General features: G+C 33.4%; 1 protein-coding gene across 1 annotated transcript; it reads left to right on the top strand.

Annotated features, from left to right (window-relative positions):
- Positions 1-20938: 20938 nt before the first annotated feature.
- LOC149555237 (beta-carotene isomerase D27, chloroplastic-like) lies at positions 20939-25269 on the top strand. Its single transcript, XM_089833607.1, has 7 exons — positions 20939-21378; positions 22852-22991; positions 23098-23190; positions 23304-23368; positions 24252-24358; positions 24472-24564; positions 25012-25269. The coding sequence occupies exons 1-7, from the start codon at positions 21075-21077 to the stop codon at positions 25065-25067; spliced, it is 858 nt and encodes a 285-aa protein (XP_089689733.1). The 5' UTR covers positions 20939-21074; the 3' UTR covers positions 25068-25269.
- Positions 25270-60948: the final 35679 nt, after the last annotated feature.

The raw sequence follows: 60948 nt of genomic DNA, 5'->3' as shown, positions 1-60948 counted from the left end.
CAACTTTTGGCATTTAATTTATGTATGGGTATTTAATTTAGTGTTGTAGCCGACTTGTGGCTCGACCTATATTTAATGTAAGGGATTTAATTTAGTTTGTAATGAGCTAGGCCAACTTATGGCTTAGTTAGGTATAAGTAAGGGGTCTTGTAGTGTCTTTAGGAAGGAGGAGGATGGTTCATTCCATCTTGGAGAAGGGGATGAAGTGTAGATGCAAATTTTAAAGAGCTAGGGCTATGGCTTGAGAAACAAAGGATTACTTGGTGGACCTGAGGGTATAAGTGTGAATTCTTCTTGGTGTTCTTATCCAATTGTGGATTTGGATTAGCTGGAATTGGCATGTGGTAATTGGATCTTGTGGGATCTTGTAGATCTGGTATTGTAATTGCTATTTGTATTTGGCCCTAACCTGGAAGGCCTTACAGTCGGGCATATTGCATGTAATCAGTTATATCTATGAATAAAGAGTTGTGATCTGGTATTAGATCTTGCATTATTGTTTCTTTGTTGTTGTATTTCCATTGTGTGGTTGTTTGCTGGGGGTTTGGACATCTACTTTGGGGATTCTCCTGCATTGAACTGCATCACTAGTTGTTGTTTAGGTCACTACAGGTTACTACTTGACTTTTGTTATTGTGTGTACATTGAATCTTGTCAATTTTGCTTTCTTATGCATCTATCTCACATTAATCATCCTTATCTCCTCAAATCCAACTCATCCCAATTTATTATCAGTGAAGAATCATTGACTCATTTAGTGCTTGAGACTATTGGACCATCTTTCTCTGATTGAGAAATTACAAAAAGTTGGATTAGCTCTCTATCCCACATTTATTTTCCTCATCACTATCTTTTTTTTATTGTACATCTAAATCATGTTTTCAATCAAATTTTTTTATGTAGGAGATTATGTGGGAAAACTTGAATGTTCACCTAAAGACCTCTAGACATAAAGAAATTTTGATCAAAGGTCTTTTATTTGAAATGTATCTTTAATGAAGTTCTTGTTAGAAAGGTCAAAATTGTCGTTGCACCAAAAGATCGACCTGTTAATGCTCGATACAACCAATAGTCTTATAGAACCATAGGAGGTAGTTAAGACATATAGAAAACCCTGCGAGGGATGCTAGCCCACTACCAACAATCCCCTTTCCAGTGTCACTCGTCATGACTTGTAGGATTTGAACCTATGACCAAGCTCTGATACCAATTGTTAGAATATATAGTCCACCAATATAACTAAGAGGGGGGGTGAATCAGTTATACAACTATTATCACAATTATTAACCTTATCAAATCTTAACCATACGAGAAATATAATCAAAAACCACAACAAGATACTCATGTACAATAATACCAAATATATTAACTAGGGAAACCCTTAATTAGAGGGAAAACCCTAGTGGGGATGGTACCCACAAGATGATGTACTAATATAAATATTCCTTGTTAGAAGATAGACCCTATTAAGGAGTTTGTAAAATACATTCAGTATATATTAGTCCCTGTTAGGAGACTTTGAATCCCTATTATGAGATTCCAACCCTGTTAGGAGTTGTAGAAAGAAAATGGGCCCACTATCCAAATAGCTTCAGGGGCAAGACCAATGAACCCACTATCCAAATGATCTCTATATTATTCCTTGCAGAATAATAGAATTAAAATGTATTTCTCCTTCCTCTCTCTCAGTCCTATCAACTAGACTTTTGCTCCTTCAGATCTTGTTACCAGATCACAAACTTAGCATCCAATAATCCTTTGGATTGCTTACTCGCATTTACCAAACACTTTTCTCCTTTTTGCACGTCCTTTCACATGACTTTGTAATTGATACATACAAAAAACAAGGAAGAAATCTTTACTTTATACCATATCTTCAAAATAATTCCTTGAGTTGGCCTTGAGACTTGAACCCAATTAATTATAATAAGATAATTAATTATTTTGTAATTACAATAGCACTATCTACTCATAGTCTATGCAACTCTTCACACATGTGACTTTAGGGCTTGCGCACTTGCTAATGTCATCATCAAACTATGTTCTATCATTATCTAAATGTGCATCTCTAGATTATATCTCTGTTAGAAGATATAATGTAATCATCAGAAACTGCTTAACAAGTATTATATTTCTACACTACTCTCTATAGATCACTTATAACTTATGCATGTCTTCAACTCATGCTATTACACCCACTTATCCTTATCATCAAGACATAGTGAGGAACACGTCCTTAACCATGCATCACATGACAATCAAAACTCTATCTGTACAACCTCGATCTCTATCTGCTACTCTGCCAGTCTTCATAAAATTACTGCTATGTTGACATCAATGAAAAACATAGTCATGAATGCAACATGTCAATACTGTCATATGATATCCAATACTTAGGATACTCCCTAGAGGAATAAAATATAATTTATGCTAACAATCTCCCCCTTTGGCATTGATGGCAACATAGATCGAAAACATCTAGGTTCCAAGAATACCAAACAATACTTTGTTGTTGTTGTTATTCTCATCTTTTCAAGTCCTCTTCATCAATCATATCTAAAGTCTTTTAGAATAGTACGCTATTCTATAACTTCTTAGGATTGGCATCAATTGTTTACAAACTAAAAAAATCTCAGCTTCTCCCCCATTCTTCATGCTGTATATCTCCCCCATAAAGATATTCTTTCTTCTTACTTACATGAACCTTACTAAATCTTCCTAATAAAGTAGATATTTTCTACCCTTCATACTTAGGAGATGTTTTTCATGCACTCTTCTACCCTAGTGACATCAATGAAAAAGGCCTCATTATGTCAATTTACTGTTCCAAGTTTTCAACTAGCTCAAGTGTCCAAAGACATTGTTCAAGACCAATTACCAAGATTCCTTAATAACTCTACTCATCAACTTTGTACCACTGGACTGGTATAATCACTACATCATCTACTCTAAAGTAGGCAAGGGCATTACCCCAAGGATACCTCTCAAGTACTCAAATGTATCTTTAGGTAAATTTTTTGTAAAGATATCTGCAATTTGATCTTTAGTACTAGCATACTCTAATTTGATCTCCTTTTTTGTTGCCTTCTCTCTCAAGACATGATACTTGATAGATATATCCTTAGTCTTAGAATGCAATACAAGATTCTTAGACATATACTTATTGTACTTGTGTTATCACAATATATGATAATAGGTTCTGAAATTTCTGTCCCAATATCTTTTAGCATCTGCTTCATTCACATGACTTGATTACAATTATTTGTTGCTGCTACATACTCTACCTCAGTTGTACTCTGTGAAATACAATCTTCTTTCTTGATTAGCCAAGAAACCTATCTTCCTCCAAGAAATATGCTCCACCACTGGTGCTTTTTCTATCATCCATGTATTGCCTACCCAATCCACATTAGTTTAAGCACATAGAGTGAAATCACTTGATCTATCATACCATATTCCATAATTAGATGTTCCCTTAAAATATCTAAATATTCTCTTCACTATTGCATAATGATACTCCTTAGGATCAACTTTAAATCTAGCCATAATCCCAACTACATTTGCTATATCTAGTCTAGTGTGAGTCAGACATTGAAAACCTCTAATCATGGATCTATACTTCTTCTACTCAATTGTAGGTGTCTCATATTTGCTAGATAATTTGTGACCAGTTATCATTGGTGTAGCAACAAGCTTACAATTTTCCAAGCCAAATATTTTTAACAAATCCTTCTAATACTTAGCTTGAGAAATGAAAATGCCATCACTATTTTGCACAATCTACAAACCTAGGAAAAACTTCATTTCTCCTATCATACTCATTTCAAACTCATTCTTCATTTCTTTAGCAAACTTATCACTTGCTTCATCATTGCCTCCAAATATTATGTCATCAACAAATATTACTATTATGAACAAACCATTCTTAATTTCTTTCAAATACAAGTTACTACCTATTGTACCTTTAGCAAATCTAATCTTTTTCAAATAGTTGTCCAATCGTGCATACCAGGTTCTAGGTTTTTTTTAGGCCATATAGAGATTTCTTCAATCTACATACCATATTTTTTTCTTCTATCAGAGGGAAACCTTCAAGCTACTCAATGTATACCCCTTCTTCAAGTTCTCCATTAAGAAAGGCTGATTGATTTGACATCCATCTAATATACTTTGAACTTTTTATTTGTTGCATAAGCTAAAAACATTCTTAGTGCTTCCATTCTAGCCACAAGGGCATATGTCTCCTCATAATCAATTCTTTCTTGCTATGAATATCCTTTGCATACAAGTCTGGCCCTATTTCTTAAAAATTTTCCTTGCTCATTCATCTTATTTTTGAATACCCATTTGGTTCCTATAACATTCTTTCTTTAGCTCTAGGAACCAACTCTCACGTGTCATTCTTCACAATTTGATCTAATTCTTCCTTCATTGCTTGAATCCAATGATCATATTTGCATGCTTCATCTATACTCTTAGGTTCAACTTGATAAATCAAACATAGTTCCTCATTAACTATGTTTATTTTCATCACTCCTTTGTCTTTGCTTCCAATTATCTACTCTAGTGGGTGATTCTTTGTAATGTTCTTGTTAGAGAGTTGCTATCTCAACTCTTATCTCTTCTCTTGGTTCAGATTTTTTTCTCCTCTTTAATCAACAATTTGCACATCATTATGCATATCATTTTTAGTTTCAAAGAAAACTTCTACATTCTATTTAAAAATTCTAGTATTATCTTCTTCCTCATCAACAATAGTTACTAAAGCTATATCTTCAGTTATTTCCTCTTTAACCAATTCAGGCTCATTGTTTATATCATCATTATCATTCAAGAATCTTTCCATACTTTCTTTAAATTCTTCATCATCATCTAAAAGAAAATTATTTCTAGTTTTCCTTACTCTCTTAGGACATCCTGATGAAAAATGATTGAATTCTTTACATGTCCATCAAACAAAAAATTTCATACCTTCTCGCTCCCTTTCCATAAGAAAAATCAATAACTTATTTGATCATTTTCTCTTCTTCGGATTTAGATCTATCTTTACTTGTTCCTTTGTTCTTCTGAATGCAATAAAAGGATTCTAGATCAGGAAATCGATACTCTATTCTTTACATAAATATGATAACTCACCAAGAAGCTCTATCTTATGGGTGTCAAAATTTCCTCTATCTGACTTAGGACTATCCTTTCTAAAATTATTCACCATTGATCTCCCAAAGATATTAAGCTTTCCCTTCAAGGACATGATGCTCTGATATCAATTGTTAGAAAGGTTAGGATTGTTGTTGGACTAAAAGATTGACCTATTAATGTTTGATACAACTAATAGTCTTATAGAACCACAAGAGGCAGTTAAGTCGTGTCGTAAACCCTGTGAGGGACATTTGACCACTACCAATAGTGCCCTCTATCAAGGGTATTCTAAGATGAAACATCTTAAAAATAAGAAAATAAATCTTCATTTAGAGTCCCTTTATGTGAATCACATTTACAATTGGCAAGCCTTGTAAATTCAAACAAATGCCCTATATATTTAAAGACACGACTTCATTTAAGGGTTCTCATTTATTTTCCCCTATAATATTTATTTTTCTATATCCCTTAGGTAGAAAAATGCTTTAGTCTGCAACTCACAAGTTAGAAGACATATAGAGATGAAGTTCACATACACCAAAATACTATTACAAACATGATATATGAAAAGTATGTATGCTTTGATGTCACTAATTTGAGGTCCAAGAGAAGATCCAATGGACAAACATTTTATGAACACTAAGCACTTGAGCTATGTAGAGTTCAAACACATAATGAGAGTAGAGTACATAACAAAGTTGTACTATGCTAGTTCTACATTATATATATATATACATATATGTATATAGAGATGTATATATATTATGCATATATAATGTCTATATATACATATATAGATATATATATGTATATATATATGCATATATATACATGTATATATATGTAGATATATATACATATACATTGTGTGTGTGTGTGTGTGTGTGTGTGTGTGTGTGCAACATCATGGTCAACCAAACTATGGCCTTAAGTGGGAGTGAAAAATAAGCAAATCAAGGTTATGTTAACTTGACACATAATTATAAAGTAGTTATGGGCTTTATATCAAAAATTTGTAAGAAAAGAATCTGTAGAAAATTGAATGTAGTTTCTAAACTACTAGGCCTTATCTAGAGAAAAAATATTTGATTTGTCAAAATTTTAGATTTTAATGCAATACTACAAAAATTTCAAGGCGAATATAAAAAGTAGGTGTATGTCTGACCACCTTAATCAAAACCAAATGATAATAATTTTAAAAATAATTATAGATATAAAAAGTATACATATGCTCGGATGTAACGCATATTTTTGGATTTTTTATTCCAAATAAATAATTAAATATAAATTTTCTACTATAACTTTTCCAGAATGGAAAAACTCTTGTGTTTGACCACCTTAACTAATTAAAAACTTTACAAAATTAATTAAACTTTAATTTTTTTCTTATACTAGGAGAAGCATAGAATGTGTTTCAACTTTTGGATTTCAAAAATGTTATACCGCTTAAAAGTTATACGTATTTTTCAATCAGTATGTCAATCAATAGTTTATAGATGTCTTCATTAAAATTTAATTAATAAATACTTATCAAACTCAGAACTTGACAACAATTATATCAATAGAATCTTGAGTGTTATCAAAAAACCCTTTTCATTTCATTGAATTTCAATAATAAAAAATTGTCAGATGGCTACTCGAAGTCTGAATTTTAGTGAAACCTATCTCAAACATGTTTTTTGAATTGACCAAAGAGGTTTGGTAAATACCAAGCCTAATCAGGTACCTAAAAATTGGCAGCCAAATTTTATTTTTTCAAAAATTGATTCCCCAAATTTTAGAGGGAAATCAGAATTTAGGTAGTGTGGGCAATCAATATTCATTATTATTATTGACTATTATTATTATATATGATTATTATTATATTAAAATATATAGTCATATATTATTATTATATAATATAGTAATGTATTATTATTAAATATTATATAGTCTAATGTATTGAAAGGGGTCAATAGGTTATCCTATGACCCCTTTCGACTCATTCAAATAAACCAAATAGGTCCCTAAGGGTCCTAGGACCCTTAGGAACATGTTTTCATGAAATGCATCGAAAGGGGTCATAGGTTATCCCATGACCCCTTTTGACCCATTCAATCAAATCAAATAGGTCCCTAGGGGTCTTAGGACCCCTAGTGACATATGTTGTCATGAAATGCATCGAAAGGGGGGGACCCCTTTCGACCCATTTGAACAAACCAAATAGGTCCCTAGGTGTCCTAGGACTCATAGGGACATGTTATCATGAAATGCATCGAAAGGGTTCATAGGTTATCCTATGACCTCTTTTGACCTATTTGAACAAACCAAATAGGTCCCTAAGGGTAATAGGACCCTTAGGGACATATGTTGTCATGAAATGCATTGAAAAGGGTAATAAGTTATCTTATGACCCCTTTCGACCCATTCAAACAAACCAAATAGGTCCCTAGGGGTCCTAGGACCCCTAGGGACATATGTTATCATGAAATACATCAAAAGGGGTCATAGGTTATCCTATGACCCCTTTCCACCCATTTGAACAAACTAAATAGGTCCCTAGGACCCCTAGGGACATATGTTGTCATGAAATGCATCGAAAGGAGTCATAGGCTATCTTATGACCCCTTTCGACCCATTTGATCAAATCAAATAGGTCCCTAGGAACCCTAGGGACATATGTTGTCATGGAATGTGTCAAAAGGGGTCATAGGTTATCCTATGACCCCTTTCAACCCATTAGATCAAATCAAATAGGTCCCTAGGGGTCCTAGGACCCTAAGGACATTTATTGTCATGAAATGTGTCGGCTTATGACCCATTTGATCAAATCAAATAGGTTCCTATGGCTAGAACGCCTAGGGACATTTGTTGTCATGAAATATGTCAAAAGGGGTCATAGGTTATCCTATAACCCTTTTCGACCCATTTGAACAAACCAAATAGGTCCCTAGGGGTCCTAGGACCCCTAGGGACATATGTTGTCATGAAATGCGATGCAAGGGGTCATATGTTATCCCATGACCCCTTTCGACCCATTTGAACAAATCAAATAGGTCCCTAGGGGTCCTAGGACCTCTAGGGATATATATGTTGTGATAAAATGCATCAAAAGGGGTCATAGGCTATCCTATGACTCCTTTTGACCCATTTGATCAAATCAAATAGACCCCTAGGGACATATGTTGTCATGAAATACATTGAAAGGGGTCATATGTTATCCTATGACCCCTTCTGACCCATTCAATCAAATCAAATATGTTCCTAGGACCCCTAGGGACATATGTTGTCATGAAATGCATCAAAAAGTGTCACAGGTTAACCTATGATCCCTTTCAACCCATTTGAACAAACCAAATAGGTCCTTATGGGCATATGTTGTCATTAAATGCGTCAAACCCTTTCAACCCATTCGAACAAACCAAATAGGTCCCTAGGGGTCCTAGGAACATATGTTGTCATGAAATGCATCGAAAGGGGTCATAGGTTATTTTTGACCCATTCAAACAAACCAAATAGGACCCCTAGGAACATATGTTGTCATGAAATGTGTCAAAAGGGGTCATAGGCTATCCTATGACCCCTTTCGACCCATTCAAACAAATCACATATGTCCCTAGGGGTCCTAGGACCCCTACAGACATATGTGATTTGTTCGAATGGGTAATCAGAAATCTTTACAATCATTCATCATTGCCTTTATTTCATTGCATAAGAGAACCATTGGAAAATCCAAGAATTTTGTTGGATGTCTCATCGTACACAACCCTTATGGGCTTAATAAATAATATTTTTGTTCTAAACAAGATCATTCATTGCTCTATATTTTTTATAGTAACTTTTCAATTATAGACAAATTACCCTAGTCTATGACCCCATTACTATAATAATAATACATTACTATATTATATAATAATTATAATTATAATATATGACTATATAATAATAATACTCATCATATATATTAATATATTATATTTAATAATAATAATCATATATATTAGTATATTATATTATAATAACAATAATCATAATAATAATTATATATATTACTATATTATATTTAATAAAATACTAATATATAATAATATACAATTTGTTCACATTGCCCACACTTGCCAAGTTTTGACTTCCCTCCAAAATTTAGGTGGCCATTTTGGGTACTTGATATCAAATCACATATCCGATCTTGAATCGGATACCCAATAATATTGGATACCCGAAATACTGGCATACTTTTTCCAAAATATTGTGTGTCATTGTAGACCTGACAATCACATTTTTTGGGGGCCATTTTCACGAATTTGGAAAAGGATGATTGCTTGGGGACCATAAAATCAAAAAAGTTGCTATAATGTATGATTAGGTGTCTAATATTGTTGTTTGAATGGGGAGCAGTGGTCATCGAAAGGCTAAATGCAAAAGGAAGGTATCGAATGAAAACATTGCAACATATAAGGAAAAGGACAAAGTAAATCACCAAAGGAAGAGACAAGGTATGTTAAATGTGAATCAAGTTGATGATGTATAGATCGAAGGTGAAATCATAAAGTGAGATAATGAATATATACAATTGGGGAATGAAAATGTACCAATTGATAACGATCATGTCGAGATTCAAAATTTGGAGAATGAAAATTTGCTAGTTCATAATTTAAATGTCATGATTCACCATGTCAAAAATGAAAATGCATAGGAACATTTTATATCTCCTAATTATAATCAACATGAAGGTCCTAGAACACCAAAATGGATAATTGAAATTGATGAAATGATTATTACCAATTTGGAAGGGAAAAAATCACAAAGAACCATTCAATTATGGGCTTCAAGACTATATAAAATATTTTTTGATAACAAGACAGTGGTGGAGCAATGTCAACTTTCTATGCACTTTTTAAAGATGCAAAAGCTGAGACCTATGCTTTCCAAATTGAAGATTTGTCTCAATAAAAATTGGAAAGAAATGTCATTATTGTGAAAAATCTTTTTAGTGCTCTCAATACCATTGGAAAAAATAGTAGGGAGAAGGATAAGAGGGATTCTCGAAGGGTTATTACAACCTCTTTGGTAAGTCATCATTTGAGAAAGGGTAGATATATGAAACAAATTCGTATTGACTTGAACCTAAATCGTACTACTTTGAGAAGAACACTTAGTAGACAAGAGAGAATTGACGATCCTCTTCAAAATGAAACATGGGCTTTTGGTGTGAGACTTCCATGTTTTGATAAGAAGCTATCTGATGATGTGAAGCAAGAAATTACACAATTTTGGCACTCCAGCTCAAGAGTCTACCCAATGCTAAAAATGTGTTAAAGTTGAGAATTGACATTAGAGACCACACACCACATCCTAAACATTATTTGGAGGTAAGTCAAACTATGTTGTTCAAAGAATTTAGAGAGAGCCATCCAAGATTGCATATATCACAAAGGGCTTTTGAATCTTTGAAGCCATTTTATTGTGTGCCACTTAAAATTCAAAATACATGTTGTTGCAAATATCATGTGGAGTTTTCTATGCACCATAAACTATTAGGTTCCATCTGCTCTACTTTGCATAGTAATAAAATGTTGGAGAATTGTGGTGCTAGTGGGCTTCCAAAATAATCAAGAGACTTTCTAGATCAATTTTTATGTCATAGAATTGATGGTTGTTTCTTTTATAGAAATTCTTGCTTAAATGATAAGTACTCATAATGTGGTGGCTTATCCAAGTTTGACACATGCTTCCATGAGGGGTGCAAACAAGATCTTGGGAGGACAATAGTAAAAAATAAAATGGTATATGAAACGGTGAAATAAACATTGAAGAGTGGAGGTGAGGGCTCTAGATGTGAATTGGGTGCAAAAGAAATTAGTATGGCTAGTTTTATTTTAGATTTCAAGACAAATATTTTCTACAAATATGCAAGCCATAGTCATAGGTCTCAATGGTTGGATCAGCAATTTAAAATGTGTACAGAGACTTTTCCCATTAGCACTATTATATCAGTTGTTGACTTTGCAAAAAACTACACATTGTAGCCCCAAAATGAGACAAAATCTTAGTATTACAACTCCATTCAGATTGCTATCTTTGTCCACATAACATATAGACATTCCCCCGATAGTGTGGAAGATAATTGGAAGATTATTAGAGTGTACCACTTTTACCTGAGTGATGATAGATCTCACTCTCACGAGTTTGTGAAACATTTTTTTGAGAATTATTTTGATTTCTTACAGGAGCATGACATTGATATGGATAGACATATCATTTAGTCAGATAATAGCACAGGTCAATTCAAGAATGCTCACATATTTTATTGGTTGTGTAGGATGCATGTAGAGAGGGGAGTGCCTCATATTTGGAGTTTTTTTTGAGTTCATCCATGGGAAAGGGGAACATGATGGAGCAGGGGCATGTGTGAAGAGAGCTCTAGATAAGGAGAAATTGAAGATTTCAGGAGCAGAGCTTTTGATGCTCGTAGCAATGTTGATTGGTGCAGTTCAACATTATCATAGGGGGGACTCTTGATTCAGTAGTACACAGGTTCTTTTGGTTAGTTGAGGAAGGTTTTGTAGGTGATTGATTAGATAGTGATACTATTAGAGAATCATAAAACATGTATTCATTCTGGAGCTCTGATTCTAGTACATGGACCATTTGGACATGATAGCTAGCTTGATTTTGTCCTAGTTATTTTTAGTGTGATTGGGATCACTGTGAGTTGAGTGAGTGGGTGGAAACATGGGCTCCACATTATCTTGGTTTTCTATCATACCCTCTATCATAAATGATGACATGGAAATTTTAGTTGAGACTTCCCCTTGGAAGTGCATAGTTGCACACCTGCGCAACACTCACAAAGATAAACAAACAAAAAACACTAAGTATAGGTGCGTAGCTCCACACCTACCTAGGTGTGCAACTGCACACATTATTTTTGCTTTAGAAAAAGTTTTTTTAAACCATTTAAGGTGTTCAGTAGTGCACCTAATTAGGAGAAATGTTGTGCACCCTTAATAAAAAAACTTTTTTTTTATGTGCCAAGTTATTAATAGGGTGTGCATTAGTGCACCCCATGAGGTGCACTAGTGCACACCCCACATTTATAAATGGTAGAAGGTACACCAAACACACCTACAAGTGCGCAGGTGCTCCCTTCTTTTTTGCTTTAAAGGGTTACAGATCAATTTTTATTTTTTGTTGGGCTAATGAGGGTTCTAGGTTGTTTGTATCCATATTAGGGTTTGAACCTATCGATATTTCTTTAGCTTCAAACTAATGATTTCCTATTTTGTGCAGATAAAAAGGCATCCTTAACTTTTTGGGGTCATAACTTTTGACCTAGAGCTCAGAATTTAAAATTGTTTACATCGTTGGAAAGAACTAAAAATCTAATTTCAATCCCTAAAACAGCAAGCCTTTGGATGCCTATTTTTACAGACTGATAAAAGTTTCAACTTGATATTTTGAGCAGAAAACCTTCAAAAAAGTTAGTTAAAAATGCCTAGAAAATCTTGTGAAAAGTTTCAAACATTTGATCATTTTGGATAATCTGGATCACTTGGTCTCTCACTAGGAAGGATAGGGTAGTTGGAGAGAAGAAAAAGATCAAAGATATAGAAGTTGGACACATGAACTAGAACAATTTTCTCATCTTATGCAACTATTAATGACAAGATTCAACATGGGTGCCTTGGAATTTTAGATAGAAGCATAAGGAGTTCAAATATATGAAAGTGTTTGGCTATAAAGAGAGTACAAATCATCAAAAGGGGGAAAAGTAAGTACACAAAAGTGATCTAAAACCCCATTTGAGAAAAACTCAGAAATCATTTTCAAAACTGAGGACTTTAATTTTTTGGCAAATTGAGCTTCTGAGCTTCTGAGGTGCACTGGTGCACTAGTGCGCGAGGTGCACAAGTGCACTTTTTCAATAGTTTTATGGAAGATTTTTGAAAAATTCAGAGGTGTGCTGACAATTAACTACTAGTTCTAAAATTAGAGCTTTCCATGCATTGAAAATGCATTCTGGTAGCAGTTTAACTCTAACAGATGCCTAGTGAAGAAGGAGCTTCTATTTTTGGCACTTTTAGACACTCCTACATCAATTGATTGCTCTCTCTTATTTATTTTCTCATGTTTTTTTTTTGTTTTAAGACATGTAAAGGCTCATGCATCCAATTAATGATATAAATATGGATGGAGTCTTACTAAGCACCAGTTAGAGAGTCAGTTTGTACATAAATAGATTTGTTTTATTAGTTTAGAAGCATATGTTTGTAGAAAGATATCTCTCGCTCTCAACACGAATTGAGGGGAAGATTTCTTATAAATTTAGGAATGTAATATGTATTCTAGGTCGCCATTATTCTGATGCAATAATATATGTTGTTGGTGCTCGCATTTGGAGTGTAGTAATTCTTACCTAAGTGTGTTATATTTTGTGAATGTATGTTCATGAAGTGTAATTGAGCCAATAGTTTTATTACATTGTTCTAGTTGTACGATCTTTTAATTTTGGTGTTTGCTACAGATCTACAAGTTTTGCTAACATACTTAGTTCAAGAAGAGATCATCGTATTGTTCTTGCATAGCTTTTCGTCTCGCATGAATGCACTTTCTATGGCCTTGCGATTTGATGAAAAGTGAAATATCTTATGGTTACTAAATTTCCATTGGCAATTACATCAGTGGAATTAAGGAAGCGTTGCTCGTATTTTCATTGGTTACCAACTGATCTTTTCAAAAGCTTAACTCGCAAACATGTTGTTTCCATGGCTTATGTCCATTAGGATTTTATTTTTCATGTTATTTGCTTGAATTTCTTGTTACCCTATCTTTTTAATTTTCTTTACTAACCCCTTGGTTAAATTAGGAATTCATATAGTTGCATTGTTAGATTGCATTCATCATAAAAACAAAAAAATACAAAAACATATTTCTTTTGTGGTCAATTTTGAAATAGCAAGCAGATTGATCATTTGAATTGGTTTGAACCAGCAAAGGCATCCTTGTAAACAAACATATTTATCTTCAACTAAGCAGATTCTAGTAGGTCTCAAGATCACCCAAAACCTTGGAGTTGATCCCCAAGATTAACTTTTCAAGAGAGGAGTTCAAAAGGATTCCTGTCGTTAAGCATCATGTAAAATGACAGTTCAATAGATCATAACTCAAAGTTCGTGGGGGCTATCAGTGAAAAGTTAAATGCTATAGGATGGCCATGTTGAGGCCTACAATAACCTATATAATTTCTGAGAGATCACATTCTCTTTGGATTTGGCACAACAATCTTGCTTGGCCAAAACTTGCAATGTGCCTTAGTTCATAGGTGCATCACTGCATAACTTTGAAACTGCTTATCTCGGCATCAAATCATCAGTGCTATTAGCTCTAGATGGGTGGGTGAACCCTAGTAACATCCTTGTTCTAGCCACATAGAGCCTCCAACATTTGCAGCCACCTTATACCAAAGAGTCTCCAAGGTGCTCTAAGTACGTTTTGAGGTCGATCTTCTGAGGGTCATAATTCAGAGCTCATGGGAGCTATAAGTGAAATGTAGAATGCAACAAGACAATCACACTAAGGTCTACAATAACCTCTCATTTCCAAGAGATCACATACTATTTGGATTCGACACAATGATCTCGTTTGATGCCAAAACTCGTAGTGTGTCTCAGTTCGTAGGTACATCACTAAGTAACTCTGAATCCACTTATCTTGGCATCAAATCATCAATGCCATTAGCTTTGAATGAGTGGGTGAACCCTAGTAACACCCTTGTTCCAGTCATGGAGAGCCTCTAATGTTTGCAGCCATCCCATATCAAAGAGTCTCCAAGGTGCTTTAAGTGCGTTTTGAGGTCAATCTTTTAAGGGTCGTAACTCGGAGCTTATGGGGGCTACCAATGAAATATCAAATGCTACAGGATGGTCATGTTGAGGCCTACAACAACCTATCTCATTTTCAAGAGATCAATTTCGTTTGGATTCAGCATAGCAATCTTGCTCGATGCCAAAACTTGTAGTGTGCCTTAGTTCATAGGTGTATCACTGCGTAACTTTGAAACCTCTGATCTTGGTATCGAATCCTCAATTCCATTAGCTCTAGATGGGTGGGTAAACCCTACTAACACCCTTTTTTTGGCCATGGAGAGCCTCCATCATTCATAGCCACCCCATACCAAAGGGTCTCCAAGGTGCTCTAAGTGCATTTGGAGGTCAATCTTCTGAGCATCGTAACTCGAAACTCGTGGGGACTATTAGTGAAATGTCAAATGATACAAGATATTCATGCCAAGGCTTAAAATAACCTATCTCATTTTTGAAAGATCACATTCCGTTCGGATTCGACACAATGATCTCGCTGTCAAAACTTGTAGTGTGCCTTAGTTCATTGGTGCATCATTCTGTAACTTTGAAACCACTAATCTTGGCATCGAATCATCAGTGTCATTATCTCTTGATGGGCAGGTGAATATTAGTGACACCATAGTTCTATCCATGGAAAGCCTCCATCATTCGCAACCAACCCATACCGAAGAGTCTCCAAGGTGCTCTAAGTGCATTTGGGAGCGTGAACCATAGTGACATCTTAAAGGATTGCAAAGATCATTTCAAATTAAACATATATGATATCATTTCAAATTAAACATTGCATCAAAATTTGATGATAAAGGTTGTTAAAATATTCTTAAAAAATTATTGCATTTGAATCAAATATAACAAACATGATCAAATGGATGATATTCCATAAACATGAACAATACAAATGATCCACGATAAATTGAACAATACTATACTAAATTAATATGTATATCATTTTGCACATAAATGACAAAAATATATATCAAAATACATGTATACATAGAAAAATTACACAAATATATACCAAAGTTCATGTATCCATAGACAAATTACGCAAATATATGTCAAAATACATAGATTTATATACAAAATGTGGTCAATCATTCCATCAAAATGTGTATAATATCAATGTTTATGTATACAATGTGACATATGCCATCTAAAAATGTCTCATGATGCATCCTATGACAACTATACTATCCTATGCTGCTAGTGGATGATCAAAATGCAACCTCTTCGCTGCACTAGGTGGATCGGATGTCTTCTACATAAACAAAAAAGAAAACCCAAAGTTAGACTACTAAAATTATATGATTCTATGTATCTAACATTAAATTACTCAAATGCATAATGATCCTTTTTTTAAAGAAGATTTATAGTATTAAACTTTCATCATAAATACCTCTCTCGTCAACCTCTTGTGTCGCTTAGGAGTCCTCGCATATGTCCTCGACAATGCTTGAACCTCATTAATTGTGGTCTATATATGTTGAAGTATGTTTTTCAGATGAATCTACAACTTAAACTATATCACATTATAATTCATAGCAAACTAAATTTATAACATATAATCAAGAATTCAAACTACAACTTACCTCTGTCAACTCCTCCTCTGGATATAATGGTTGCATGAGACAAGATACAAAACTCTAACGTCGAACCTCTTATGTGTGCTAGGTGTTTCCTATGAGAGACAAAAGACTAGTTGTTAATATCATAGAAATCAGTTTTGAATTTGTTTATAAAAATAAGGAAAATAACAAATAAATGATACTTATAAATACGATGGGGCTCTCACTACAAATCGAAATGCCAGAGGGTCTATGACGCTGAATCTTCCTGGACTCAACACTAGTAGCCATGCCCTATACAATAAAGAATGTAATTAAATTTAAATTACCACAAACATTTCACAAGACTGCATCGATATTTAATCATTTTTAAAATGCCTAATTACCTTTCCCTTGTCAATGGGTTTGTGCCTCTCCCCCCTGCACTCTGCCCCCCATTGACAGGTGATACCTATAAGAGAAAAGAAAGATTAGAAACCATATATGCTCCAATATCAAATAGAAAAATAATGAGAACACAACATAATGTACCATAGATGTCTCAAGGCCAAATAAAATAGCCGAGAGTGTCACAGCATCAACTTGTTTGAGCTCCTCCTTAGTCATCAACTGAACATGAATGAAGATCATATACATGTATAAAGTCAGTATGGGTTAATATTACTCTATTATAAAGATTAATTTTAGATCACATATGTCGTAAAACGTACTGACATAGTAGGATTTCATGCCTCTACATGCCCCTCCTCTCTCACGTCAGGGTGTGTAGTCTGTGTACATGCGTCTGGTGTATCATCCTCCTCAAGTATAAACTGATACTCAAAAAGATCACCTATGGGACCCAGACAAATATTCTTGCACTTTATGCAAGTATGGGGCACACAAACATGTGATGAGCTCGCCGATGATGAACTCGCACCAGCATCATCAACATAGAAAGACAACACTGACCTAGCCTGAGATATCAGTAGGCTACTCAATCTATGGATGGCTCTAATAGCCTGAGAGCTAGCCTCTACAATGATATTAGGCCTCTACAATGATATTAGGATGTTGCACTAGAGGAGGGGGGGAGACATTAGTAGGGAGGAAAAAAGTGTCAATTTTCTTCTGCTAGGCAAGGGGTCTATTCTGAGGAACTCCTCCTCCTACACCCATGTTGGGCCTCATGCTCCAATATTTCACCTTGAGGTGCAATACAAATCTAACATACAATTTTTTAATGAAATAGAATGGCACCTCTAAATTGTGGTGTGAAGGGTTGTAAAAAACCATCCACCAATGATCTCAAAAGTTCGCACGCATAGCCTCATTTGTGCACCATTTAGTTGATAATTTGGACTTTATGTGATCTACTGGTTTACCAGTTTTTAGGTCTGCAAAAAGGCTAACTATATCATCTTTATTTATATTTAGGGCCGCAACCTCATCATAGTCCAACGCATCATCAAACATGGCATGCATTTGCTCATGCTAGTGAAGAGAAACATTTTGTTCACTGGTAAGTGTTTCAATATTATCCGCTATGGTGTTTAATGTGGATAACATGGGAGCCAATGCAGGTATATTGTTATATGTAGTTTGCAAAACCCTCAGTTTGGCAAGATTTTCAAATATCAAATTTTCAATTCGATGAGGGTTTTAAGGGGTTAGGCGATCATTTGGTGGACGATTTTGAGGGGTATTGGATCGTTAGGTGGAGGGTTACAAGGAACATTGTTTCTTGTCTTAGTAGCATCATTTGGGTTAGCTATACCTATTAATTTGTAAAACATAATTTCTATTAAAAAATCCTAAATTTCAGCAATTTCTATTTTAAAAAACCTAATTTTTAACAAATTCTATTTAAAATAACTAATTTATATTAAAATTCATTCAAATCATTAAAAAAATACAATAAAAATTTTACTTGTATCCTATACTCGTTCCGAAATTCGATACCCGAAATGGAGTACAACCAAACAAACCCAAAAATGCAATGCAAAAATCGCTCTCGAGCTTTTTTTAAAAATTTATGTTGCAAGTTTCGGGTATCTAATTTCATATTAGATACCTAATATGATATCGAATACTCGATAACCAATCGGATACCCAAAAAGGCTTGGCCCAAACTTTTTAGCCTTGACATCATGATAGGTGGAAAAAAGTTAGAGCGAATTTTGAAATGCTTTTAGACATTTTCAAACTCCATTTTTTTCACATCGCCACTTTTTGGCACACCATAATCTTGCACATACCCATCTACATACATATGCATATACATATATGTATACACATCTGTATATATGTATATATACATATATGTTTATACATATGTATACATATACAGATACATATATATGTATATATATCTATAATATACATACAAATAGATATGTATATATATATATATATATATATATATATATATATATATATATATATATATATATATATATATATATATATATATATATATATATATATATATATGTAAATGTATATTTATATTTATGTGTGTGCGTGCGCGCATATATGCATGTATATATGCATATACATATATATAAATACATAGACACTTACACACACATATGCTCGTGGTTTTCTTTATGAGAGAGAGAGAGAGAGAGAGAGAGAGAGAGAGAGAGTCGGTTTGAGCAATTTCGAAGATGAGTACAACCTTATGATTGGAGACAGATGTTTTTTTGTTTGTGTGTTTCTATCTATCTATCTATATATGCATTGGTTCTCTTTATTTTTGTCTACTTAGAGAGAGGAGGGAGAGACAGTGAGAGAGACGGTTTGACCAATTTAGAAGATGAGTTCAGCCTTGTAATTAGACACAGATGTTTTAAATTTTTTGAGTAAATTACAAGAACTTACCAACAATATGCATGATTTATAGTATGATCTTAAACTTATAAATAAATAGAAAGAACTGACAAACAATATTCATGATTTACAACATGCTCTAATAATCTAAATCTTCTTAAATTATAATCTTTTATTTTAAATATTAATTTTATAAAATAATTGCTTAAACATATTTGAATACAATATCCCATGAGATCAATACATTTATTTTATTTCTCGATACACTTATTCTATTACATCAATTGAGTTGAATTCGTACGAAACTCCACAACTAACGAGCTGACAAATTTCTTACTAGACAACGAAACTTTATTCTAATTCTTCTTGATTATATATCCTTTGCTTACTCTGTCTTATTCAATTTGGAATTCTGGTTTCAAAATTCCACAGAGCCCTGATTGTCTTGTTGAATGAATAATTTGTACAAAAAGTGACGTGACTTGACTTGTTAAAATAATATTAATAATTTGTACAGACAAATACTACCTTTGGATCATTGCTAAAAATTAGTTGCAGACCAGAAAATACCCTTAAACAGAAGAGATTAAAAATGGATCAATGAGAAAATAGTTTTATCTGATGTTGGTGGATTATTCAGTTTAGCTGTATGAGAGTTTTTTGTTTTTAAATTGAGGTATTTCTTATCTTAATCAAAATATGTTGAAATATTTAATGTAATCAGATTTTTACAATCTATTATCATTTTCAAAAATCTATTTTTGATTTGCTAGTTATTTTTACAATCAAAACTATTTACTTTTATCATCAAATGATCAGATTTCTACAATCTATTACCATCTTCAAAAATCAATTTTTGATTTGGTAGTGTTTTTAACTATCAAAACTATTTACTTTTATCATCAAAACTAATAATTTTGATGTTAAAATACTTACATAATCAAAATCAAAAATTGATTGACATTGATAAAGAAAATAATTGATATTAAAGCACTTTAATATTTTTTAATAAGATACTTTAAATTCAATATAAATGTTAATGACTTTTTTAAATTTGTAGTTTAAATGTTTTCAATAAGAAAATTAATTAGAATAACTAGATTAAGATTTAATGATTTAGTTAGGCAAGAGCCTACAATCAACGGAACACATAATAATAGGCCCATTACCTATTAAAAGAAAAAAAGTAAGACAAATTGTTAAATCTAATAAAATGATTATCATTGTTTATAGAATCTATATTTCTTTAAGAAAGATATTTATTTTAATGTCAACTTGAAGAAATAATTGAACATATCAAATCTCAAACGTAAATAAAGATAAAATAGATATTTACAATGTAAAATATATATATTGTTAATTGTACAAAACATAACTGAAGACAACATTGGTCTTATGTATGTGGGTAATATGTTACCTAGATTGGCTAATAACAAATGCATTAGAAAAAAACATAATATTATAAATTTTTCTGTCTTGAAGCATGGCAATTGACAGGAGTCAGAAATGTTATATTATTTTGAACCGTGAAGCTCATGGGAAATAGACCCATTGAGCATAGGAAAATAAGATGCTGCAATAGCTGATGAACCGGCCTTTTGTCTATTGTGAAGGAAGACTTTTCTATACTTAGATGGGCATCCTTAAAATAGAAACATATACTTCAATGGAAATTTGAGGTTTGGGTTTGAATACACTAAGGATTCAATACACCATGGAGGCTGTTTCTCTTAGCCTCAGATGTACAGTGATGAAATCTCTTAAAGTACCCAAGTCCTCCTCAGGATCAGTAGAAGCTTCTTTTCAATTCATGGGATCAATAGAAACTTCTTTACAATCCAGGAACAGAATGAAATCCATGAATTCAATTGAGTCCAGAAGGAAGGTGTATTGTGTATTGGCTAACTCTTCTCAGAAAATGATAAATGAACCCATAGTGAAGAAAACAGAGTATAAGGACAATTGGATTGAAAATATGGCTATCAATTATCTATGCCATTGTGTGAAAGAATCAACAGGTAACTCATTCTATCTAATTGAATTTCCTCTTCTTTTCTCCCTTTCTTTCTCTAGAGTTGGACAATATTCTTGAGATTTGTCAGTTTTTGGCCTTCATTTGTTGCTACTCTTGTATGTATATGAGATTTTATATTAGGATAATGTTAAATGTTGAAGTGGCGACTATATCTCTCATGAGATTCTTTCCACTACCAGTAAGTACTTTATGTATGAAGACAAAATTTACATTAAAGAGACCAACATAGATGCATTAAACATTAAGATCTTTCCATCATAGATGTATATTAGACATTAAGGTCTTTCCAAATCTGTGTTTCACTTGTGTTTTAGAGCTAAAAGTTGTGAGATTGAATAGGATAGGATTTAGGATTGGATACTACTTAACGCTTTGCCAATTGTATTTGATCTTCCATGACATCTTGGCTGCAATCCCATCTGAGAACTTGTTAAATACACTCTTTGGGCAATCATTGTTGTATGTATAGGAGATTTTATATTGGGATTCAGGAACAATCTGAAGACACCAATATAGATGCATTAGACGTTAAGGTCTTTCCAAGTCTGTCTCTCAATCACATTTCGAAGTTAAGGATGTGAAATTGAATAGGGTAGCGCTTGGCATTGGGTACTATTTAACGCTTTGACAACATGGTCTTAGTTGTGCTTGATCTTCCCCTAACATCTTGGCAACAAATCTCATCCAAAAACATGTAAAGAAACCAACATAGATGTATTAGACACTTAGGTTTTTCCAAATATGCCTCTCAGTAGCATATCTGTCTAAAGGGTTTGAAATTGAATAGGCTAGGGTCTAGTTTTGAGTACTATTTAATGCTTTGGAGTTGTGTTTGATTTTCCTTGACATCTTGGCTGTAGTTCCCATTTGAAAATATGTTGTGTTACTTTGATCTATCCTTTTCTATATATGAAATTTTCAGTCCCTTCAAAACTAATTTACTTTAGACGAGTGTGTTAAAAGTTCTAGGCAGATTTATAAGTACACAAAGAGAGCCTTAAAGTTAGTAAGAGTAAATTTTACACGGATCTGTAACAAATCCAGAGATTATTAGTAAATATCAAATTTCATAAAGTTCTCCAACATGAACCTTCAGCAACAATTTTTGCGAGAGGTTTGAATCTTTATGACAAGAATTACAGCAATACAATTTAGCTATCAAATTATTTCATTAAAGATCCTTTTGATCAAAAGGATGAATCAATGAGAATAAATATGGGCAAAAGATACTTTTAATCAAAACTATGAATCAATGAGATTACATATGGGCAACCTCATGTTCAATATGAACATCCACCGTTCACTTTCTTATAGAGATTTGAACCTGCATAATAAGAATCACACACTACAATTTAATCATCATACAATACACTATACTATTACTAATCCAACAAAGAATATAATTATCTCTCATGTTTATAAACGTACTTAAATGAATTTTTTTAAAAATTTGCAGGCATGAGTACAGATTTGATTGGTTATGAAGGTCTTATTGATGTTATTTCAAAGGTTTCTCAAAGTTTTAGCCCTGCTGTACAACGAGAGCTAATTTTCCATGCACTGAGCCAGGCTTTTCCAGATTTCGTCTTGGCTTTTGTGAGTGATTTTTATATTCTTTTTGAGTCCCTCTTTTTATCTATTTCATTTTATTTTTTGTTTCAGCCATTAATTACAGTAAATTGTGGTTGTGATTGATGAACAGGTTCGAGCTATTTTAAGACCTTCAAAATTCACTTCCCAATACTTTGCTGTTGCTACTCCAATGCTCTTTAAGTGGCTTGTTGGACCTTGTGAGGTTGAATGCTTCCATACATTTTATATGGCTATTGCTTCAACAATATATTGCTGTTTCTTTCTTTGTATATGAATGAAAGCTGATGTATGAAAAAATGATCTTTTGTTTTTCAGGTCAGGCAAACAGAAAATATAGATGGGTCTAAGGAAAAAACCACAGTTTATGTGAAAAAATGCAGGTAACCTTCAGTGAGAAGAAGAAAAATGAAATTGTGGCTCATTTTTCATTTTTCTATTTAATAGTAATCCAGCTACATATATAGTTTCTCTTATGATTTCGGTGTTTGCCAATATGAACAATCAAGATTATTTTGTAGGATGCAAGAAAAACAATCTGAGTTTTGAGATAATATAATCACCAATTTGAAATAGACATTCCTAACCGCTAAAATATTTAGCATTAAAATCAAAAGGAAGTTTTAAAATTTCATTCAAGTTGTTGTAAAGATTGATTTTACTATTAACTTAGGAAATTCATTTTGTTCATAAACAGTTATTCATTGTCTTTAATATATTCTTTATTTCAATAGAGATAGACCTTCCTTTATATAAATAGTTGATATATTGATCAAAACATACCAAAATACCTTAAAAAACACTCAATAAGAATCAATGTCAAAACTTGAAAACTTTGTACTCAACATACAATCCAATAATTTGCAATTCTTTACATACTTAGTCATAACATTATCAGATTTCCACAATTCATTTGTAATGAAATTTAGTTTCTAAATTAGAATGTGTATGTTTTTTAACATTAATGTTTAGGATTATGAATCACCAGTGTGAACCCCAGACATCGATGCTATAAAAACATACACAATTCAATCCAAAAATAAGATTTCAATACTTATTCTTCCTCAAGCTTACATCTCTCTGCTACACCATTAATCTACCATAAACCTCAAATAAATTATCCAGTATTGATTGGTAGACATTATCAACCATCAAGCCAAACTTCTTCTTTTTTCCTTTGGTATCAGCTAAGGTTGAGTTATATTTTCACTTTGTACAAGATACTCCTCCATGGAATTCTCATATGAACTTCAGTGGTGATTGTAGGATTTTGGAGAGCTCCAACTGTGTTGGAATTTGTACAAATCAATGCAAAATCCCTTCACAGCGTTATATGCGACAATATCTTGGAACACCAATGACTCTAACTCCCAGTAAGGTTCCCTTGATTGTGTGATTATATCTATATCAATAAGTTTTTCCTTCCAATATTTTTGTCTCATGGTATTTTAGGAACTTTCACAATGAAGTTTGATTTAAGTGGCAGATTTTGAGGACATGAGTTGTGAAATAGTCTTTGGAAAAATTCCTCCATCCATTGAAGAGGATACAGCTTTCAGACAGTCCTGCTATAATCTTTGTAAGTATATATTATGATTGATAAATTATATTTTCTTTTTGTTTCAGATAAAAGGTTCACAATTTATAGTTGTATTGTAGGTTCTTGAATTAGATTTTCATAAGTTCTAATCAACAATGCATTTTTTCTATATTAGATTATGTAGAGAATTTTATCATTTCAAACTTGTTATTAGCATCTTGAAAATAGATCACTGCATTTTGATAGACTTCAAAATAATCTTTTCAAGATCTAAAAATATATAAATAAATATCATTTCGAACTTGTTCTTAACATCTTCATAATAGATCACCAATACAATATACAATATTATTAAAAAAAAAAGAAAACAAAGGCATTATATTTCTTAAATACACCACACAATTGTTATAGAAATCTTTATAATTTTTCATAACCATAAGAGCTTGAAAGAGGACGAGAATCTAACATTCATATGTTATTTTTCAGGTAAGTTAAAGAAGCCACATACAGACATTTGTGCAGACTTCAAAATGACCCCATGATTTCTTCGCTCTTTCAAGGTGAAGAATATTTTTAATGGTCTACTTGATAGAAAGCATATAGGACAAGCCCAAATATTCTCTTGACGTATAGAAACTCAAAATTTCCTTGTTTCTTTCCTTCGTTAGATCCCAGTTTTAGGTAGATACCAGACTTTTTTTTAATACTTCAATTGTTCTTTAAGAGCAAGTGCTAACCTATTTTTTAAAGATTAATCACTAGATTAAAAAGGTTAAAGGTTAGTTGGACAAGCTCAATTAAATAAATTGACATGTTTCTTTGTCATCTCTTGTGGATTGACATTTTATAAAAGCTTAATGATATCAATGCAATTCCAAAGGAACAATGAGAAAATGAAATGAAAGTCGGTCATAAAGGAAGGGATAAGAAGTATAAATAAGTTGTTTTTGTTGTTTTTGTTTTTTTCTTAATTTAAGATTTTAATTAAGGTTTTTATAATGTATAGTAAAAAAAATTTTTAAGTAGTATATTCTTAAAGTTTTGAGAGAAAAATAGAAATACAAATAAAAAGAGTAATTGAAAATATAAATAAAGTTTAAAATTCATGAAATAAAATTAATTATTTTTCTATCATTTTCTTTATAATTGCATGAGTCAAAGCATGGGTTATTTAAATAACAAAAATTAATTCATGCAAAGTGGTAATTAGAAGTCTGCCTTCTTAGAATATAATCTCTACATTTAGGGAATTTTTTTTCATTTTTGAAATAATAATCTAGATCATTAAGTCACAAGATTGTCAAAAGATTTATGGATAAATATTTTAATTGTTTAATGATAAATTTTAAACTATATATAGAAATAATTTAGATTCAAATACAAATAATTGAAAAGTTAATAAGAAAGTATTGTTTATTTGTAGAGAGAAAATTAATGTATGTTTTATAATTAAAAGAAAACTTTTACTTTTGATTCCATGTATTTATTTATAATTCTGAGTTGTAATTATTATGTATTATTCACAAATTAATTTACCTTAAATCTAGGCTCCACGCCTAAGATCAAGCTCATGTCACTTGTTAATAGCTTCTTATGTCCATTCTCAACTATATACCCATTTCCAATTGTAGCATACTCCTCTCTTATCCTCTGAAAAAGGGATACATGTAGTAGTGTCCTTTAAATTCAAAATTCATTTTTCTGGTCCAAAGACTTGTTATTCCATCTATGACACATCTAATGATTGAAAATAGGAACAAAAGAATATTTTTAAGGAAATGGAACTCATTATACAACTCTATGAACTCACCATGCATAACTAAGGATCTAGGAGCAACGCACACACACACACACACACATTAACTGTAATATCAAGAACATTTGAAACTTGTTTGAAAGACATGATCACATCTTTTATTTTTAACGTACTTGGGTGTTTTATTGAAAGCATGCATACAATTCCCCACACCCAAGTATGTCCAATATTTATTGTTGACTCAACTTAGGGATTGTATCTCCCAAATAGCTATTAGACAACTATTTTCTTGTAGGTTGTAAATTTGGCTTCAAAATTTATAAAGAACATGGTCACATAGTGTAGCGAAACTTGCAGCCAACATTGTGATATTTTTATAGATCCCATAGTGTAGAATAAATAAGTAAATACTCAGAATTCATGTGCAAGAGGATAGACAACCATATCCACAAAAATGTGATACAAGATATGCCCTAGGAAACCCTCATAAAAGAAAATTCAATTTCCAAAAGCATTTATCATCTATGTATTGTTTAGCAATGCAACCATTACAATACACCATAAAAGTCTTCAAAGTCTCAACCATAATTAAGCAATTACATGTGAACAAGCAATAAACTACACATCATATGTCATTCTTCTAGCCTCCACAAATGTCAAACCTAGCTAACCTTTAAAAACTACCTTTATGGTTATTTTTATAGAACCAATCCCCACAAAACTACCAAAGGGTATTAAATAAACCATGTGTTAAAACATGTGATACCAAACCCCTTGACCTCACATTCAATAAATTGGGTACAAGTTTATTTAGTTTATTCCTCAAGATTAAATAATCACATCAAATAGTATTACAATGTTAAAATACAACTCATCATGTGGTCCTAAGAATATTTGTATCTAGAATCTCTATATATTGCACGTCCATATAGATGTTCTAGGTGCAACATTTTGAAAAAAAAAAACCTATAATAAAATGTATATTTATGCAAGGTTTACAACATCCATTTTCTCAACATTCTCCCACTTTTATACATTGCATAAGGGTCAATAAGTAGCCACAAATATGAACAAGGAAACAATCTCTATAGCAACATGTATTAAATCAGGAATCAAAGTGCTCCATGTGCTTCACCTAGATAAGTGCTATAGGCACCTAAGTTTGAATAAGTTTATATTAATTGAATTTAATTAACTTAGTTGCATTTATTGGTTAAATAATTATGCATTATTTCTTTAACTAGTATCATCCATTAGCTAAATTAATTTATTTAATTACTTGCCATAACACCATTGATTAATTAACAAAAAAACATAATCCATTTTATTAATCAACCTATTTTCTCTACTAAATAAATTAAAATTAAATAATTTGTCTTATTCAGTTTATTTTGTCATTTTTTCTTTCCTTTAATAATAGATTATTTTGAATAATTAATTCAATTTTGTTACATGTCTCCTAACTTTAACTACTCAACCTATTCCTCCAACCTAACCCACTAACTAACCCTTGATCTTAAAAAACTCTATCCCTTTAACCTTCATCTAACACCCAACCCACTAACTAACCCTCCAACCAAATCAAGATTCAACCCAACCTTATATTCTCAATACTCTCCTTAACCAACCCTAATCTATCCCCTTCAAATATGTGCACACTCCAATTTTTAATTAAATAGGAAAATAACTTCAATGTTGGGTGGAATTCATCTAAAATTGGCACCTTACCGAGCCCCTTTACAAGTTATTCTTTGACATGAATCTTTTCATTCATAATGATGTAAGTATTGCACTTTGGAGACCCCTCACCTCACACCTAATTCCAATTTGAATCTTTACTTTTCCTTTATAATTCATCCACATTCATATTAAGCACCCTCATAATGTCATTTTGGTCTTGGAGCTACCATCCATTTTAATCATTTCACCATTAATTTCATATACTTTTGTATTCATTTATCCTTATTTCATCATTATTTGCATTATTGAAACTCATAGTAGCATAATTGTTGCATCATCATGGAGCTTAATTTGAGAACCATCGAAAGCACAAAGGAGGCACACAAACTAATTTGGAGCATAGGGTAAGTGCATAAAGATGGGGGACCAAAAAGTTTCCAAATAGTTTTTTGGTCTCCCAAAAGCAATAGTGTGTACACAAACCAAATCCTCCTCATGAACAAATGATTGAAGAAAATGAACCCCAACCGCCTCCACTAGTTGAGAAACCTCCTTATGGAACACAAGAAAATATATACACTTTATTTGAAAGAGAAGTTTCTAAATTTTAAGCTAACAGAGATTTTTCGAGCTCTTAGTCCTTCGCTAGAAACTCCTCATGATTTTTATTCGTCATTTCAATCTTCTCTGACACATATCAAAAACTTCCTATGTGAATTGTATGTGTCATTTATACAAAGAATCATATATCATATTAGTGTCAAAATGTGTATAGAAACTGAGCTATGGAGGAGAAGATAAGTAAATATTAATAAGTATACTCGAGCTCTAGTACTCACCAAGTAATTCTAATTTTACCAAGCTAAGGAGAAATCAATATATACTGAGCACAAAGTTTACTGAGCTACATAGAGGACATCAAGCAAAGTGTTTACCAAATGTCAATAAAGAAGAACGGTATATTCATCGAGCGATATAGAGAGAGGACATCAAAGTTGGAATTGGCACATATTCTAATGCAACATGACTCTATCGAGCACAAAAAATGGTTTACAATAATTGAGGTAAAGATTTGAAAATCTTGATGAATGTGAATTCAGTGGTGTTGATTTCAAGGCATAACCAACCAATAAATCTAAAGACGAAAAAAGGAAGCAATGAATGATTTTAGAACCTTTGATCATGATTAGAGAATAATTCTAGAAAGTTATAAAACCCTAATTAGGTCAAGTTGTGAAATTCCAAAAGAAAACTATAAAAGGAGCAATTGAGAATAGTTTAATGTTGTTAATGGTCTAAGTTTTTTTATGGAGAAGTATTGTTAAAAGGAAGTATTCAATCAAGGAAGAGATTAAGGTCAAGTATAGAGATTAGAGAGATCAAAGATAGAGATAGAGTTGGAATGAATTGCAGATCTATCACAGCAAGGTGAAAATCGCATAGTAGAAGAGGGATCTAATATAGCAAAGAAAGATTCTATTGTAAAGGTCATTGTTGCTATTGTTTAATCATTGTTGTAGTTTCCAAAATCCTTAAGAGGTGGACTTAATAGTCTTATATGTTAACTCTTGACCAAGGACACACTTGAAGAGTGTTGTAAAATCCTTGAAAAAGGTAGATCTATATAGGTCTTATTCTATACTCCTAACTGAGTAAATCATCAAAAGTGACTAATGTTGTAGCCCTAATAAGGCAACCTTTACTATAGTAGTGATGGATTTTTGGGTACCACCCCCACCATAGTTTTCCCTCTGACCAAGGGTTTATATGATACCAAATATTTGTTGTTATGTGTTATGTTTCATGAGCTTGTATATTTTACATTGTGAATGTTAAATAAGTTATGTTAGTTTCATTTACAAAGTAATGACATGAAAGGATAGTTATTACCGAATTACAATAGGTGAAAAAGTAAGTCCACTAAATTTTTTTATTAGTAAAAGGTTTAAGAGGATACTGATTCACCCTCCCCCTCACTCCCCCCTCTCAACATCCTATCTATCCTTACTATTCCAACAATTGGTATCAGAGCTTTGTTCTCTTGTTAAAGGTTTTACTATCAAAGAGTACATATCTGAATCATGGAAAAGTATAGATTGGATAGAACTATTGAGAATCGATACTAGAGTTGAGGATGTCCATGAATCACATGGATGAACTAAAGAACAATCTGAAGTATTCCTTGAATAAGAGAAAAGAAATTTCCCATCAAACCAATGAGATAACCTACCAGGAACAAGTTATAGAAGAACTATCTGATGGAAACATGTCTGATGAATCTGATGTTGTCAATGCTAATCTACTAGAGTAAAACCATAGTCTTATTGAGCAAGTCAAGTCACTAAAAAAGGAACAAGAAGTGTAGTCTACAAGGATTAATGTTGTAATTCTTTAGACTAACTGAGACGAGGGGTGAATCAGTTACCCAAGGTCCATATGTACAAATAAAACTTTTCAATTCTTAGTAGACCTATATCCATAAAAATTCAACATGCATGCATCCGTTAGATCGTACAATACTTAAACTTTGTAGGTTATTGTCCTTGGTCAAAACAATTTTGTAAAAATGTAAACATGAAACACCATAAGAACATTCACACAATTTGATACAAAGATTTTACATGGAAACCCAATTTGGGAAAAACCACCAATAACATGCTACTAATTCTCACTCTTCTGAAGTGATGCCCTGATAAAGGCCAACCCTATTAAAGGTTACACTATACACACTGTTAAATGTGACCTGGTTAAAGGATTTCAATCACCTTATTAGGATTGAACCTTGTTAGAGGACTTTAGACCATTCCATTTGAATGTCGCCTAGTTAAAGGATTTACAAATGACTGTTAGGTCAACCTTAATCCATAGGATTTTATCCACATTGGTACAATTATTAGAAAGTAACAGTATGACTTGATCTGATAAAAATTTACAACTCAATTACAGATTACAAATCTTTGTTTCAATCCTCCATTATGCTTGGCATTCATACTCTTCATCTCTGATAGCTTGTTCACCCTTCAAGCATTCATCCCCTTAAGCCTTCTTTCTTTGTATGCCAATTGCAGTCTCTTATGTTCCGCCACTGAATGAAGAAATATCCTAGACTCCTTGTCTTTCTTAGGTTCTTGCACATGAAAACCTTTTCTTCTAACCAGCTATCTCTATAAATAGAGAATTTAGATCTTTTTCTGCTTAACCATAATCATCCATTTTAGGGTTAGGTAGGATTATGTAGGATTCAATGAATCTACTCACTTTTCCATTTGGTTCCTCTATAAAATTCCTCTTCAATCTTCCTTGTATTTGCCTCAAAATGGTTTACCTTGAATTTTGTACCACGAACTCATCATAGTTATATTCCACATGCTTCACATAATTCAAGAAATCAAATTAGTCAACTCAGATTCATCAAATATTCGATTTAACACTATTTGTTATCACTCGACATCTATATTGTTATGTCACTTGACCAACACTAGTTCACTTGGAAAACACTAAAGTTTACTGATGCTCAGCACCAACTAAACTTTACTCAACATATACCAACAATCACTCAGCTTGCACTGTTTTTCTTCTTTGCTCGGTACCTCTTGATTTTTACTCGGCTTCAACTAATTTCTGCTCAACTTGCACTGATTGCTTGGAAAGACTTGGTAGACACTTTTCTTACTTGATCTTCTTCTAGTCTTAACTTGAGTAATTTTTCATTTTAAAGTTTAAGTAGATAAATAATACACTATAGTATCAATGTCTTACTTGGTCTAAGTGCTTCTTTTACATACCAAATGACTCAACCTTTCTCTAGGTGCTCTTATTAACTTCTCTTTTCAAATCCTCTTCATCAATAAACTAAATGATAGCTTTTAGACCAAAAAGCAATTGTCTCACCAACAAGTAGTATATTTGACATCATTGACAAAATAATGATTGCTCTATTATAGGTTCTTCACTTCAAAACAATCTCATATCAATAGTGAAGTGATGGAACAAAAAAGAAAAGTTGAAGATGATAAGAACATGATTACAGAAGATGGGAGACAAATTGGTGCAAGATTGGATGTAAAAGATGAAGAAATCTCAAGATTGACACTAAATCACTATGATGTGACAAAATAGCTACTTGATGAAAATCATGAAATTGACAGAAAGAAGGAAGAAAATATTAAGGATTGAAAACAAAATATTGAAGAATGAATTGAAGTCTAAGAAAGAATTAATTGAGAGAATACACAGATCACAAGAAAGTATCAATCTACTAAATGAACAACTCAAAGGACATAGAAGATCAAGAAACATCTAACCTACGCTATACCAAGCACTCCACTACTAAGAAAGGTGAATCATCAAAGCAAGCCAAGAAAATGAATTTGAAAACCAATCCAAAGCCAAAGAAACCAACATGCTATTATTATGGAAAGCCTAGACAAACGACTAAAGTATGTGTTGGGTTGTCATTTTGAATAATGCTTTAACGGCAGGAATCCTTTTGAAATCCTCTCTTGAAAAGATAATTTGGGATCAACTCCAACGGTCTAGGTGATCTTACAACCTACTAGAATCCACTCAGTAGAAGATAAATGTAAGTGTTCACAAAGAGGCCTATACTAGTTCTGACCAATTTTGGATAAGATGCTGAATCTACTTGGTATCTCAAAAAATTAATCACAAAAAGAAATATATTTTTGTTTTTTTTTTTCATGATGAATGCAATTTAACAATGCAACTATATGAATTCCTAAATTAACCAAGTGTTTGTAAAAGAAAATAACAAAAATAAAGTAACAAGAGGTTTAAAGCAAATGACTTGAAAAATAAATCCCTAACAGACATAAACCATGGAAACAACACATCTATGAATTAAGCCTTTGAAAAGATCGGTAGGTAACCAATGAAAATAGAAGTTGTGCTTCCTTAATTCTACTGATGCAATTGTTGATGGAAATTTAGTAATCATGAGATGTTTCACTTCTCATCAAATCGCAAGGCCACAGAAAGTGTGCTCATGTGAGATAAAAATTTATGTATGAACAATAGGTGATCTCTTCTCCAACTAAGTATGTTAGCAGAATTTGTAAACACGGAAAACACCAGAATTAAAAGATCACTCAATCAAAATAACACAACAAAACCATTGGCTCCATTACACTCCATGAACATACATCCACAAAAAATAACACACTCTAGAAAGAATAACTACACTTAGAATGAGAGAACCAATAGCATATATTATTGCATCAAAATAATAGCCTGGAATACATATTTAATTCCTCAATTTATAGGCAATCATCTCCTCAATTTGTGTTGAGACTGAGAGATTCATGCATGCAAATATATGCTTAAAACTAATAAAACAAATCTAATTATATATAAACCGACTCTCTAAATAGTGCTAAGTAAGACTCTACCCTTGTTTATATTAATTAATGGGTGCATGAGCCTTTACATGACTTGACAACAAATAAAGAAGAAGTAGATAAGAAGAAGGAAGCTATAAGAGGATCTAAGAGTCTCTGGAGATACCAAAAATAGAAGCTCAACCTTCTCTAGGCGTTTCTAGGCGTTAAATTACCATCAAAATGTGTTTTTGGTGCATGGAAAGCTCTAAATTTGGAATTAATAGTTAACTATCAGTGCACCTCTAACTTCTTCAAAAACTTCCAACACACCTTTGGAGAAGCACACCTTAGTGATAGGTCCAAAAAATCCAAAATTTTCGCAAGTGTCAAAACTGAAATTCTAGCATCTGGGTTTTCTTCCCCTTTATACCAAAGGTATGTCTGGATGTTTGCTCTTGAATTTATCTATTATCTCTATCACTTGGGTCACATCTAGAAAATCCAAAGCATCATACTTATTCTTTACTATTTTTTGATAGTTGCTAACTTCTATGCGAGTCTCTTAAAATTCTTCTAGTTTTACATCCAATTCTAGCAACACCTCCTTTGTCTTAAACTCTTGTCTAATGTCTTCATCAGTCGAAGCTTCCTCAAAGGTCTTTCAAAATGTTCAACAACTACTTGCACAGATATGATTTTATCCCTTGACTCATCTTCAAAAATGTCAAGACAAGCATCGTTGTAATACTTCTCAGCTTCCAAAATCTTCTCTTAGATTTGATCCTTGAGCTTATGAATATCCACATGTAATGTCTTCATTACTTTATTACCAGCAACAATCTTCTCAATCCAATCATCTATCCTATCCAATTCTTCCCCCGTATATACATCCATAAGAATATGCTACCTCTGACCCTTTATTGATTGGAATGCTTGAAGGTCTTTACCCTAGGTATGTACCTCGTCCATTAATCCAAAATCATGGTCCAGTATAGAAACCAACTTGTCTACATTAATTTGCATATGGTGCAACAATTTAAGGCTTCCTTGCATTATCTGCACACCTTTTTCCTCAAAAATTTCCCACCATTGTTGACACACATTTAAAAATGGATCCAATTGTACACCTTCCTTCTCCTTCCTATCAAGTGTCATGCCTAGATTTGCCTCAGGGTGATCATGGTCCAAAGGACCAACCACTCCATGTACATAGCCTCTTAGAAGCTTATTCTATTTCTGGAGCCTCACCTATTTAGACTCATCTTGTTCCAGGTGACTAAACACTTCTATAATTCCTATGGTGATTAATAATTTAGTAATATCCACAGTGGGCTTTCCCAGCAAGATCTCTTTAATCTGACAATCTTTTGGGGTCAGATCTTCAATATCTAGATGTAGAGGAGGGATGGCAATATGATCAAACAAGTCATGATTTCAATTCTTCATAATAAAGGCCAATGTTTACGCATCACCCATAGGTGCCTCAAGTTTCTTGAGGGTTTCAACTAATTCTTTCATTCCCTCATCCATGCTACAATACAATTGCCTTTTTTGCCTAACCATCACCTCCCTCTTCAACCATCTTGGAGTAGTTCCCATCAAAGACATATACTTAATTGAAGAGGGGGTTTTTACTACTAGACCCTTTCCCTTATCACTCCTCTCTAGAGTCTTCTCTTTTTGTGAGAGATCTACATTAGGAATCCCTATGTCTGTTGAGTCCACAATCCTCGCCTCTATATCTTGAGAAGTTTGCTAAGTTTCTTCATATATTTTCCCCTCTTTTGATATTTCATTGACAGGTCTTTGTTGTGGTTCTTCTTCTTGCATAGCTTGTACTTTCTCTTCATTAACAAGAGGGAGAGGAGTGGTTGAACCTTTATCCAAGAAAGATAAATCTTGACTTGGTGATGGTAGGGCAGTTAGAGGTCCTTGTGGAAAAGGTGGAAATTGGCTCTAATCTTCTCCCAAAGGCTAATTCATTGGTGTATCCCTTATCTTATCACCTACAAGTTTAGTACCCACAGGCAAGAATCAAAATATGACATGCTAGAGACATCAGTCCCTTGACCCTCTTGTTCATCGACCCATTCTTGTTACTCATCCTCCAAAGCTATAACCTAAATAGGTTGTGTGGGAATAGATGGAGGCATTACAGTGGAACTACTTTTTTGTTCTGCCTTAGTAACCCTAGTCAGATGAGTCCTCTAACTCAAGGGAAGGTTATCCTCTTCATCTTATTCATCCTCTTCGGGAATGGTTCCTAGGACTAAAGGAATAGGACTAACCTTTATTTTCACCTTTTGTCTTCTAGTCCTTTTGATTGGAGTTTTAGTCTTAGCTCTCTTAACAGTTGATGGAGAGGCTTCTTCCTCTTGTACATGTGGGGACACCTCTTGTGCTTCCTCTTCAGGTCCTTGTCCCTATTCCGGTGGTGGGACTTGATGATTATCCTGAGTTTGAGAAGCTTTTACATTTTTGGGCTCTTGGTTCTCGGGTGCTTAAGTTGCCTCCAGAGCTTGGGTCACTTCAACTTTAGGCTTAGCTTACTAAGGAGAATATCTTTTTTCTTTTATTCATGCATTTCTATACATTAAATTATCCAACTTCCCTATCATGTTGATACATCATTTTCGGCCTAATTGGAGATTGGGTTGTGAATGTTGAAATTGTAACTTTTGCCCCTCTTCCCTTTATTGGGCAGGTTGTGGCCTAGAAGACTATTGTTTGAGGAACTGGGTCCAATTTAAATGGCCTCTTAATCCATTCCTTGGTGAACTGGATGATATGCCTCACCCTATAATTGATATCTGCATTTTCTTCTCTATCAATTTATATGTTCATGATCGGTCAATCGCATATCTTATCCTAATTATATAGGGGATCCAAGACATCTAAAGTGTCTTGTTGAACAAACTTCAATGGGACCTTTTTTTTCAAGGCATTATCTACCAAATAAAGAGTCATCCTACAATAATCCCTTATCTAAATATCATAGTCATCTACTCCATCCATCCAATGATCCTCTATGGCATCTTCATGTTCAAATTTTTTTTGGCTAAATATTGAACTCTGCCAATATTGTCAAAACATGGATGAGGGGAGTTATAGTCCTCCAATGGATACTAATCCCATTCTAAACCAAAAGTCATGATATCCTGCTTCTGCTTGACTCCAAACAGACCTATGGTGATGGGCCATACCTAGGTCTTCTTATGTTGTTTCCTCACTCCATCATATGCAGATGAGAATTGTCTCACAATCTCCAGTAAAATGAGCGTATCTGACAGATATCTTGGGAGTTTCTTTGGATTCACAGTTGTGTCTGCTACCCTTAAGTATGTTAATGTCTTAAACTAGATGTAGTAGGCACCTATTTTTGTAATTCATGTTCTTGCCTCTAGTGACATCCTTTTGGCATAATCTCCCTCAATGAATCAGATGATTACAAAAATGAAAGCATCATTCACTATTTTATATTTTTTGTTGTGATCCAAGAGCTTCTTCTTTACTAGCTGGGGGTATACCACATAAGTCCATGCATTAATATCTTGCATGCTTCCCCTCTTAAACAATCCTAGAGAATTTGTGGTCTTTGCTGCTAACAGATACACCAAATAAGATGTCATGTAAAGCCTTGGATAGGCTTTGACCACCACCAGTTGTTCATCTAAATTCTCACTGAGAATTGTGGTCCAATCAATTGGTATTTTAGTCATTTTGATGGTCTCGATGAAATGTACCATCCAAATGTTCAAGTGCCCTACTACCAGTAGACCCATAATTCTACTCAAAAGCATAATGGAGTATCCAATATCATCTTTCATGTATCCTCTAGTCATATCAACTTTTCTAGTTCTTCTTCCCATAGGTATCCTATCAATCAATTATATGATTTTTGTAGCTTTATGCTCATTATCCTTGTACCACCTCTCTACTTGATGATAGGTTAACCTTACATATTGGTTTCCCTTGGGAGATGGAAAAATTTCTTGATATTCTTCAGCCTTAGATCTAGGATGATCTCCCTTGTTATGCTCTTCACCACTCTCTCCTCTGACACATAATTCTCTTCCAAGGCCATAACAAGCTTTGAAGACTGCACTAATGTATGATGTGAGGCCGCATTAACTAGCCCTAATCTGATAGGTGTTGAGACCATCGAAGACCTCTCATTTAGTTTGTTGTAGAGTACCAGGAATGCATTCCAATTGATATGACCTAATTTAGTATCTTGAATCTTTGAATGTGCATCCTAGAAGTGTTATTTTGTTTACACACCTTGAAACTTAAAGACAATTGGTTTTGAAGAAATGTTTGTTGCGGGTGGGGATGAGGAGGAAGCTATTTTATCTACTCAAAACATATACACATTAGTTTGGAAGGTTAAAAAATAAAACCCTAAACCAACCCTAGCTACTAAAAAATCAAACCCAGAATGCTAAAAACCAGTAAAAACCACAAAAAACCCTATTTATGCCTCTAATGCACAATTTTTTAGTGCACCTTGAGGGTGGACTAGGTGCGCTCATGCAATTAAGAAAACTTAAAAAACTAAAGGGTGCACACCTCTGCACCTTGTGGGGTGTGCATGTCTGCGCACCCTAACTCTACAAAGAGTGTTAGTTTATTTTCATAATTAAATGGTGCGTAGTTGTGCACCATTATTATGTTACCTTTAGGGTTCTTAGTTTAAAAGGTGTGCATATGCACACCTTGGATAGGTGCGTGTATTTGCACCTTTCAATTAGGTGAGTGTTTTTTTTGTTTTTTAAGTTTGTTAATACAAAAAGTGTGAAAGTGCACACCTTCTAACTTAGTTGTTTTGCGTGATGTATGTAGGGAGGAAGAAATTGGTACACCTCAAAGGTATAGAGGTGTGCTCAAAACTATTTGGAGGATAAAAATGAGTAGATAGAAGGGAGGGGTCATAGGCTTTTATGAGCTTGAAATGGAGTGCACCCTTTGGGGGTGTGCACCTGTGCATGTGCGCACTTCCAAAGGGAAGTGCTCCTACACTAGTGCACCTTGAAGGGTGCATTAAGTGTGCTAGGTGTGCTAGTGCACCCTTTTATCTTACAAAATCACATTTTCATCTAAAATTCTCAATTTTTGACACCTGGGTTCTTCAGGCAGAGGACTAAGCAAGACCTAGACTCTAGGTAGAACCCTAAAAAAGACTCAAACCCTAGACTAGGGTTCTGGAAATGCAAAAATAAACTAGGCGGTCCCCATTTCTCCTAAGAAATGCGGTGTGTGTTGTGAAACCACAATAGCATGCAGGAGCAAAAATGGTAAGAACAATGTTACTCACAAATTTTATGGTTATTACTATCATTGTTATAAGTATGGAAATCAAGCATTTGAGTGTAGATCCAAGTTTACCCAATCACCTAAGAATTATACATTTAATGGTTACTAATATACTTGTAATAAGTTTGGACATAAGTCACAAGAATGTTCATCATTGATGAAGACCAACTAGAAACCAAGAAAGAAAGGTAATACAACCAATTGGGACTATAAAACATTGTATTTATGTACTATTTGTGGAAATTATGGTCATATATCTTCTAATTGCATGAGGTTACATTTTGGAGGAAGATCTAATAATTGGAGAAATTCTGGCATGGCATGTTATTATTCTCACAAGATCATTCATTTAAGTAGGAACTATAGAGACTGGGTATTAGCACCAAAAGAAGTAGAACCAAAAGGTAAAGTCAAAGAAAAAGAGAAAGAAAGAATAAAATGATACATCAAGTGCAACTAATGGTGACACCTCATCCAATGGATTAGGTGTAACCACTGACTCCAACTAAGGCTTAGGAGAAGATAAGGAACTGCATGACTAATTTTTTTATCTTACACTAGGTCCTAGAATGAAATGGAAGAAAGTCCATATCTACATAATATTGCATGCACATGGACAATATATGAAGTCTATAAATATTGCAATCAGTTAAGCTTTACCAAGTATGTTGGTAACTATGTGCCTGTAAATTAAACTGAGCTAGTAGTATTGAAGGAATGATAATGTTTTAACTAAGCATGAGACTAGTTTATTGTGTTAACCAAGTAGTGATGGAAGTGTAAAGCACCCAATGTTAACTGAGTTCATTAAAGAAATGAGAATGAGGAGTACAATGCATTTAATGCACCTAAGTATTTGAAAAAGGTAACTTGATTACATATATAGTGGGGTTCTCAATTTCTCTTATTCACCCTGCATTCTAAGGAGATTAGAGTAAAATTGAGAAATTTGAGCAAAGATTCTTCTATTGAAAGCTTTTGAAGTGTGATCTTACTAGTGAATTTAAAGAGCCAAGTAAGTAGTAATCCTACTAAGAAAACAATTGAAATATTTTTCAAAACCCTATTTCACAAAATAGCTTCAAACTCTACCAGTACAAAGAGACAGACCAAGGAAAAGGTAAATCCTATGAAATTAATTGAAAATGACACTTTTTATGAGCCAAATTATAAGTTGTACCCTAAAATTGTTGCACAAATTGACAAGGTAGGAGCTCTAACTACAATTCCACCTAGGGTTTTTCTAGTTAATGATATTTGATCAGTTTATCACTGTAAAATTGAAGAAGTTGGAGATCATGAACTTCGAGAGGTATGTGGTCAAATGTGTATTGATTAAAAATTAAAGGATGAGTTTAAACATTTGGAGGAAATTGGTCTTATATACATCTATAATTCTTGAAGAAGTTCAAAGCAAACTGGATTAGGACAATTCTAAGTCAAGTACATGATATGCATATGTGGTTCGATGCATCATGAAAATCACAAAGGATGTTGTAACCGGATACCCTATTATAGAAAAAATCAAAACCATCTGGATGGCTCCCAAAAATGAAATCAAGGATAACACACTAGCACAATGGGATGGAAGAGGTTTGAAGGTAGATACCATTAAAGATTTGGAGATTAAATTTGGTGTGTATGTGGTAGCTTATAAAATATTTCAGTTGAGAAGATTGAATAGTGTTTCATGTATGGTAGTTGATGTTGGCTACAAAATTGTTAAGAAAGGTCACAAATATGATATAGTTGAGCTTGAACTCAAGCAACTTTCTGACAATATGAAGACCATCTCAAGAACAAATACTTGCAAGTTTGGTTCACTATTGGTATGTGTTTTCTTTTACATGCAAAATTATTTCCCATAAATTGGTCAAGTCAATTGGAAGTCTAATACACCGATCATTTATCAAATCAATAAATATATTCAAGCACTAGGAAGTAATTTTGAGAGTGTTATGGATGAATACTTTGAAATTTTCAAGATTAGGATGAACTAGAGGTTCAAGATTCCCTCGACTCTAGTCAAGAAGTATCACATGATGATGTATGTTTTCTTGTGGATACTAACAATACACTTGTCAAAGATATTTTATTGAGAGTTGCATGGTTAGAACCAATGGACTATGAAGTGAATATTGATCAAGAAACATAGGCTATTGAATCATTGTTAAATGAACTTGTGGATAAAGAGGATCAAAGATTTGGTACTTATGAGGTGGAAAAAGAAAGGATAAAAACTTATATTATTGTTACAAAAGTTGAAAAGAAATATAAGAAAATGATGAGCACATTATAAAGCCAGTTCGATGGTGATGAAACTAATAACCACTAATAATTACTAAGGGAAAAGGAGAAGGGAAAAGCAATAGTTATTGTCAAGATCCGGTCATCAAAAGGTAAGAGAAAATAATTTCTACCCCTACAAGCCCCAATGGATACAAGATCAAGAACCCGAGCATCATAAGAGGCTACACCATTGAAAAAGGGTGTTGTGGAAACCACAAAGCCTACAACCCTACAAGTAAAAATCTATTAGAAGAGAAAGAAGATTACTAATTCATCAAGAAAAGAGGCCAAGATATCTAAAAAGAAGAGAAGGAGACTCATAGTTAAAGACAACGATGAAGATGCTACTAACAATGAGAAAACAAAATCTAATGAGTTAATTCATACTCAAGTTGTTTCATACAAAAGGTCCAAAATAATAGATGAAATTGTACATTCTCTTGGTGAGAGTAGTGGCCTTGGAACCTACAAATATTATAAATATGAATCAATGTGTGATGAAGATAAAAAGAAAATAGAGGATGAAATAAATTTTGTGATGACAAAATTTCAATATGTACCAATTGAAAATGCTAATAAATTTTTTGATGAACTCTATATGAGAATTCACAATTAGTGGCAATATGCATTGAAGACACAAAAGAGATGAGGAGAAGAACATTGGAAAATATAATGCCCAAATTTGGTTTAGAAGAAATTACTAAAGATTTAGAGAAGTGCAAGAACCAATTTGTTCAGAAACATTGAACTATTTATGTTTTATCTGATAATATAGAACTTGTTGACGAAGATTCTAAAATGATATTGAAACATATTTACAACATAAAGGATCCTAATGAAACAATTGATGTAGACAATGCACAAACTTAAGAGAAGATTGAACTGGATAATCAATATGATGAGTTTGACACTATAACCCCATAAGACCTTGTTGATTTTGTACATGAAATGGTAGGAGACATTATTGACAATAAAGAAAATGTGAGAATTGAAGACCTGACAAATAAAGTGTTAAGCAAGCCTCAAAAGAAGGATGAAGATATAATTGTAACTGTGACAGATGAGCACTTGCATGTACATATACCTAGATTCCACCCAGTTATTCAGTAGAACAAAGATTTTCCAAATCCAAAGGAATAAGATATCAATGATATACAAGTCAGTTCCTTACATATGCTAGTAGGTACCACTGTTCAAACTAAAGGACAAAAAATGCATGAAAATACCAAGCAATAGGCTCAAGGAGGAAATATTGTTGTTAATTTCATGGCAAAATAAACTAATGAATCTAAAGACAAAAAGGAAGTAATTGATAATTTTAGAAAATTTGATCATGATCAAAGAGCAATTCCTAAAAGTTCTAAAATCCTAATTAGGTCAAGTTATGAAATGAAAAAAGAAAACTATATAAGGATTAGTTAAGAACAATTGAATGTTGTTGATGGTCAAATTTTTTGATGGACAAGTATTGTTAAAGGAAGTATTGAAGCAAGGAAGAGATAAGGTCAAGTATAGAGATCAGAGACAAAGATAATGTTGGAATCAATTGTAGATCTATCACATCAAGTTGATAATTAAAGAGTAGAAGAGGGATCTAATCTAGAAAATAAAGTTTCTATTGTAAAGGTAATTGTTGCTATTGTTTATTTTGGAAATGTAATACAAACTAGGTGACTAAGAGGGGGGGAATTGATAACCACTTAAATTTCTTCACTTGAACCACTTTGTTATATTTGTATAATCTACTTGTATGCATGAAACATAAAATAGTAAAGTAACAACACCATAACACAATATTTGGTAACCTATAAATCCTCCAAGTAGAAGGTAAAATTGGGGTGGTGATGACACCCAAAATTCTTCACTACTGCAATAATAAAATTGGTCAATTAAGGCTTATAGATGGTCACTTCTGGTGATCTTACACTATTAAGAGTAATAACAACTATTAATTCCACCTTGTCAAAGGATTTATACAATACAATTAAGTATTTATTATGTTAAGAGTTTTTGAAATGATTGTTAGGTCCACCCAGTTAAAGGATTTGGGATTGATGCACCTATTAGGATGAATCAATGGATTGATCTTTGAAATGCAACTTGATTTCTGGTGAATATCCTTTGAAGTAAACTAATCACTTGATTGTAATAGATGAGTCTCTTCCTTTTCGTGTGATTCTTGTATCCTTCTAGACAATTTGTCCTTCCATATTCACTAATGCTTGAATGGTGATACGATGAATAAAACTTGCACTTTGGATAAACAAAATATCTCATACTTATATCCATCCAAATAGTTATTACATAGGTCATCTATAATATGAATAATTCCAAAAATAATCACCAAGTCAGCTCAGTGCAGTAACTCAAGTCAATGTCATACTCAGATGATACTGGAAACACTTAGCCACCATTGTCTCCTTGGATAGCTCTGGCACTCGATAGATGTTGGGTGCTCAGTTTACACTGATCACTTGGTAGATGGTTCTAACTCAGCTTGTAGTGTTCTGCCATCTTCATTATTACCTTGGAACAAGACAACTCGCTAACTCGGTTCACATTGGATCTCGGTAGACACAGTCAACTCGGTTGACACTAGAGCTCAGTGTGAACTATCAACTCAGTTTCCACTACAACTCGGTTGACACTGCAACTTTTTGCAAGGTTAACTTGTTTTCTTGGATCCTTTGTGAGCTCGGTTAACACTACATACTAGTGACTCAGTTGCAAATGTCTTTTCATTATGATTAAGTGTTTTGACACTAATTGATAATATATCTTGTCATGTGATTAACAATCTCCCCCTTTGGCATTAGTAAAAAAAACACTTATCATACACAAGATCTAAAAAAATTCTTCAATCAAACTCCCCCTTTGAATATGCCTAATCTAGTAGCTTGGTTTGTACTGAAGACTCTGCAACTCAGTTTGAACTAAAACTCTATTTTTGGTTTTTCAAAAAGTGTTTTTTTTTTTGCTTCTAATTTTTACATATGTTTCATGTTGTTGTACATATTTTCTCCTTACATGTATAGAAATATGTACATATACTTCCTCTATATGCTTTCCCCCTTGTACACTTTATTTCCCCCTTATTTTTGTTACAAATGTCAAAATATTTACAAGGTTATGCAAAAATGAGAAAGACAATCATGGTATACCTTCAAAATCATAGATAGAGTCTTATCCTAGTTATCTTGCAGTACCTTCAAAATATTCATATCAATTTGAATCTTTGTTGATAACCCATACATATGATTTTCAACTGACAAATTTGTGTCCTTGACTAATGTCCTTGCATGATCCATCCTTTCCTACATAATGTCCATGTGGGGGAGTAACATACCTTGAATTTCAATCAATGTTGCCCTTATTTAGGCCTCTTCCCTTATCAATTCTTCCTATAGATCTATCAAGAATCTAGATTTTGCATAATGATTGGAACTGGAGCTTGGATTAAGTGCCAACATATTTGCACTATCTTGCAAGTCCTTGTCAATCTTGGCCAATTTTCCTTTTATTTTCTTTGCAAAGTTAATGGAATCACTCAACTTTACAAATAAAGATACAACATGATTTATTGCATTTTATAATGAAGATACCAAAGTAGATAGTTCTACTTGATCAATTGTTATCTTTTGTGCTATATTTTCTAGCACTTTATTCTCAAACTTTTTCTTAGCTTTCTAGAGAAGTTTGTCCTTCCCATTAGTATCCTTATTGAACTTGTGTATAATATAAATTAATTGATCAATGATGGTAACTTTTTTATTTACCTCTATAGATTGAGAATCTATGAATATTTCTTTGATGTCTTCCAAGACTTGGCTCCTATCTCTCTTAGCTCTTAGGATTCTTTGCTTTGCCCTTTTCTTCCATAGCTCTCCCAAAATGTCCATTTCCTCAATTGATAGATTTGATTGGTCCCAATTTGGGATTACAATCTCCTCATCATGATCAATTTCATAAACTATGTTCTTGTTTTCCTTGCTTGTGGCTGTTGAAGAAGGAACAATAGCTTTTCCTTTGTCAACTGAATCCTTATGTTGTTCTTGTTGCTACTGCTCAGTCGAGATGAAGAGAGCTTGATGCTCAGTTGAGACTAATGGAGCTTGTTTCTTAGTTGAGACTAATAGGACTTGTTTCTTAGTTTCCTTTGTGACAAAACTTGGTGAAGGTGTGACAGTCTTCACTTCACTGCTAGGTTGAATTGGGTTCAACTCAATTGATTGTTGCACAATTGTTACCTTATGTAGAGTGGAGGGAAGTGATGTCATGAATTTTGCTACAATCTTCTCATCATTAGAGTCCTCAATTGACTAAATCTCTAGAAGATATCCTTCTTCCTTGATGTCAAAAATGTTCTTCCATGTCTTTGATGTGGACTGCACAACATCTATTTTATTTGACAAAATTTGGAAAGCTTTAAATCTAGGAGTATGTTTATCTACATGTTTATACATTGCCTCCTTGATTTCTTTGTCAGAGAGATTAGGCATGATATTTCTTAAAGCCTGCTCTCTAATATCCTTCTTTTTTTTGCTGCATTGTCCCAATGATGTGCAACAACCTTTAGTGAATTTTCAAGAGCATGCCCTTTAAGCTCAAAAGGGTCATATTTCCTCTTTGTCATTTTCACAAGTAATGCTTCTTTAATATGTTTCTTCTCCTCTTCATCTTCTTCTTCCTCTTCTACATCATTACCCTTGCCTTCGATGATTATAAGAGATGTGTCTAATTTGGCAAGTTTCTTTCCAATAGCTTCCAACTTCTTCTTCCCTCTCTTCAGAATTTGATGGATCTTAATCTCAAGAGGTATTCTTGTCTTTGCTTCTTCATAAGTTCCAAAGTAAGTAGCCTTGGGTTCCATAGGCTCATTGATGAGAGCCTCAATAATATCCTTTATTTCATCAATATTCACCTCATATGCCAGAGGTTTAACCCATGCTATCCTAAGTCTAACTACCTGAAGGTGGACTCTATCACAGTCAACTAGGAAGCATATATCTTATTTATAGTCTTTGACAAGTTGCTCAAGGATCCTAAGCCTACGTTGCATCCTTTCTTTGAAATTATCAAAGTAAGCATCCATGATGCCATCAAAGTTCTCACCCATTTCACTTATGAACTCATTAATTTGATACAAAACAGGGGTGTCTTTCTTCCAAACAACATTTCCTTTGGAAGGAAATAATTTCTGAACATAAAAGAATAAACATACTAAGAGTGAACCAAACTTAGATGAATTTTTTTTTGATGCCTGAATGCTCTCCATGTTCTTTCTTAGCTAGGAGTAATGAAGCTCGATAATGTCAAATGATAGGTTCTTATTTACAATCTTGTATGCTAGGTCCATTGCCCCGCATGGCATGTTGTTGGCACAACTTGACCTGTGGATTTTATGAGCAATGACATGGATGCCAAACTTGATTGTCACATTTGTCACATTATTCAGCTTCATGTGTTTGTCATACCATTAAACTAGGGTTAGCTTTGTCAGTTATGCCTGACCTGGGTTTTAGTAGTGAATAGAAAGAAAATAAGGTTTCCTTTCCTAACCCTATTTTCAATGTGATAATCCAAATTGATTAAGCACAAGAAAGTGATCAATGTAGAACTAGATCATGTGATGGAAAATAGGGAGAGATGGTGTTATATGATCCTTCGATTATGAGGCAATATGTGGTTAAATCCTAAAATAGATAAAATATAAATACTAACCTTGAATCTGGAAAGTGTTGTTTTCTGATGTATGTGTACGATTTCTAGAAAATCTGCAACCCATTCTGGACTGGAAATGTCAAGATAGAGAAAACCTAGAGATGTGTTATATTTTTGAAGGGATGTCAACCTTGACCCTGATAGCAAGGTGCAATCCTACCCAGGGAACAATTGTACCCTAAAAAGTTGACCTTGACCTACACTACTTTGACAATATTTGTGTTAGCTCTCACTAGTTTGACAAAAAGGGTATCTAAATCAACTCTTTAATTCATTGTTCCACACCTATATATGCAAGAAAAATGGTTTATTTTTTGGATTGGGGGTTCACCTTGGTTAAATCCTAGTTTGGAATTAACCTTGAAATTGAATTGAAATTATAATATAAATAAACAAAGTAAATGAAATAATTCACCTTGCTTATATTGAAATCCTTGTGGAGGATTTGAATCCTTAAATCCACAAGTACAGATGCTCCAAATGTATTTAGAAATATATGTAGGATGTCTCAAATAAATAGCATTAGATCTTCAACACCAATCTTGAATGTCTCTTTGCATAGAAAAAGGCTTGAATGAATATGGATGGAGAAATCTACAACAAGAGGGCTCCATAGAGATTGAATCCTTCAATAGCTAACAATGGATCTCCTTGATGAATCTTGAATGCTTGAACACTTGAGTGCTTGATATATAGTAGATCTTCATTTCATTTAGGTCAACGTTCTCATGAAATTATGGATGGAAAGTATATAGTAGATAGTACATAGTAGATATAGTAGATAGTCAAAATGAGGGAAGAAGGCTCCCTTATATAGAGATCTAGGGCACTAACTCCTAGAGAAGGTTGACATAGGAGTATTAAATCTCATTTAACCCTAACCCCTAGGAATAGACCTAGATTAAATGTAATTTAAGAGTCTACAATTCTGAAACCCAAAATAACTGACCTGAAAGTAGGAAAAGAAACTTTCTGAAGCTTGATGTCTGAAAACTCCCAGAAATTGAAAAATAAACCTGGGGTTAGGGATGAGGTTGACCCTACCCTAGTTTAGGGTCAAATTCATCCTTTACCTAGGTTACGGTCAACATTGACCTTGATCCACTAGGTCGTCCTTGACCTAGAAGTCAAAATCTTCAATTTTATAGAGCAGGTTGTTAGAAATAGGCTAAAAATAGAGAGGGAGAAGTAGAATAGGGGGAAAATAGCCATATCCATGCAAAGACCCATTCAAAGCACTTAACATGACCCTAGACCACTTACTAGGAGAGCTAAACACTATTAACATGGATCTTTTTCCATTTTAAGATGATACATTTAGCCCCCACTTTAGCAAGAGTATGGACTCAATGCAAACTCTTAGTAAAGTAGATCATAATGAAAATATAATCTTATTAAAATCAAAGAGGCAAAGAGATCCTCAAGCCTCTAGATACTTAAGTCTTTTTCAACTCTAAGATCATAATAAGAGAGACATATCTAGAAAAAGAGAAATAGAAAAAGAGTGATTATCTTGCCCAATGAGAACTTATGTCCCATTGTGAACCACACAAGGAAACTACGTAACTGAAAAGATGGCATTGAATGGCCTAGTGAATGTGGCTACTCACTAGTCAACCCATCAAGGATTCACTCTTGAGAATATTCTATTCTATAAGAGTAAAACCAAAAAGTAAAAAGAGATCCAATCTTAAGGACACCTTTGACCTTAAGGGATCAAAAATATATTTGAAATTGGAGGGATCGAGAGATCCTAAAATATAAATCCATGCTCTAAGGATTATTAACTGATCAAAAAAGGGAGAAAACATATCTCGAAAAATAATATACATGTATTGAAAAGTGTGTGTGTGAAATAAGTGAGAAGAGTGTATGCCCCCATGTTAAAGTCATTGCTAACACTTTAACAAGAGCAATGGCTTTGACAGAAACATAAACAACTCCATTTATTACATTTCCACTGATGAGGCTAATTATTGCCTCTATTTTATGATAATTTTAATACCACCAAGGCATTTGTGAACTTATGTTTACCTGAATTGATGATTAAAATCTAGAATAGGACCATTAACCCATGGGTAGATAGTATGTCATATTTTTCCAATATTAAATGTATAATGTAGTATTTAATATAAGGATCAGAATGTGTGTTCTAATATTTTGATTTAATTTGATTATGCTTATTTGCAAATATCTCGGCATTATAACTAGCCTATTAGCAAAGGAAGCTAAAGATGGTCAGAAGCATTTAAGGGAGAACATTAAAGATGGCCAACAACATTCAAGGAGAAAACTTCAAGGTTTACCCACAGTGGAGTGGAAGAAGTCATAATGGTAACAAGAGACATGGCCGCTACCAAGGAGGGGCTATGAAGAATTGCTATATTTTCTCTACATTTACTATTGTGTCAAATCAATTGCTAGACTTTATTACTCATACCGTGAATTGTTTCCTTCTTTCTCTCTGATGGATTTATAGTTAGTTTGTTTTCTTTCCTACTTTTGAATAAGTTTCGATCCTCTATTTATAGGGATCAGATCAATGGTGTTAAAGAGTTAGAAGAAATTTTATTGAAAGAAACTATTGACTCTTGTAGTGAGTTGTTTTTACAGTTTTATATATCGTTCTCATGTAAGGAATTTTTGGAACATAATGAAATAGCTCTTGGTTTACACTCTGTGTTAGTAGATTAGTAGAAGTCAACCAAGGGGGCCCACTTGGAAGTTGGATTAGATTAGAGTAGTATAGATTTGTTTTCAGTATTTCTAGTATTACAGGTAGAAGTTATAAGTTCCTTCTTGTAGCATCATACTTTGTGAGTGTTCCTGCAGCATTTGTATGAATAGTTATAGTAGATGAACTGAGTTGGAATATAATTTAGTATTCAATTATATTTCCATCATTCATTTTAGTGAGGAGTTAAGTGTGTTAGTTTCCTACAACACTAGTCTAGGTTCTTTCCTTGCATTTTACTTTCCTGCAGCATAAGCATAATGACTCATTAAGAAACCTAGTGCACATATCATGCTGACCATTTCAAGTATATGTCCCTAGGTTGAAAAATTAAATGCACCTCATGGTGGGGAAAATATTTCTTAGATTGAATATACTATTCCTAAGTATGACCTTGGGCATGATTATTATACACCTATTGTGAGGCGAATCATTTTTGGCACTATTGTCGGCGATGGTGTCAAGTTAGGAGCATTTTTGAGTCATAATTCTTAGTTCATTTTTTTTCAAGAATTTGCAGTCCTAAAACTTTCTTCACCAATGTGAAGAATTCAATTGCATGCATCGAAGAGGAAGACAATGAGATGAATATGATAGATTTCTTCCATAGGAGTCTGTTAATTTGAACAAAGAAATTGAACAACAAGAAGCTAAGTTGCCTTTTGAGGATGCAATCCCTATTTTTCCTACAGAATCATCCTCAAGAGTAGAACCTATAGATATGAGTGGTCTTCAACTTTTTGCTAAAATTTTGGCCAGTTTCCTTGATAGTATTGATCCAAATCCACCAATTGTTAACAATTCAGTACCCAATGTTCATTTTCAGCAGCAACTTCATAATCTAATACTTCTAGTAATGGTACAACCTACTTTTCCATTTCCTCTTCCAAGCCTCATAAATAATGCTAATCTCAAGAATATACCCACAACTACTCTTTCAAAGTTCTATGGCCTTGCAACTGAAGACCTTGTTACTTTCTTGTTTGAGTTTGACATACTTTGTCATAGCTTTGACTACAACATTGATTCCCATAAGCTCAAGTTGTTTCTAAAAAACACTAAAAGAATCAGCTCTATGATGGTTCATGGGCTTAGGAGCCAATGCAGCAAGAACTTGGGATGAAATGCAAACTCTATTTTTGGATAAATACAAAGAGTATTGCAAAGCATCTAGTTCAGGAGGAGATGACATCTTTAGGATATCACAAAAGGAAGAAGAAACTTTGGAAGACTATGTTTCACATTTTTTTTTATACACTGTAGAAGAACCCTCAACATGTGTTGTCTAAGGATTCACAAAAGCTAGTCTTTTTTAGAGGTGTGCATGATAATTGTCTAGAAGCACTAGACCTGATGGCTAGTGGTGATGTATATCAATCTTCCTGAGATGACCTCAATAAAATCTATCAAAACTATTCAAGGTCAACTATGAAGAAAGGCCAAGGACCTCATTCCACGGTCACTGAAGGACTCAATCAGGGTATTTCAAAGCTCAAGATATCTAACCTACTGTAAAATTTCAAGTAGGACATCGTAAATGATGTCACTACACATCTCGAGACAATAACTACAAAGATGAAGTATGAAAAAGTTGAATCATGATTGGATGAGTACTATCCTCATTTCCACAAATAGAAGTAAGATTGCACATGTAAACTAGTAGACAACCTAGAGAACCAGCATTTGTGAACTGAGTACATGAAGATAGATGGGGACACTGATCAAGTGTTCTTCATTGCTCAACATTGACCATGGGCCTCAAGACAAGGTATGCCTCAAGATCCTCTACAATTTTCAAATCCTTATAATAATCAATGGCAGAACCAAAGATATTAGAATCCTTGCTAGTACTCCCAACCTTCTTGACCGAACCAATATAATAACCAATGGCCAAACCAATATAATAACCAATGGCAAAACCAATGCAATCACTAGTGGCAAAACTAGCAAAATAATCAATGACAAAACCAACAGAACAACTGGCAACCACCGTAGGGAAATTGATAGCCTAATAATCAATGGAAGGGACCTTCACAATGGCCTAACCAAAATCCTAGTAACCCACAACTACCACCTCTAGTTCCACCTCCTGCAATAACTAATGTTAACCCTAAGCTAACTCAGTTACCTACTCAACCTCAAGAAAATCCAAACAACAAGAAACTACAACAGAAAATGTACACTACAAATACTAAAAAATCCCCTACATATTTTTTAGAAGTATCTGATATACATTTAAGGTCGGGTAAAACTTTGTCTGCACTAGAATACCCTATTATAATAGAAATGGTAGATACTCCTGCAGCACCCCTTCCAAAAGTGATACTACTAGATATCAACTTGCCAACTAATGTATCTAGCAAGACTACTAACCATACCTTAGTGAATCCTCATTTTCCATATAGGCTAGATAAAGAGAAATCTATACCCCAAAAGGAAGAGACGTTTGACATTATTGAGTAGCTAAAAAACATGCATGTTCAAATTCCTCTATTTCAAGCTATCAAGGATGACCCTCTTTATGGAAAAAATATTAAGAAAGCATGTTTTAAGAAGCCAAGGCAAAAGCAAAAAGACCCTAAAACAGTTCATGTTGTCGGACAACTAGTAGATATCATGTTAGGGAAGGTAGTAACACTAAAGTATTCAGACCTTGGTAGTCTAGTGGTTAACTTGATCATAAATGGACAAGCTATGAAAAATGATTTGGTTGATCTTGGAGTAGCAATCAATGTAATGAGCAAAGATACAATGCATAGGTTATGCATGGAGGTCTTAAGGAAAACTCCCATAGTGTTACAACTTGCAAATAGTTCAACTATCACTCCAGATGGTCTCATAGAGGATGTAATAATGTCTTTAGATTCATGGGAGTACCCTATTGATTTTCTTATCCTATCACCCAAAGTCAAACTTGTTGGCTATCTTGTCATATTAGGAAGACCCTGGTTAGCTAGTACTGATGCCAAAATGATTTGTAGATCAAGCAATATGACAATTTCAAATGCTAAAAACACAAGGAAGCTAGAGCTATATCCACCTGCCAACCCCAACCAAATTTGGGAGAACCTATTTGGCCAGATTTAGGAGATAAAGAGGAAGAACTAAATTCTATAGCTTAGCTTATGATGTTGCATAAACAATCTTTTCTGATAATGTAGGAAGAAGATGATATAGTACAAAGCATTCTCACCAATGAGTGTATAGTGGCCAAAGATATTGATGAAAGTTCTATCTTACAACTATGTACCTATGAAGATTGTGTTTACCCAACAACTCCTAAAATAATTGACTAGCTATGGCCAAGAGAAGTATCTACAAGACCAGTGCTAGAAGTGTAAATGGTAGAATTAACAACTATTGTGGAACTTTCCCCTAGTCATAATCTTCATGTAAACAATAAGTTTTCCATATCCCAATTGGAACTATTAACCAAGCTCCTCAATCAACATGAAAAATCCTTTGCTTGGGATTATAAGGATATGGTAAGATTGAGTCCTAAACTTTGCACCCATAGGATATATATCAATGAAGAAAGCTTGTCACTCCAATAGCCTCAAAGGAGAATAAACTGAGCATTGCATGAAATACTTAAGACAAAGTTGTAGAAATTGTTGGATGTTGGATTTATCGATCCAATCTCTGATAGTAAATGAGTATCACCCTTAGTCATTGTAGCTAAGAAAGGAGGGAAGTGGAAAATCTGTGTAGACTAAAGAAAATTAAATAATGCCACAAAGAAGGATCACTTTCCTTTACCTTTTATTAATCAGGTTTTAGATACTTTGGCTGGAAAGAAATACTTTTCATTTTTAGATGGATACAGTGGATACAACCAAATAAGCATTTCTCCAAAAGATCAAGATAAGACTACATTTACATGTCCTTGAGGTACTTATGCTTATTTTGTATTACCATTTGGTTTATGTAATGTACCAGCTACTTTCCAGAGAGTTGTAATCAAAATCTTCACTGATATATCACATGACTACATGGAGATATACATGGATGACTTCACTACATTTGGTGTCACATTTGAGGAAGCTTTGAAGAACTTGGAGAAGGTACTTATCTAATGTGAAGAGCACAATCTATCTCTCAATAGCAAGAAATGCTTTTTGATGATGTAGGAATGAATAGTATTGGGATATTTTATCTCTGAAGGTGGAATCCAAGTAGACCCTACAAAAGTAGAGGTAATTCTCACACTCCCCACTCCTACAAGACATAAAGAAGTAAGATCTTTTTTAGGACATGCTAGTTATTATAGAAGATTCATTAAGGATTTTAGTCAGATAGCTAGTCCTCTTTATACCCTGCTTACCAAAGAGGTTGAATTTACCTGGACAAGAAATATGACAACTCCTTTCAAAAGCTTAAATCATTGTTGACCATTGCACCAATACTTAGGGGTCTTGATTGGACTTTTCTTTTTCACATACATACAGATGCCTCTGACTATGCCATAGGTGTAGTTCTAGGGCAAAAATCTCAACATCTTGAAAATGCAATCTACTATATTAGCAAGAGTCTTCATGGACTAGAATTAAACTACACAGTGACTAAAAAAGAACTATTAATAGTAGTTCATGCTCTGAACAAATTCTAGTATTACATAACTGGCTATCCCATATTTGTTCATACTGATCATGCAACAATTAAATACCTCATGAAAAAATCAGCTATTACAAGTAGGTTAGCAAGATGGCTACTATTGTTGTAGGAATTTGATATCACCATCATTAATAAGCTTGGGAGAGCCAATGTGGTAGTTGGTTATCTATCAAGAATCCACCATGATGAGAATAACACTACTATGATAGATGATACATTTCCAGATGAGCATTTATTTCATATTGATGTCCAAACTCCATGGTATGCAGACATTGCTAACTACATTGCAGCTAATAAAATGCTAGCACCTTTCTCTTACAAGGAAAAGAAGTTTCTTGTAGAGAAAAGTTTCCATTTCTCTTAGATTGATATTATCTTATTTTACACTAGACCTGATCAAGTTATGAGGAGATGTGTGAGAGAAGATGAAACATATGACATTCTACATGCATGTCATAATGAACCATGTGGAGGACACTTTGTAGCAAAAAGAACACCATTGAAAATTTTAACAACTGGGTACTATTGGCCTACGCTTCACAAAGATGTAGCTAACTATACATGAAAGTGTGATAAATGTCAAAGGATGGGAACACCAACAAGAACAGATGAAATACCTCTCAATCCACAATTGGTGTTAACACCATTTGATAAATGGGGCATGGACTTCATTGGTCCAATTGATCCTCCATCCAATGGGAAATCATATATCCTTGTGTGCACTTACTACTTGACAAAATAGGTTGAAGTCAAAGCAATGAAGCTTGCTCATGATCACAAGGTTGTAGAATTTCTATATGAGGAAATCTTTACTCGCTATGGTGTACCCAAAGAACTTGTCACTAACCAAGGTGCTCAATTCACTTCTAACCTGATCACAGAAATTATGAAACAATATAATATCAAACATCAAAAATCAAGCTCCTATTACCCTCAAGCTAATGGACAAGTAGAAGTCACAAATTGGGAGATAGAGGCCATCTTAACAAAAATAGTTCATTTGCACCGAAGGGATTGGAATAGCAGACTACCAGAAGTTGTTTGGGCCTATAGAACAACATGGAAAACTACTATAGGGCTCACACTATTTGAGTTATTGTATGGGAAAGTAGCAATGCTCCCCATTGAATTTGAACATAAAACTTTAAGAACAACACTAGAGTTGAATATTGAACTTCCTGTAGCAAAGAGAGAATGTCTTTTGCATCTTAATTCTTTGGATGAAATGCACAAGGCTGCTCTGGAATGCACTAAAATCATACAAAAGCAAAGGAAATAATGGCATGACTCTCACATTAAGAATAAACATTTTCAAATTCGTGACTGGGCATTGCTATATGATTCCAGATTTAAAGATATGACAGGCAAGCTGTAGACACGGTGGCTAGGTTCCTATGAAATAAACCATGTATTTGCAAATGGAGTCATCCATATAAGTACCATTGATCCAGTGCCTTTTACATTCTTAGTCAATGGCCATAGACTCAAGTTGTATAAATGGCCCGAAACAAAAGAGGACTTCCTACAACAATTTCAACGGCCAACTTCAAATGAACAACAGGTAACACTTCCTGCAGCAGAAGGTGCTGACCTCCTGCCTGTAGCTCTTCAATACTAATTTCTTCATGCATGCCCATAATAAAAACTTTATGCCCACATAAAGTTCAAAATTCTCCATTCACTTTCTAATTTCTTCTTTTTCAACTCATCTCATTTCTTTACCTACCACCCACCCACCTTCCACGTCATCATTTTACAATGCTTTCAATATACACTGCCAGTTTGCTGACGTATGTTGTAATTACTGATGTATTTTTTGCCACCTTTTGGTACATGCAATGATCAACTAATAGGTATAAGCTTTTCAAATCTTTATTCATTTATAGTACATAGATTTTTTTGCTTACATCTAGTACTGCATTGTTTATATTATTGTGGTGTTATGCCAGTTCCATACCCCATATTAAGTATGGCAAGTGTGAACACTTGTCCATGTTTCGTAAGGGGTAGGGAGGGTTACTAAAACCCAATGACATTCCTATGTATTCATTAATATTTTTTAAATCTTTGCACTCCCTTTATTGATTAAAACCCAATTGCTATAAGTACACAAGTGTCTAGGCATTGTACCCTTATTCCTTACTGTCAAGCTATGATGTGACCTAAATTTAATTTTAAAGTGATCCAAATTGAATTCTTGGATGATTTTCACATATCTATGATTTACTCTCATTAAACTACATTATTATTACTAATAAAAAAATTTTATGACATTACTTAGCAGAAAAGAGTGTGAAACGTGAAAATGGGTCTATAAAAAAAAAAAGAAAAAAAGCTTGGATTCATAGGAGGGAAAAGGAAAATAGTGCAAGAAAAATAGAGAGTGAAATTGTCAAGCAGGAATGGGTGGACAATAGCGACGACGAGAATCGATGGAGCATATTGTTTTACTCTCAGACATAGAGGCAATGAGAAGATTTAATGTATGTGGCTAGTTAGGGTATTTCTTAAGTCTAACAACATTTGATGAAGAAATAGCCACAGAATTTACTAGAACATTTAATGAGGGGGAAGCTACTATGTGGGGATTGACGATTGTCGCTACAGAGAAGCAAATAGCAAAAGTAATTGGGTTACCAACAATAGGAGAACATTACCCTCATACGCATGATACAAGATCAGCTAGGGCTCAATTTATCACACCAACTGATCCTCGGCCAGATATAACCAAGTAGGGTTGCAAAAGGACACCTCTTTTGTCGCCATACAATGAGCTAGTTATGAAAATTATTAGGTACCTCACCTGTGAAGGAAGATTTTCATATTTGCATGCACATTTTTTTAAATTGCTCAGTTACATAAGGTACAATTATCCAATAAATGTTCCCAATTTCTTGTATAACATGTTATGCATTAGTGCTGAAGAAATCCAAAAGGGGAAGGACAACTCTATCACCCATCATGCCCTAATCAAATTGCTTATAGAGAGATCACTTAGGGATGCCTCTCCCATGACATGGGTAGAATTTTTCCAAGCTAAAACCCTACAGCCCCAGCCTATCCTTAATAAATAACCTAGTGAAGAAAATGTAGCTCCCATTGATGAACCTACTAAGCAAAGCACTCAAGGTGCTGAAGTTGACAATGTGCAAGGCAATGTGTAAGAGAATGTGCAAGAAAATGTGCCCTTACCTATTCAAGAGACTAAAATACCTACTGTATGCCTAAAATGTGAGCACACTTCTATGAGTCATTATATTCAAGATTTCTCAAAAATGAGGTCTGGAATGGTGACTCATAGCTCCCTATTCATGAGGTGCAGGGGTTTGTAATGGAGGCCTTCAGTCTGACCTAGTTTGTGCCCATGCAAGTACACCATGAAACAAGAGTTCAATGACCTAATATGCATGCAAATGGAAATAAAAAATTAATCTAAATGATAACAATGCAAAACAATGCAAGAAATGAAATCTAATCTATGAAAAGAAATAACAATGCAGATCTAATCTATGAAAGCAAGATCTAATCTATCAATGCAAGATCTAAGCTAACATGAAAATCAAAGTATGGATCATGATGATGGAAGCCATGCATGCAAGAGAGAATGAGACAAGAAGATAGCAGTTCTCCACAAAAGTTTTAATATTCAAAACTCCTTCTTCAAAAATCATTCTCCAAACTTGCAACATAACAATAGCATAATAATGGGTGTCTCAAAAATGAGGAGAGGAATCTCCCTTATAAAGAAGATTGGATGATCTAGATTGAGAGGATAAAGATTTAATCAAGGGTGGAGAAATAATGATCCATGTGAACTAAAGATCCACCAATGAGAAAAGTGGAGTGGTTGAGAAGAAAAAGGAGAAAGGATGAAGATAAGTCCCATATTAAGTGTAGATAAAAGATTTATTTAATTTTTAATTTGTTTTAACTCCTTTTTCATCAAAAAGAGATTTAAGTGGGATATTTTATTTAATTAAAAGGGAGCAAGTTCTTTTAATTAAATAGAAAATATTTAATCAAATTAAAAGAGGGGTTTTTCTCTTAATTAATTAAATGTAGATGAATTATTTAATTAAAAGAGAGGTTTTCTGTTAATTAAATGGAGACTTATTCTATTTAATTAAAAGAGAGCAAGTTCTTTTAATTAAATAGGAAATATTTAATTAAATTAAAAGAGAGGTTTTTCTCTTAATTAATTAAATATGGATGAACTATTTAATTAAAAGAGAGGTTTTCTTTTAATTAAACGGGGACTTATTTTATTTAATTAAAAGAGAAGTTTTTCTCTTAATTAATTAAATGTGGATGAACTATTTAATTAAAAGAGGTTTTCTTTTAATTAAATGGGGACTTATTTTATTTAATTAAAAGAGAGCAAGTTCTTTTAATTAAATAGGAAATATTTAATTAAATTAAAAGAGAGGTTTTTCTCTTAATTAATTAAATGTGGATGAACTATTTAATTAAAAGAGAGGTTTTCTTTTAATTAAATGGGGACTTATTTTATTTAATTAAAAAATAGCAAGTTCTTTTAATTAAATAAGACTTAGGATAAAATGATCAACCTTAGAAATAAAACAAATTGAATTTGATCAAGGAAATTGATTTGAATTGATTTAATAAAATATTACACACCATTGATTTAGGAAATTTGATAAATTGATAAATTGAATAATGGGGGCCCATAGTCTAGGCAACCATTTTAGGGTGCATACATTTGCCCCTCTTTGACTAATGTGTGATCGATTTGAGAACACATGTAGTCAAAGAAAGAAATTGAAGTGTGAGGTCAATTTGGGATCACAAAACAACCCAAATGTGTGGTCGAATCGGGAACACAACAGGACAAAGAATACAAATAAATTTTGACTTGAAAAAGTCAAGGATAAAATTGATAAAACTGAATCAAAGATTGAATTTGATAATTACTGCCCCCTCGTGATCAAAATCGAAATGAGATAGAGGAGAAATAGCAAATTGCTAAATTTGATCAAATCAAACAAAAGATTAGGTTCTTGATGTAAGATGAAAGATATAAGAATCATAGAACCAAGGTAGATCATCAAGTATGAAATATTATGCCCCAAAGGTGATTTTAAAAAAAAAAAGTGGGGAAAAAGAAAATGGAAGATAGAAGTTTGGAAGATATGGAAAGAAACAGAAAGAAGAAAAGAAAATGCCCCAAAATCAATCAACTATTTAAGATAAAAATTTCGATTGAGATCACGAAAGAAGATAAGGAAATGAAGATCAAAACGTGACCATAGTTGATTAAAATTCCACAATAAAGATGAAAGGAGAACCCTCTCAAACTCATAATGTAGCCTAAAAATGCAAACTAACATGAAGCCTAATAATGTAAGCTACATAAAAATGCAAAGGTGTAATTGCAAAAGAGCAACTGTGACATAGGATTTTTGTGTTCATCATTCATTAAAGAATGTAAAAAAACTTGTTTTCATCATTGGGCCATTATTAACGGACATAAAAAATCACACAATCATCACTAGTCACAAGTGCAACTATGAAGATATGAATGTAATTTATATCAGATTGGAATGTGGAAAGATTCTAACATAAGCATCAAAGACATAAAGGTCAAGATGACTTTGATGTTAGCTTACCCAATTTAATGTAGCAAAACCATACTCACATCAAGTCATAGATGCCAAGATGACCATAAGAACGGTTGTGCAAAAAAAATCAAGGATGATGCCTCAAATCTCCTAAGCATTTCAAGGGGACAACAAGAGACACTCTAGAGTTTCAAGACCACACCCACAAGCAAAAAACAAATAAAAACATGTCCCATGCCCCAAGTCCTCTAGCGATGCATCATGGAGAGACTTATTAGACAAGGACACTCAACAAAAATCAATAATAGTCAGCACACAAAGAAAAAATCATGATATAAGTCAAGCATTAAGTGTTGCGTTTAAAATTTAAGTGTGTTAATTGATACTGAGTTCTGAGGATAAGGATCAAATGCTTGCAAGTAGGTAAGATCACATGAAAAAATTGGGTAAGACCAAACCAATAAGTGTTGAAAAACACTTGAAGTTAATGGGTGTTGAAAAACACCATTTGCGAAGTGTCCTAAAGACTAACACATCCAAGAGACCAAAGCTAACATAGTTATGCCCCCTAGACAAAGACCAATTCCAAACCAAGGTAACAAGGACAAGGCATGATGGAGAAAGGCTAAGTTTTGAGGACATGCACTAAGAAATAGGGGTGCAAAGGCCTCAAGTAGTGCTTGTTTCCAGGTTTTCACCACTTGGGTTCTTTTTTTTTTTCAGGACTTTTAATAATTTTTTTGTATTTTTGCTACCAAGGCGCCTGTTTCCAAGTTTTCACCAAGGCACTTTTTCTTTTTTCTTTTTTCTTTTTTCTTTTTTTTTGAATTTTTTGCATTTTATTTTTTATTTTTTTTGGAATATATTATTTTTTTGGAGATACATCAAAGTGCCTATTGCTAGGTTGTCACTAAGAAGATCATTTTTTTCAGGATATTTTTCAATTTTTAGACTTTTTTACAATATATCATTTTTTTGGATTTTTGAAATATATCAATATTTTTTATTTGTTATTTTTCAGGATCAATAAATATATACAAAGATGCCTCTAGACAGAATGGGCATTATGGATAGAACTTCTTCAAGTGCAAGAAATTTATAGGATTAGGGAGCTACTCTCCCTCTGCTGTAGATAGTAAATAAGCACCAAAACCAAAAGCTGTTGTGATAATGTAAGGTTCAAACTTACCCTTTTGATCTCTATTCGATTGATTCTTATGATTCACACATAGGACAAGATCTCCCACTTGGAACTCTCTAGGGTGAACCTTTTTGTTAAATGCTTTTGAAATACACTTTTGATAGACCCTCATATAGTCAAATGATGCTTATCGTTTCTCATCTAGAAGTTCTACCTCTTGAAGTCTCATGGCATGGTAGTCTTCATCTGTAACTAGA

The sequence above is a fragment of the Cupressus sempervirens genome, chromosome 5 (genome assembly GCF_028749045.1).
Source record: "Cupressus sempervirens isolate cs-2001-9-10 chromosome 5, ASM2874904v1, whole genome shotgun sequence".
In the NCBI taxonomy this organism is placed as follows: domain Eukaryota; kingdom Viridiplantae; phylum Streptophyta; class Pinopsida; order Cupressales; family Cupressaceae; genus Cupressus; species Cupressus sempervirens.
Note: the sequence above shows the minus strand (reverse complement) of the source record. Positions and strands in the feature narration are given on the sequence as shown.

Excerpts from the sequence above, each read along its gene's own strand:
- LOC149555237 (XM_089833607.1), top strand. The coding sequence starts at position 21,075 with ATGGAGGCTGTTTCTCTTAGCCTCAGATGTACAGTGATGAAATCTCTT. Across the intron at positions 23,191-23,303 it reads GGCTTGTTGGACCTTGTGAG|GTCAGGCAAACAGAAAATAT; the intron begins GTTGAATGCTTC and ends TTTGTTTTTCAG. Across the intron at positions 24,565-25,011 it reads ACAGTCCTGCTATAATCTTT|GTAAGTTAAAGAAGCCACAT; the intron begins GTAAGTATATAT and ends GTTATTTTTCAG.